The sequence below is a fragment of the Notamacropus eugenii genome, chromosome 7 (assembly GCF_028372415.1).
Source record: "Notamacropus eugenii isolate mMacEug1 chromosome 7, mMacEug1.pri_v2, whole genome shotgun sequence".
Taxonomy (NCBI): Eukaryota; Metazoa; Chordata; class Mammalia; order Diprotodontia; family Macropodidae; genus Notamacropus; species Notamacropus eugenii.
Window position 1 is genome coordinate 155,834,727 of NC_092878.1, and position 72,089 is coordinate 155,906,815.

Sequence of the window (72,089 nt, forward strand, 5' to 3'; positions counted from 1 at the left end):
AGAAGAAAAAAATCAACTCCTTCAGGTAGGTACATAATACCTGGCATGGATGTGAGGTGATAAATAAGTCACTCCTCGGTCTAATGGGAATAAATCAGGGAGACTATCAGCTCTCTGGTCACTAGAGTGCTCTGTGGATCTATTGGTCATATGTGAGGGCTGTTTTGTACTTGTCACACAGAAGTTTCAAGGTGCAGTGGAAAGATGCTGGCTTTGAAACCAGAGGATGTGGGTCTGAATTCAGGTCCTTTAACTGCCCCCCTGAGTGACCTTGGAAATTACTTTTACAGACTCATTTTCCTAATCTTTGAAATGAAATAGTTGGAGTAGATGACGTATTGGGTGATTTCCTCCTCTGTGACTGATGTATTACTCTCAGCTTTTGATCTTTGGGCATGAACGCATTCTTGAGGAATATGTTCCAGCGTATCATGGTCACAGATTAACAGCATGTTAACAGAAGTTAAATGAATTCTAAGGAGGTATACAAACAAGTTGGTGCCTTGTTTAAGTTCCTTGAATGGGAGACATGGCAAGTAAAGATGTTACCATAACCAAAAAAAATTGTGCAGAGAAGTTAATGCTCCTTCATAGGAAAGCAATGGGATGTCATGGAGAAAGCACCAGATTTGGAGTCCAGGAAATGGGCTTGTTCTCTACTCTCTTGTTTGATATTTGGCTTTGAGGAAATTCCTTAACTGCTCTGTGCCTCAGCTGTTCAAGGACCATTGCACTTCCAAACCTGAGGAAGGAGTTACACTAGGAAGGAATGGTTTAGTAAGTTACAACTAGGTTTATAGAAGAAATGCAAATTCCTTGAATGGAAAGCAGGAAGTTGCCTTCTGATAAGTATATGAAATGGTATTTTTTTTATTGTAGCCTCTGGAGGTCACTTACAGCTGTTTAAGGTAAAGCATTATTTTCTGCATGAGATAGGAAAGGAAGAATTGAAACCTGTGGTCCTGGAATACCTTCTACAATAGGCACCCTGATTAATTCAGGGCAATCTTTTAAACAATAAATACCATGTGTATACAACATCCTCATCAGTATCCTCCATTTATCCATCTCTCTTAGAACAACGATCCTTCATGGCAGTGGGTTTAGTTTATGTGCCCTTCAAAAAGTAGATGTACCTGAGAGGTACCAATCAAATCTAATTGGTTAACACAATCATGGGTGTTCTATATCTATATTTATGTATCTATGTCTATCTATATCTATACATGCTGGCTTTGGAACTAGATAGACAGACAGACAGACAGATAGATAGGGAGAGAGAGAGAGAGAGAGAGAGAGAGAGAGAGAGAGAGAGAGAGAGAGAGAGAAGAGAGAGAGAGAGAAAGAGATCTAGGTGGGCTATATTAAAATGAGGGTCATGGATATGTGTGACTTAGGTCACCAAAATCTTGGGTAAACACATATCAATTTCTATATCACCTGTCTTGATAAAAGGGAGAATCAACAGTTCTCCAGTCCTATCTGAACAAACCCATTGAGCAGGAATACACCCATTAGCTCAGCCTTAGAATTTATTTTACTGTCTGATTAGATCTTGGTCTGGGTAAAATTTTGAGACACATTTGCCACACGGATTGGTTTTTGGATGAGGATGTGAAAAGTGGAAAACCTTGCCCTAACACAAGAGTTTATTATTAAATATAAGAAAAATATTTACTTCTTACAAGGAATTAAGATATTCATCAGTTAGTGAGAAATAATGATAATGAACATTTATGTCATGCTTTGAGCTGTCCTAAATATTTTACATAATTATTTCATTTGAGCTTCACAACAAGACAGTGTGATAAATACTACCATTATTCTCATTTTGCAGGTGAGGAAACTGAGGCTAAGGGCAACGATGTGATTTGCCCAGGGTCACAACAGCCTGAGAAATGATTTGAACTCTGGTCTTACTGATGCCAAGCATGGTGCTTTATTTAGCCTGGTACCTATCTGTCTCCAAAAGTCATTCTCAAGTTCCTAAAGAAGAAATGACACTGAAATATCTAGTTTTCATACCTACCTCTGGCATTAGTACCTTGGAGATGTCAGGATTACTTTCCCCTAGACTAACTTTAAAAAAATACAAAGAACAAGACCATCCTTACACTCAATAACACTACATTCTAAGAGGGGTAAGAACAAGTACATATTTAAATACACACACAAAAATTTGGAGCCCACACTCCGGGATTATTTCCCTGATCCCTGCTATATTAGAGGACTGAGTTCCTAGAGGGCAGCTGACTACCCTGAGTGAGTTTCCTTTACTGTTGCTAATGATCACTCAACGACCCCTCACTTTTTTTTAACCATAGATTAGGGATCAATTTGACTAAGGCTGTTTGATGTTGGGGCAGAAATAGGTAGTTCAGAAGTTAAGAAAAAGATGTTTCGTCAGCCCTAAAAAAGCACAGATATGCTACCAGAATACAGTAGCACTTAATTTCAGTAGATGTAGCCCTTCTATCCATTTGGAAATGTGTCTAGTGATCAGAGTGGGATGTGATGATGGAAGTGGTCTGAGGACATTACTCAGTCTGAAAGGTGCTGACTCCATAAGGCGGGCCAAGTAATGCACTTTGTTTTTGTCCAGGAAACCAGAAACTCTCAGGAAACTCTATCAAGAGGGAAACAAGTTGTCTTTTGCTACCCTCCTGAACTAGTTAAGTCCTAGTTTTGTTGCCCTTTAGGGAAAATCGAGGCTGACCCATGTTGTGGGGTAGAGAGAGGGAGAAACCCAGATACATGTTGTTTTATCATGTCAGTCTACCAGAATTAATTGGCTTTAGGAAGATGATATTTACTAAAATTTCATACAAAGAAAAAATGGTGCAAAACATTCTTCCTTAAGTCCCCATTGGGATCTTCTCTGATATGCCTAGGTCCAAAAATGCATCTAACTCTTTCAACCAGTCACCTTAACTTCAACATCTGAGTTAAGCCAATGAATCGAAGCACTTAACTCCCTTCCTTTGCCATCTGATCGTATTATCGAATCCCTATTTTTCCATCTTCATAAGAATAACGCGGGACACTTTGTCAACAACTCTGGTAAAAGTCTAGGTAAGCTTATATTCACAGTGTTCTCTTCATGTACTAGTTTAGCAATCCTCTCCAACCCTCTTCCAAAAGGAAGGTTAGTGTGGCAGGACCTGATTGTGAAGCCATGCTTGCTCTTTCCAAATGTTCTTCAATCATATTTTTCTATAATTTCCCTAGGAAGGAAAGGAAAGTTCATTGGAATAGTTTATAGACTATTCTCCTCCCCTTTTTGGTCTTAGCAGCCGTTGGGAGTCACTGATGTTTATTGAGAAAGAGAGTTACATGGTTAGATATACATTTAAGTCACTTTTGCAGCAGAGAGAACTATCCCTACTGACAGCCAGGCAGCAGCACAGAGGCGATCTCCTCCCTATTGCACAAAGATTATCAAAAAACAACCTAGGAACCTCTAGGCTCAAAAAAGGAGTCAAATCTCATCATATCTCAATGATTCACTGTTTGCATATCATAGGGGAACTTTTGAAGAACAGGGGAATATTCCCCACAGGGAAAAATGATTCTGTGATGTGAGAGCCTCTGATGAAAAAAAAATTACACCCAAATGGAACGAAAGAATTCTGATTTCAAACTATATAATTATTCACGAGAAACTTAGGATATTTCCCTTTCATGAAGAAACAGACTAGTTCCTTTCTTCTTAGTTTCCAGGGTTCTGAGTTAAGAATATGTTCTATGATATGATAAAAGTGTTCCTTAGGGTTTCAACACATTAGAAAGTGTCTCTGCTCTAGGAAAATAGCAATTTAGCTGACTTAATTAGGTCCTAGCGCTTGCTGTTTTGGAATAATTTTATTTACTTTAAGTTTTAAATTGAAATATAAAATATGAAAAGAAAAGAAACCCTTGCCATGTATGTAGCAGAACATAAGAGAGGATTCAATATAGAGCAAATGTTTTCTTTTATCCTCTGCTATGCACATTTTTGCTATATTTCCTCCCTTTTCCCACCACCATAGGTTACTCTTAAGCATAGAGATATAGATTTATAGATATACACATACATACATATATGTAGACACACATATAAGTAGATGCCATACACACACACGTATACATATATAGACCTAGATATACATACACATAAACATATATACACTCAATCGTGGATACACACACATATATATATAAATACATGTGTGTATAGATGTAGATTGATATATTAATTAATATCGATATATATACATACATATACAGGCATAAACATATATACACTTAAGAGCATATATGTACCACCATATTATGTTTATTTCCAGTTGTCATCTTTTTCTCTGACAGTGGATAGCATCTTACTTCATAAGTCCAAATGTTTCCATATCTTTCCAAATCCACCAGTTCATCATTTCTTACATCATAAGAATATCCAATCCGATCATATTCTGAGAGACTGTCTATGAGAGTTTTTCCCCCAATTTTCTGCATTCCTCCTAATCTTGGTTACATAGGTTTTATTTAAATAGGGAAATTTGAATTTAAAATACTCAAAACTATACATTTTACACTTCAACACTACTCTTCCCTTATAATGTGATTTGAGGGGGCGGAGCCAAGATGGCGAAGTAGAAAGATGCACATACACATAGCTCCAAACCCACAAAACACAGAACGGCAGAGGGGACTAACCCAGGGCGAATTCTGCACCCAGAGACCACGGAATATTGGAGCGAGGGAGATCTCTGTTCCGGAGAGACCTGCAAACCTCTCGCGGGGGGACCTTCGCACCGAGGACTGGGTGCCGGGGCGAGAAGCAGAGAGCAGCCCTACCGCGGCAGCGACAACGTGGGAAGAAGATCCGAGAGGGCTGCGAGACGGGATCTCCAGCGGCCACGCGGGTCCCCCCACCCACAGAGGGACCTGCAAACCTCTCGCAAAAGGTTCGTCGCGCTGCAGACGCGGAGCCCAGCCGGGACCTGCGGCGGTGGCCGCGGCTCTGAGAGGCACAGTCCTAAGAGGGCTCCAGAGGCGGGATCTTCAGCAGCGGCACGGGCCCCCCCACCAACAGGTGACTGACGGGGGTAGGTGAGAGAATCTCTTTGGCAGGTTGAGAGGGGAGTGAGGTGCCCCCATGGCTCGGGCCCCCCCGGGAGGTGGGGACTGAGGCGGCGGACGGTGGATCCCCAAGCGGACGGGAGCCTGGATCCATTGTGGAAGGTCTGTGCATAAACCGCCTGAGGGAATTGAGCCAGAGAGGCGGCCCTGCCCCTGACCACCTGAACTTAATTTAACACTGAATAGCAGCCCTGCCCCCGCCAAAAGCCCTGGGGCGGGAAGCAGCATTTGAATCTCAGTCCTCCCAAACGCTGGCTGGGAGGAGTAGGAGGCGAGGTGGGTGTGAGGAGAACATTCAGAGTTCAGGCCACTAGGTGGAGAATATGCCAAGAAAAGGGAAAAGAAATAAAACTATTGAAGGGTACTTTATCGCAGAGAAAAAAACACTTCCTCCCCTCCTTTCTGATGGGGAGGAACAATGCTTGCCATCAGGCAAAGACACAGAAATCGAGGATTCTGTGTCCCAGCCCACCAAATGGGCTCAGGCGATGGAAGAGCTCAAGAGGAATTTTGAAAATCAAGTTAGAGAGGTGGAGGAAAGACTGGAAAGGGAAATGAGAGGGATGAGGGAGAAGCATGAAAAACAGATCAGCTCCCTGCTAAAGAAGAACCAAAAAAATCTTGAAGAAATTGGCACCCTGAGAACTAGCCTAACTCAGCTGGCAAGGGAGGTGCAAGGGGCCAATGAGGAGAAGAATGCTTTCAAAAGCAGAATTAACCAAATGGAAAAGGAGATTCAAAAGCTTACTGAAGAAAATAGATCTCTCAAATCTGGAATGGTACAGATGGAAGCTTTGGACTTTTTGAGAAAGACAGATATCTCAGAACATACCGCGCAGATTCGAAAAATGGAAGATAAGGTGAAATATCTTATTGGAAAAACAACTGACCTGGAAAATAGAATCAGGAGAGACAATGTAAAAATTCTGGGACTACCTGAAAACCATGATCAAAAGAAGAGCCTAGACATCATCTTCCATGAAATTATCAAGGAAAACTGCCCTGAGATTCTAGAACCAGAAGGCAAAATAAATATTCAAGGAATCCGCAGAACGCCGCATGAAAGAGATCCAAAAAGAGAAACTCCTAGGAGCATTGTGGCCAAATTCCAGAATTCCCAGGTGAAAGAGAAAATATTGCAAGCAGCTAGAAAGAAACAATTCAAGTATTGTGAAAATACAATCAGGATAGTACAAGATCTGGCACCTTCTACATTGAGGGACAGAAGGGAATGGAATAGGATATTCCAGAAGTCAAAGGAAATAGGACTGAAGCCAAGAATCACCTACCCAGCAAAACTGAGTATAATACTTCAGGAAAAAAAAATGGTCTTTCAATGAAATAGGAGACTTTCAAATTTTCCTGATGAAAAGACCAGAACTGGAAAGAAAATTTGACTTTCTAACACAAGAATGAAGAGAACCATGAAAAGGTGAACAGCAAAGAGAAATCATAAGGGACTTACTAAAGTTCAACTGTTTACATTCCTACATGGAAAGACAATATTTATAACTGTTGAAACATTTCAGTATCTGAGCACTGGGTGGGAGTACACACACACACACACACACATGCACACACACACACATACATAGAGACAGAGTGCACAGAGTGAATTGAAGAGGATGGGATCACATACTAAAAAAAAAAAAATTAAATCAAGCAGTGAGAGAGAAATATTGGGAGGAGAAAGGGAGAAGTTATATGGGGCAAATTATCTCTTATAAAAGAGGCAAGCAAAAGACTTATTAGTGGTGGGATAAAGAGGGGAGGCAAGAGAAAAACATGAGTTCTACTCTCATCACAATCCACTAAAGGAAAGAATATAATGCACACTCATTTTGATAGGAAAACCTATCTCATAATACAGGAGAGTGGGGGACAGGGGCACAAGCAGGATGGGGGGGAGGATAGAGGGGAGGGCATGGGGAGGAGAATGCAATACGAGGTCAACACTCATGGGGAGGGAAAGGACCATAAGAAAATAGAAGTAATGGGGGACAGGACAGGATGGAGGGAAATATAGTTAGTCCTATACAACACAACTAGTATGGAAATCATTTGCAAAACTAAACAGATATGGCCTATGTTGAACTGCCTGTCTTCCAAGGGGAAGGGGTAGAGAGGGAGGGAGCCAAAGAAGTTGGAACTCAAAGTGTTAGGACCAAATGTAATGTTATTACCACCGGGTAACAAGAAATACAGGTTAAGGGGTCAAGAAAGCTATCCGGCCCTACAGGACAAAAGAGAAGACGGAGACAAGGGCAGGGAGGGAGGATAGAGGAGAGAGAAGATAGGTCACAGGGGCAATTAGAAAGCTTGGATCTGGGGGGGGAGGGGAAAAAAGGGGAGAAAATTTGTAACCCAAAAATGTGTGAAAATAAATGTTAAAAGTTTAATAAAAAAAATAAAAAATAAATTAAAAAAAATACACGTATAATGTGATTTGAGGTCTGATACTACTGAATCTAGTTCTTTCACACTTTCCCTCCTGGTTTCCATGAAGTTTCTGGCCCTGTGCTCTTCCAAATGAACTCCATTATTATTATTATCCTGAGTTAGTAAGATTTTTTTTTTAGCAGTTTAATTGGGATGGAATTACATAGACAGATTAGGTAAAATTGTCATTTTTATTATATTAGCTTTACCTACCCATGTACAATGAATATTACTTCAATTATTTACATCTACCTTGGTATAAAAGGTGTTTTCTGTTTATATTCATACAGTTCCTAGGTCTGTTTTGGCAGATATACTCTCATATTTTTCATATTGTCTAGTTATGTTATGTGGTCTAAAATTATTGATTCATATGGCTGATAAATAGTATAGTTTCCCTATTTTTCTCTTTTGATTAAATCTATTTTAAGTTTAACTTGAGATCACAGTTGCTATCCCTGCTTTTTTACATAATAAGTTCTACTGTTGTCATTTATTTTATCCTCCTGTGTATGTCTCATTTTATAGCATTTCCTGAAAGTGGCATTTCAATGAATTCAAATTTTAATCTGCTATCAGTTTATCCCACTCACATTCCAAACTATAATTACTCCTTGTGTATTTTCCCCCTTCCTATTTTCCTCATTCTGCTTTTCACCCTATTCCTATCCATCCTCACTCTTCTACTTTACTTCTACACACTACCATGCCATCTCATTCCTTAACCTACCCTTTCTCCAAGAATTCTTCCACCCTATCTCTAGAATTTGAAATAAATAAAGCCATTCAAATATATAAGTGTCCTAAGACTCTGGGGTGGATAGAATGCTAAGTCTGAAATCAGGGAAATTCATCTTCCTGAGTTGAAATCCAGGCTCAGATATTTGCTAGATGTGCCACTCTGGGCAAGTCACTTAGAGAGGATTATCTCCAAAAAAATGCCAACATGGTTTTATTCTATTTTAAATTATGTTTTATTTTTCTTCAAACAGCAAAAGTCTACCTTCTCTTCATTCCACCCATCTGCCTCCTCAAAATTGAAGAAAAAATAGACCTCCATGCTTAAAAGTAGCCTTTGGGGGGCAGGAGGGAGAGAAGGGGAAGAAATATAGCAAAAAAAAAAAAAAAAAAGTACATAGCAGAGGATAAAAGAAAACATACAAAGAAGCAAAGAGCTGGGCAGATTGCCCCACCATTAGTTCTCTGGAATCATGAGTGGTCCTTCTGATGACCAGAATTCTTTTTTTCACTTTTTGATATGATCTTATTTACTTTTAACATTTAAAAATTTTTGAATTCCAAATTCTTTCCCTTCTACGACCCCTTCACTGCTTAATGACAAGGCAAACAGCTATACATATGAAGTCATTCAAACCATATTTCCGTATTAGTCATACTAGGAGAAAAACAAACAAATAAAAAACCAAGATTTTTAAGAAAGTGAAAAAAGAGTATGCTTTAATCTACACTTCTCCAGGTCGTACGACAGATGAGGAAATCAGGCAAAGTGCGTTAAATGACTTGCCCAGGATCATATTGCTAGCAACTGTTTAAGGGAAGATTTTAAATCAGGAAGATAGTGACTTCCTGACTTCAAACCAGAAGATACTGACTTCCTGACTTCAAGCCCAGTAGTCTATTTAGCATCACTGTCTAGCTGCCTTGTACTTTTAGGATACAATATATCAAAGGTACACTCAGGCAATAGCACAACTCCCTACTCTACATTCTGATACATTTCCTCATTAATTCTCTTCTGCCTGGTTTAACAGTATTCTAGTGGGTATGCTCTGAATTATTTTCAGAAATTTAGAAAATTCCCTCCCATCAGCTTAGTCCCTACTCTGGAATAAAAACTTCCACTAAGGACTAGATTCCTTTTTCTCAAACAACAACGGAATACAATTAGACATCTTAATGTTAGTTACCAAGGAATTTATTAGCAGTATCAAGAAGAAAAGAGAAGAAACAAACACGGTGTCGAATGCTGTAATGGAAACCACAGGCAGTCACATCTGGGCACTGCAGAACGGGGAGAAAGGAGCTGCTGAGAGGACTTGCCATCCCTATTGCCCCTTTCTTGTTCTGCCTATCTCGCTACACTCATCTGTCACACACTTGTCTTCTCTCCTCTTGTTTATCTGCTTCTATCTTGCCTCTCCCCCTCCTCATGTGGTGACCTAAAGTTTGGGAGCAGGCGCTTTCCTTAAGGTCACCGAAACCCCTAAAAACAGTGCTCCCCTTGGATTGTATGTTAGCAACCCAGTTTTCCTCAAATGGCTGGTTAAAAGACTTGTTCTCAGACTCTCAATGAACTCTCTCTATGATCCTATTAAGGATCAACCATCAGTATCTAAATTCTCTGTGATCCAGAACCTCAGGAAATTGAGCCAGCTCTCACAGGAAAATAAGAGTCACCCTAGGTTCTTATCTGATTAACTGAGAATTCTCTCTTTACTGGCATCAATCACTTGTCACAGATATAGATTTTGGGTGATGAAGATCATCCTGATCTTCACTAGGGATGACAGCCAACAGGGCAAAGAATAGGAAGTATCTAGATCCTAGTCATGTGTGGGTTCCATGGGCCACCAATGGGTCAGCTACTGGGAACTGATGATTCTTTGTGGAGTTTGCCACAAGTAAATGAAAGAACATCCTTAAGATAGCACGGGGTTGGCACTTTGAAAGAGCATGACTTTTTTCAGTAGGGAAAAAGCCCTCCTTTTTAATTCATTATAAATATTATGGTATTTTCAAGTTAGATAGTTTTTTTCCAATAACTCTTGTTCATACAGTGTTTGACCAAAGGTAAAAGATCATTTACAATACTCTTTTTGTCTATATTATTTGCTATTCTCATATTATTTGTTCCTCCAGTCAGGCATTTTCCACACAGTTCCTATCTTGGTGAACATAAGTCAGACTCAGACTAAGGAAACGTTCTAATGAGACATAACAACATAATTGTCTTAGGTTGAATGACTGATTAAAAATCTATAAGCAGTTTTTTATCTGAGAATATATCTCCTCAGCTGTCAGCTTTATCACTTATAATTCAACATTTTTTGAGTTTTTAAATGAAAAGTGGCATCTTAGTGAACTTCACAAGGAAAATACTTTTTATTTCCTTTGTCAGTGGTTATTGATTATTTGCTGAATCCTCAAGTGCATTCTCATTTCCTTCAAGAGGAAACACTAATTAACCTTCTTTAAAAAAAATTTATCCAGATATCCACTCAAGACTCCATTTCATTTGTTGTTTTCAATAAAATTTGCCAATGTGAAATCTGAAGAAGTTAGTTTGTCAATAGCCAGGATACGAGACTACAAATACATGAAAATTTACTTTTGAAGTATTTTTATTTCAATTATTTCACTCACAAATTATGTCTAGTTTGGGATTATGTGTGTTTGAGGAGGGACTGTAAATGTATCCCTCAACTCCTTCCTTTGAAATGGAGGAAATAGGGACCTATGTATGACTGCATTAAAGGCAAACAGGACAGGATGTACAAAGATATGGAGGTGGAAAATTAAGTGTTGACTTTCGGAAATGCTATTAAGTTTAATTTGGCTACAATATCGTGTGTTTGAAAGGAGTAATACAGGAGAGAAAATGCAGTGAAAATTACATTGGAGTAAGATTGTGAAAGACAATGGAATTTGTATTCTTACCTAGGAGCAAAAAGTGTGATAAGTTTTTTGAGTCGGAGTTCACATCATTGGTTTCAAAAATAAATTAAGATCATTTTTGGAAGTTCTGTTGTGGACTGACTGAAGGAAAGAGAAAATAAAAACTAAGAAAGAACTTAGGAAGCTACTGAAATCATTTAGGTGAAAGTGGTCTAACCGTAAGCTAAAGGGCTGGCTATTGAATGAAAAAGAGGAATGGATAATACAGATGCTGGGGAACTGAGGCAACAGGGTTTCATGATTGCTTAGATATGGGGGTGAGGGAGAAGTCAGAGGAAAGAATTCATCTGAGAGTATGAATATAGGTGACTGGGAGCATGGTGGTGGCACAAACGAAAAATAAGTAACTTGAGACAAGGGACAGGCTTAAAATAGAAAATGATGAGTAAAATTTGGGGACCCTTGGATTCTATTTACCTACAGAACATCCATTGAGGATGCCACGAAGCCTTTGGTAACATCCAACTATGCTTCCAGAGAGAGAAATATGCAGGGGATGTCTTGACCTGTGTGTAAATTGAATTTAAGTGAAGCAGAGCTGCCCTCCGTTGTCAGCCTCCCTCTGCTGAATATATTACAGATACTGATAAGTGCTACGATCATGAATCACAAAATCTCAGGCTGAAGGAGACCCAAGGGGGCACCTATATTAAGCCAAACCTAAAGAATACCTTCTACAATACATCTATAGCATGCCATGGTAGACAGACGGCTATGATTGGAGCTGGCAAGATCTGGGCTCACATCCTGCCTCACACTAGCAAACTTTGTTTTTAAAGAATTTACATCCCAATTATGAGTCATCACATCCTGGATCAAGTACATTAATCTGCTCAGACTGACAAGGCTTAAGCGTTTGATATTTCACTTTTCAGCTTGGAGGCTTCAACTATATGGTCCATTGTGAAGCTTGCCTTGTTAAATAACTTCTTGGCATGGGTGGGTACTGAAAATGGGCACAAAATCAATATTCATAGTGATGACAGTTCAAGGTCACAGTTGACATTATTTAAAACCACAAAATTAGCAAATCATTAAACGTATAGTTTAAATAGTTTTGAGATACCTTGAAATTCATCATCGTTTGAAAGAAGATCTCTTCCTTCACTTGCCTGCCTTAAGTAATATTTCGTACATATTTAGTGATTTCTTTTTGTTTTAATCTATCACTTCATGAGAATCTCAAAATATATGTGAGGAATAAAGTATAACATGGAAAAGATAATAATGGTTCATAGAGAAATGCTGATTTTTAAATATTAAACATATATAAATATATATATATTTGGCATGGGGAAAGGGAGATGTGATGGAATTATAGACCTAGAACTGGTAAAACTGTTAAAAAATCTCAGAAACCACTGAATCCAACCAATTCGTTTGACAGATGAGGAAACTGAGCTTCAGGGAAGTTACCACAATTGGGAAGATATTGGAGAATGGGAGATGGGTCATTTTCACAGAGGGCATCATGGATTTTATAAACTGTATGTTACTGAGGGGACTATGATGGTAATGGGGAAAAAAACAGAACAAATACCCTAAAAGTAGAACTAGTAAAAAAAATTCGAGTAACCGGGCAAGAAGTCTTAATATTCTACACTTGACTGTGCTCTTCTCATTCTGAAAATAAACTCAGATATTGGCTTTCTCTTTAATGTCACCACCCCCCTTTATGCTCCTCTCTCTTCTTTTCCAGTGCTGGAGTTTTGTGTGTCTTCTCCTGAAATGACCTGTTGTCCAATTAAAGAAGTGTCACCTCGTTAACTTACTCCCCTCCACTGCTGCCCAGCTCCTCCTCTCTTCTAGCTTTCCTTCGTCTGACTTATTCTCTCTACTTTGTCCTTTTCTGCTCTTCTTTCCTGAACCAATGTGTTTTTCTTTTTCTTTGCCTTCTTTGCCATGATCCTGTCATATGCTTACCAAGTTTTAGAGTTTTTCTGTCCCCAACTTATATTTCTTAATAAATACTATTAACTCAAATTTTTTGATCATCTGTCTTTTGGAGAAAGGCCATGTGTTTTTTAAGAGTAGGGAAGTACCAAGATTGAGTGACGATATGATGTAAGGTGAAGAGAATTAGCCCTACTGTCACCAAATTATGTCATCCCAGTGGATATAGTACTGGCTGTGGAATTAGGAAGACTCATCTTCATGAGTTAAGCTCTACCCTGCGACACTTCCTAGCAGCGTGACCCTGGGCAAGTCACTTAACCTTGTTTGCCAAGTTCTTCTGTAAGATGATCAGGAGAAGGAAATGGCAAACAAAACTTTGCACAAAAGCCCCAAATGGGGTCATAAAGAGTCAGAAGCAATTGAAATGAATGAACAACAGAGCTGGAAGGATTCTCACTGGGATATCTCATCTGATTCACACTGAAATAGAATATTTTCAACAATATCCTTTACAAATGGTCATCCAGACGTTGCACGATGCCTAGTGGTGGTGGTGACGAAGGAGAACAGGGCTCATTACTTACCATGGCAGACCATTCTTCTTTTGGATAGCTCTAATTTTTCAGGTGTTTTCCTTTCCATGAAATCTACAGCTTGCTCTTTACAATTTCCACAATAAAGTCTCGTTCTCTCTTCTGCTCTCCACTTCCACATCACCATCTACGTGCTATTGGACATTTTGAAGTGGCTGTTTCATATTCAAACTCTCCAGTACTAAAACAAAAGTCATTACTTTTCTTCCCAAGCCACCCCTATTTTGAATTTACCTATTTGTATCAGAGTGGAAGAGAAGGACAGGGAGATTGAAAGAAAAGAGAATTTTTAATTTCCAGGCTCTTTATACACTGCTGACTTCCATATAGAAATACAGTTCATCCTAACTGGCCTTCTTCTCACTTTACACACCATTCTTCATCCATTGCTCTTGTCCATGGTTTTGCACAGGTCATACCTCAAGGCTGCAATATATTTTCTCCTCATCTTTACTAAGAATCTCTCACTATTCTTCTTCAAAGCTCATCATCAGTCACATCTCCCACTTAAGATTTCTCCTAATCCTCCAGGTCGTGGTGCCTCCCCTCCCAAAGATAATGCCTTTGATTTCTGAATTATATAGTTTGTCTACAGATTTTACTTTGAATGTAGGTTTTATGTTATTTAGAACATTTGTGCACCTCATTTCTGTTGATAGAATGGAATCTCATTGAGGACAAGAAGTGAACCTCTCACAGCACCAGCACTCTGCCTTGTCCTTAGTGAGTGCTTGAGAAATACTTGGTGATCGATTGATTGACAGGGTCACAAAATCCCTGTTTGAGTCCAGATTCAGCTATTTATTATCAGGGGCTCTTCCCTGTACTGCAATGCTCATATCCTTAAAACTTGGTAAATAGTATTTTTCCTGTGTATTCCCTTTTGTGAGTATCAAATAAGATAGCACATAATGGGTCAGTATTTATATGACATTTTAAAGTTTGCAAAGTTCTTTATGAATATCTCATTCCATTCTTATAACAGGCTTAGAATGTAAGTGCAGTTATCCTAATTTCACAGAAGGGAAACTGGAGGAGGCAGAGGTTAATTCATTTGCCCAGAATCACATACCTAATGAATGTCCAAAGAAAACAGATTTTCCGGACTGCAGGTTCAGCTGTCTCCACAGTGCTGCCTGGGTGTCTCAGTTGATGATATATGTATGTGTGTATGTGGGTATGTATGTACTGTGTAGGTATGCATGTATGCATGCATGTATAGATAGAGACAGATAGAGATAGATACATATATAGACATATAGGTATAGATAGGTAGACAGATGTAGATATAGATGTAGATATATAATTTATTTTTTTCAAATTTATTTTTTATTTGTTTTCAATTTTCCATAGCCACTTTCATAATATTTCAATTCTCTCCCCCTCCCTCCCTCTTCCCCAAGACAGCATGCAATCTTATATGGTCTCTACATATACATTCTTATTAAACACGTTGCATAGAAGAATTAAAAAGAATGCGAGAAATCATGAGTAAAACTAAACAAAATCAAACATAACAAAAGAGAAAATAGTGTGCTTCTTTCTGCATTATGACTCCATTGCTCTTTCCCTGGATGTGGATGGTGTTTTTCGTCATGAGTCCTTTGATAAATGTTGGAGAAGACCTGGGTGACTTAGAACATTAATTGATTGTTGGTGGAGCTGTGAGCTGATCCAACCATCCTAGAGAGCAATTTGAAACTATGCCCAAAGGGCTACAAAAATGTGTATACCCTTTAACCCAGCAATACCACTTCTAGGGCTATATCCCAAAGAGAGCATAAAAATGGGAAAAGGATCCACATGCACAAAAATATTTATAACAGCTCTTTTTGTGGTGGCTAAGAACTTGAAATCAAGGGGATGCCCATCAATTGGTGAATGACTTAGCAAGTTGGGGTATATGAATGTAATGAAATGCTATTGTGCTATAAGAAATGACAAACAGGTGGACTTCAGAATTAGATACACTTATATGAGCTGGATAGACTGGATAAACTTATATGAACTGAGGCTCAGCAAAGTGATTAGAACCAGGAGAACACTGTACACAGTAACAGCCACAGTGTGTGAGGATTGTTTTTGATAGACTTAGTCCTCCACAGCAAGGGAAAGACCTAAAACATTTCCAGAGGACATATAATTTTTTTCAAAAAATGTAAGTTCCTTTGTAAATGTGAGTTGTTGCTATGATACTTCAAGTCTGAAGCCCTCACCTAGAGATATGTAAAATTTCTTTCTCTGGGACTCAATTACCTGATGTGTAAAATACATTGTAGCTTTTAACTTGCAAGACTGGGAAGGATGAGAGGAGATAATTCGTGTAAAAGACCTTGATAATTTTTTGACACTAGAGATGTGTGAAGTAGAGAGAGTCAAGGCAGGATGAATGAAGAGCTGGTCCCAGAGTCAGGAAGTCCTATCTCCCTCACTCACCCTGCCTCACTGACCCTGGGAAATCTCTTCACCTCTCAAGGTCCCAGGCAACTTTGTAGCACTCTCAGTTACAGAGAATGTGCCTTGGTAGAATTTCTTCCTCTGAAAGGACTATCTCAGGGAGACTTTGAGTTGAGGTCCTTTTCCTTTCCCCTATAAATGTGAACTGTTATTGTTACCAAAAGCTCCTGAGCACAGAAATCACTGGACAGAGAGAAATATTCCCCTGAATCTTAAGGGAACAGTCCAGTCAATCTGGACTCTGGTATTTCCTGAATTCCCTGTCTTCAATATCAGATGATTAGGGATTATTGAAAGGGGCAACTGTGGTCATCAAAACTGAGGGCCATTAAACAGAAATAAAAATGCTTCTGTCTCACACTTCATCTTCCCTGCCTCCTTGATCTCTTCTTGCTTTTCGTTCTTCCTTCTTTCCTTCCTGTCTTCCCTTCTGTTTGCTTCTTTTGTACCTTTTGTACCTTCTTTCTTGTTCCTCTCTATGGCCCTATCTCCTGTCATTCATTCCTTCCATAATTTCTTCTTTCTATCTTCCTTCCTTCCTTTCTTCCTTCTTTTGTCCTTTCTTTCTTTCTTCTTAATTAAGAGAATTACTTTTGTATGACTATACATATTTGTGATGGCCTTCATTTTCTTGCCTTCTCACTTGAGGGGAGGAGGGAAAGGCAGAGAATTGGGAAGTGAATATAAAATGAAATTGGATTTATTAAAATGCTGTTTCTCAAACCTCAGGAATCCTATAGACATTGAGACTGCCTTCTGCATGAGTCCTTGACATGATGTCATGCATCTAAATTCTGGCTCTGACAATCACTAGTTACATACATACAAGTCACCTGAGTTTTTTGAGACGCAGTTACCTTGTCTACAAAATGAAAATAAACTACATTTGCTCATCAAGTTCTTGGAATGAAAACACTTCAAAATTCAACAGCAACATAGAAATGGGAGTTTATTTACTTAAGTTTCTTCTTCATTGAAAAGACAAATATGACACAAAGCAGAAAACAGAATAATGAGAACAGAGATTTCTCCCATCTCTATTCCACAAGAACCTAGAACCATGAAACTCTACCTTCTAGCTTTTCTTATGGTTCTTCTGGCCATCATGGCTGTAAGTATTCCGGGAAATGGAGGGAGGGCTGATGTTGGGAGAGATCAATCCCTTTTTCCAACAATTGTCCCTTAGCATCTGTAGGCTTGACTTTATATCTGCATTCCCATGTCTATGGATTAGTATACTTTAACTTCTTGTTGTTGTTTTTTAGTATCTGTATTGATCTCTGAAGAATCTAGAAAAATCCCTTGTGGCTGTAGCCTCAGGTAAATAACTCTTCATTTTATACTCACAGCTTTTCCCTGCCCTTTAAGGGACAAGATTTCCATTTCCCCAAACAAAAGTGAAGGTAATGAATGTTTATCTACACATTTTGTACAAAATTCTGCTTTTCCCTCAGTGTAAGAGTAACTCATTCAAAAACCCAGAGAATTAACTCAATTCACTGCTTGGGTTTATTTGTTTGTTTGTTTTAATACGTCATATAACTGAGTCTATTGATGTTTTTCTTTTCCTAAGGGAGCTGATCATGATGGAAAGGTAAGACATTTTCAAAAAAAAATTCAAAATTGCTTAATGTTCAATAACAGCTAACCTTAAGAAATTTTTCCTTTCTTTTAACAGAAGCACCATAAGTCAAAACATCATCACAAGGTAAAGTTATATTTTATTGTGTTTAACATGTAATTTACTGGATTCAACATATTGCTATTTGTTAGTATGTTTCTTTTCCTTTAACCTTCCACCCCCAACGAATATCTCACTGTTCAGTATTCCTGAGGAAATTTGGATTAAAGAAAATCAAAGTAAATATTGATTCCATTGATTAAGCATGAGACTGGTAGGCATTTACAAGAACTGAGTACACAATCTCTGTGTACATTTACCTTCTGAATTCATTGATTGGAATAGAATTGCTGCTTTGCAATATCCGTGTTGTTTGCTGCAAGACATGATGTCCCTATTCAGTCTCCTGTCCCTGCTTCCCTAAATTGTACATCACTTTGCCAAAGATTCTATAGGATTTCACTAACTCATTCCAAGGACAAGAGACATCAGAGGTATTCTCCAGATTTATGGACATTTTAGGGTTATCTGCTCATTTTTAGAGTCCTAAGTGATTCGCATTTATATGCCATGGGCTTTGTACAAAGGAAGATCTTAACAAATATTGCCTGAAATAAGTCTATGTGGTTTTGGTTGGGTTTCTAGAGTGAGGAGTTGATATATCTCCTCAAATCCCAACTACCTGACAAAGTGACTAGCTGCTGGTTTTCAAGTTGATTTCTGGCCACATTCTTCTGGCTAAATAGAATTTGCTTATACTTGGGTTTGATGATGCCCATGTCACTAAGCAACAAGGAACTTTTGCTATTTCTTCTATGAAATGGATCAGTTCCCTCTTTCATTGACTCCAGGTTACATCAGAAATTTGAGTCAAATGCTTTTTCTCAAAACTGTTAGATTGCTACAGAATACCAGTGATAACTCAAGAAGTACTAACCATTCTGTTCACAATGGAGGATGATTTTTAGGCTGAAAACAATTCTTTCTATTATTTTTAATTTCATGGAGATAGTTTTGTCTGCCAATGTATTTCAAGCATGGCTATAATTTGTTAGATGATTTTAAGTGGATTTTTTGGAGGATTTCATTTTATATTTCTCTGTCATCCTATTCAAGTCATTGAGGCTTCACTCTGTTACTTACCACCTCTATAACACTGAGCAGGTCACTTCACTTTTCCTGTTCTAAGTTTTAGTGATGTTGGACCAGCTATATAAGTACCATCTCACGCAGTCTAGGAATCTCTTCTGTAAATTCATGCATAAAGTTTTTTTTTCTAAACTGTCCTTCAGAGGCCACATTGTCTCGTTTACATAATCAAAGATCTAGAGGTGGAAGGACCTTTACAGGCCCTCTCCTCTAACCCCTTCATTTTACAGCTGAGGAAACTGAGACCCATTGAGATTAAATGATTCACCCAAGGTTACACAAGTGGAGGATATTAGAGGCAGCATTTAAAGCTAGGTCCTTTAATTCTAAAGGTATTTAATTCTTTCCACTCTGCCATGTCTAAGAAGAAGCCAGTAAAAACAGGTGTCTTTGGTTATCTTCTCTGTATGGAATCAGAGAAAGTATGTGATCTTTTTTTCCCCATCTTTCTCCATATGGAGTCAGGGGAAGTATAGGGTTTGATTTTTCTTTCTTTTTCATCTGTGAGAAAATGTGGAGAATGGAACTGTCGACACTATTGTTTTTATCAAATAACGTTACAAAAAGAGTAATTGCTATTTGGAAATGATGTTTCTTTAGTAAATAAATCACATCTGATACCCTGGCAAGTACTCTCAGTTTAGTTGATTGAGAGATTTTATGAAATTGAGTTAACAATACTGTAAGTGAAGAAGAGTGTCCCTAACTTATGTCTATTATATTCTCTTTCTTTTAGGATCCTTTCCTTGAAGAAAATCCTTTATATACTCTTGATGGGGGATATTTTGGATAAGCTCCAATTCCCAATTCTCCAAAAAACCCAAGGAGGAAATCAATAATCACAGGTAAAGATATGATGTGCTTACTGAAAGCATAGTGGGTGGGATGGTGGAAAAAATACTGGATTTTACAGTTAAAACTCCTAGCTGAACTTCAGATGAGCCCTTAATAGCTGAATGACTTGGACCAGCCAGAATCTGAACATCTTTTTTGCAGATTTTTCTGAGCTCATTCTCCATCAAGCTACCAAAGGGATATTCCTAAAGTTCATCTGTGACCATGGTGTTGTGCAATCCCCCACCCCTTCCAGTAAATACTAGTGGCTCCCTAATATGTTCAAGATCAAATATAAAATCCTCTATTTGGTTTTTAAAGTCCTTCAAAATAAGTGCCTTCCTTTCCAGTTTTCTTACACTTTTCTCCCCTCTACCAATGCTTTGATCTAGCCACACTGGACTTCCTACTGTTTCTCATCCGCAGCATGATTTCTCCTCCGTTTCTTTTATCTCTGACTCTTGGGATACACTCTGGCACACAGTAAACACTTAAGAAATATTTGTTGACTTGATTCTCCTTTTGTCTGATGCGGGCCTCATAGACTTGATCCTGACCAATGTGGGAGTCAGGGGAGGGAAGTCAGCTATCTCTTGGATCCATCTATATTTAGCTCAAGGTTGTTTTGGTTTTTTTATGATTGAAAAAATGAAAAGGTGATTTGAACATCAACAGGGAAAAATGTAATTCACTTTTCAGTCCTGAGGAAAGAGCAACATTTCAGCTTCTGGCGCTCAGACAGGTGAGAGAGATCTAGAGTACTACACTGTCTAATTAATCCTAACCTGAGATTCCATAAGTGACTGCTTTTTATTTGGCTCAGAGCCCATTTGGGAAGAAAGGTTCCTGGAGAGGGAGTCACACGGTTCTAGCACCAGCTCAGCTCGTAGCTGGGGAATGCATTCATCAATTTCTCCAACTACTTTCAACAAAAGGTTGCTGGAGGTCCTTGGCCCCTGAGAAGCTCAGTCACATCCTATTCAATGCAAAGTCAGTGTCATTCACTGAGAGCTCATATCCCCAGCAGCAGCTTCCCAGGGCCTGGATCAGCCTCAGTGCAGGGAGAACCAGACTTAACCTCAGGAGTACAAAAAAGAGCCCCTTAGCAATGTCAGTTACACTGGCATAGTAAGAAACTGTTTCCTTCCTCTCAACAGGACATTCTGTAATATCCTTTTACTTCTGTGGACTTATTGTCTCACTGATGTGGGCATTCCCCTCAAACGTGCAGATAGCAGCCCATCACTATTCTCTTTTCCATACCTAACATGTTAGAGACTTCCTTTAAGCCCTTTTCATTTTCTGGGTGTCAGTGTAGCATCTTCTCTGCCTATTCTCATCACTCATCTTCACTACATGCTGGATCACCTTTTTTCTGACCATATATTTCCTTCAATATTTCTCAGTAGAATAATGGCTGCCACAGTGCTATGCAGAAACTGCAGGGGAAAGAGGAGAGTGTGAGACAAGTGGATTGTGGAGGTGGGGAGAAGCGTTTGGTTTATGTGAGAATTGTCTTTCCAAAATTAACCAACACAAGCTCCCAAAATCCACTGGGGAGCCAAACCTTTAACGGATTGGATGAGAAAACTGTTAATAGAACAAGGACTGTTCTAGTGCCCATCAACTTTACTGAGGAGCAACAGACAAGTATCTATTTATCAGATTGGGGCAGCTAGGTGGTACAGTGGATAGAACAGCAGTGCAGTAGTCAGGAGGACCTGAGTTCAAATCTCACCTCAGATACTTGACGTTCACTAGCTGTGTGATCTTAGGCAAATCACTTAGCCCCAATTGCCTCATCCTGGGTCAACTCCAGTCATCCTGATGAATATCTGGTTACTGGATTCAGATGGCTCTGGAGGAGAAGTGAGGCTGGTGACCTGCACAGCTCTCATTCACTCAAAACAAAGTCAAGTGCAAATCAAGTCATCATTTCTCTGATGGCATAGTCTTCTTTGGCAAGGAAGGACGAACACACACTTATTAGATCAGTGGGAAATGGATAAAGCAAAATCACACTTTCTGGAATCTTGGAGCCTTCATATCTACATATATATGTATGTATATGTATATACACACTCACAGAGACAGATGTATGTATTGATAATATTTAATATAAATTTTAGACTTTAATAAGGGCCAAAGTTTGAATTAAGAAGAGTCTGGACCTAATAGTCTCCTTTGTTTAGAGGATGCCTTTTGATGTCAAGCAAATAGGACTCGCTTATCAGACTCTTCTTCTAGCATCCTAGTGTGAAGAGAGGAAAACACAGATACCTTGGGTTGTAACTTCAGCTTTTGTCAAACTCTGTTAAGATTAACAACTTCAAAGGCCTGTTTAGGACAGGAAGCCTGGTGGGATTTTCTTACCCAGCTGGAATCCCAAGGCCTGACCAACATTGCTTTGTTAATTGTCCTGTCTTACTGAATTTATGGTTTGCTTAATTAGGAGAGTTTCTTTCTCATGGCAAAATGTATATAAGCCAGAAGATTTCTGCACTGGGTAGCCAGAACATTTCTGAACTGGGTAGCCAGAACATTTCTGGCTCCATAATGCATTATGTAACTGTTTTCTTTATGGGGAATTGATCAATTAATTAATTAAATCATAAAATGTATGCATTAGCCTGTTGCCTTTCTTAAACCAAGTTTTCAGGTCAACAGTATGTATGTATGTATGTATGTATGTATGTATGTATGTATGTATGTATGTATGTATATACACAGCTTCAGCAGTTCTGCTAATTTATCCTGAACTAGGTTCTGAGATCATAAGGAATTAATGACAGTTTGGGGACCATGCACAAAAGAGGTATCTCTATCAAAGATGATGTAAAACAACATAATCATTCATTGAAAATCTATTTCTGTAACACATGGAGGTTGCTTCTGATCACTTGGAGTGTCTAACAGCATTGATAATGGGAACAGATTACACCAAAGATAATTTAACGGAGTAAAATCTAAGGTAATATTTTCTGTTTACTTCGAGGTTTGCTTGGAAGACTGACTCGATCCGTCTATGTGATGAATCTACAAATCTACACATTTGTCAAACTCTTCATCTGCCTATTTATCAGCCTCTATTATTGAGCATTAGATAGTAGATCCAAACTTGTTAGATTCACATTAATCATTCCTCCAAAGGACTAATGCTCTCCTTTTCATTCTCCATGTAATAAATTCAGCTCCCAGCATAGGGAATGGCTCTTGTCCTCATTTCCATTCTTCAGTTCTGATTCATCATGTAGATGAGGACAACAAAAAAGGAAGATGTGAAGCTTACTAGTTTAAGCAATTGAGATGACATTTTAAGACTGGACTTCCAGGTTGAAATGACAAATCATACATAGGAATTTGTATATAAGCAATATGGCACTGTGGGAAAATAGCCATCTTCAAGGCAGGGACACCTGGGTTCCAACTACAGCATTGTGACCATGGGAAAGACAGTTACCCTGTCACTACTCTACATGACTGTCCAGAATTATAAGTGACAGAAAATTTGTCATTGGCAAGCACAGAGATGAAGTCACATACCTGCAAAGAATAACGTATGTTTATGCTGGTTCCATTAACAGAATGTTGAATCTCTCAAGGTAGACAATATTAAATTTTTCTTGGTAATTTTTTGCCTTTCTTTGTATCTCTAGAGCTTGGCATAGTGCCTGCAACATAGTAAGTGCTTAATAAATGCAATCTCATTGACTGTGTGACTCCATTCCTAGACCCTAGAGAGCCTAGTCCAATGTAGTTCACTAAATAAATGAAGCCTGGTTGATTGAGTTGAAACTTTTTTATACATGAAGATTCCCCCATCACTACGCCCATTGAGGAAAAAAAGAGCACATTCCATTTTTCTCGAGGTCAATTGTAACAAATCTGTTAATAATTTTAAATTGTAGTAGTTTGAATTAGCAATCCTGTCTGGAATTTATGGAAGAACCCTAACATTATGAGTACTAAAAATTGACCTGAATTAGCTATTTGACTGGCCAGATGTAGCACAGTCTCAAGGAGCACCTGTGGGAAGCCAACCTCTCTGTGTTAAGAGGCCTTGTGGGCTGATGAGTCATCATGGCCAAGGAAAGAGTTGGTATTTCCACACAGTGTGGGATTTTACCAGAGAGCAGAAGGCCTACGTATAAAAAGGCTTGAAAATTTTATGTCCATCAACTTCTTCAAATCATCTACTTGCTGCTCATACTGTAAGGTTTGAGATAATAAGATAAATAGAATAAAAAAGTTCTTAGGACAAAATTGATAATTCATGGTGCTGACTGTTCCCAAATAACCCAATCACAGACCACGTTCTTGCAGAAAACCCAAGGAACAGCAAATGGTAAGGGAAGCAGTTCATAAATTGTAACCACAAAAAGAGTTGCTATAAATATTGTTGTGTATATGAGTTTTGTCTAGCTTTTTTAAAAAACTCTTTCTGATGTTGATCTAGCAGGCATTCAAAGGGAATGAAGAATTTTATCATCCTTTGGGCAGAGTTCCAAATAGTTTTCCAGAATGGATGGATCAGTTCATAAATCCACCAGCAGTGCATTAATGTATCTATTTTTCCATGCCCCCATTCACCATCATTTTTCTTTATTTGGGAGTCAGTCAGGCTGATAGACAAGAGGTAGACCCTCAAAGTTGCTTTAATTTGCATTTTGCTAAACAGTAGTAATTTTGAGCACTTTTGTATGACTACTGATGGCTTTAATTTCTTCTTCTGAAAACTGCCCATTTATATCCTTTGACTATCAGCTGGGCAATGCCTCTCATTCTTAGAGTTTTGGCTCAGTTCCATACATATTTGAGAAATGAGGAGTTTTAAAGCTAGTGAGGCTCCACCAGTTGTGGAGACATAATTTAAAAATCATTGGATTCCAAGGAATTGGATTTCCAAGGAAATTCATAACTTTTAGGGGAAAATATGAATGAACATTGTACTTCAAGAAATAAAAGGTGAAAATCACTCAGAACTATTAGAACCAGATGGCAAAGAGAAGAATCTGCTGATCAAAAAAGAAACCTCAACACGAAAAGTTTCAAAATATCCTAACCAAAACACAGAGCTTCTGTATCTAAGAAATATCATCCAAAAAGGAGCTCTAGTACTAAGGAATTTCACTCGTTAGGATGATAAAAACAACCTGGCAGCTTCTTCTACAAATGAGAAAGCTTAGAATGAAATATTCCAAAATAAAGACTATATAGGTTTACAACCAAGAATTACTTACCATGCACTGAGTATGATGCTATAGAGGAAAGGTAGACCTTTAATGGGAAAAAAAATCATCAAGAATTTCTCACAAAAATACCAGAGTTGGGTTGAAACTTTGAAATAAACACAGTAATCCAAAGAAATCTTGAAAGGTAAATATATTTGAACAACTAGAAGGAATTTCATGATGATATAGTACTGACATCCTGACAAGGAGAGAAGAAATAAATATCCCTTCAAAACCTTAATATGTTGAATATGTATGTATGACATATGTCTGGAAGGACATAAGGAGAAACAGGACCTAGGGATGAACTAGTTCTGTGCTGCAGTTTTTAAGTACAGAAAGAAGAGAGACGGTAACAGACATACACTATTGAAGAAGTAAGGAAGAAAGAGGTAGAACTTGTTATTTCCTACAACTGGGGTGTGTGAGAAGAGCATACAAATTTGGAAGATTGAGCAGGGAGGCAGGCATCATGGGAAATTTACACTGATCTGAAAAAGGTAAAGGATGATTCAACACACAAAAGTAATTTGGCATAAATACAGATCAAACTCAACAGGGAGGGAGTGAAGATATATGGAGTTGTTCAGTTGTCTTTCAGTCGTGTTCAAGTTTTTGGACAAGATCACTTCCATCTTCGGCACCCCAGGGCCTTCTCTAGGATAAGTAAGTCATTTTTGCCTCCTGACCAGACTTCCATCCTTCTCTCAGGTCATGCCTGCTTGAGGCAGTACTCCTGGTGTCTCACAGGGCACAGCATCTCTGTCTATTAGGAGGATCAATCTCAAGGAAAATTGTAGAATAATCTAGTTCTTCCTGTCAATAATGTTTTTCCAACCATGGATACTTTGCCTAGACTCATTGCTGATAGCATATTTCCATTGCCTTTTACTGGTCCCATCCCAGTGACTCTTAAGCCTTTGTTCCAGATGTTTAAACCATTCCCCATTCTAAAGCTGCCTCTTCTTTACCCTTATTCACCTTAACCCTTGCTCCCTGTTGTCCCATTTCAGGACATTGTCTATCTTCTTCTACTGGACCCTTTGGAAGACCTGCTCCATAATTTACAAATTCCTCTGATCATAAATATTGTTTTCTCAATCCCCCCATTTCATAGCCATCATTGAGACACAGCCCTTCTTGCCACCATAGATTCCACAGTTGTCATGGCCACCCTTTCTAGTACTAGTTACATTCATATTCTGATGCATTATGGATCAATATGATTTATGAGGAGAACTGGAGTCCTCCTCTTTCACCATTGTTACTTCCAGACTCTCTCTATATCACCTTCACTAAGCAACCTCTCCAACAAAATTACTCTCAGTGGTGTTATTCACCAAATTCCAGAATATTCTCCTGCCTTCCTCAGTGACATCATTGCCTAGTTTAAACTACTATTCATTCCCTACCCATCTCCTATCTCATAACAGGAGGATTTGACATCCATATTCATGTGCTTTCAAATTCTCTAACTTCAGTTCCTCAAACCATTCATTTGCTCATGACCCCATCTTCTGCTCCTCTTTAACTGTATGGAAATGGTGACATCCTTGAGTCTTCCACTTCTTTGTTCAAGAACTCTGAATTTATTTATCTATTAAGAACTCTTTGCCATTCTACTATTCCCTGTCCCTTAAGACTACTAAATCTCTTTTTTGTCTTCTCTCTGATTTCTTTTCCTTCCATTTCATTCCCATGTCTTCATTCTAGCAAGGAGTTCACTTTCCTCTCCTCTCAACCCCTTAGTGAACTACGCCAGAACCACATTATCTTCTTTCCTCAAACTATGTGTCCCCTTGTCCTATCTAATCACACTTTACCAGACCCCAACCACACTCTTGTCATCTACCCCACTGCCTTTCATGGAGCTGAAGAGAGTAGAAGGAAATTACAATATTTCCTCTAACTGGGCTCATTATCAACTTAACTTACCTGGATCCTCACAGCATCAAAATAAATATTTGATTCCTGTCTAATAAATTCACTGACCCAATATCTATAGTAGCTACCGTAAAGTTGATCCTTTCTTCTAAAGCCTCCCATGGCATCCACTCATCCCATTCTCTCACTTGAACGTCTTTACCTGAAAAACTGAGACCATTTCCCAAGAGTTCCCCAATCCTTCTTCCCAATTGTGACACCAGAGGCATCTCACATCTCTGCTCCTGGAAATTCCTAGGCTGCACCTTTTATGCCAGTGAATCTTCCCTTACTCCCTATCCCTGAAGTGCATTTTTGACAGATCAAAGGAGTTTTGGCTATTGCAGAGATGCCACTCTCAGATAGCACATCAAGGTCACTACAAATGCTCCTTGTTCTCTATATTTACTGGAAGAGATACTTGGTCTTTGACCTTTTTTTACAAGTAGCTCCATAGAAAGTTGCTATTAAATATAAAATATTATATATAAATGTGTTTTCTATGTGTGTGTCATATATGTACATATACAGAATAAAAAAGAGAATTCATTTTCATCTTCTTTGTTTGCTATAAAAGAAAGTATTGCTATGAAAATAGTGGTGCACATAGGACTTTGTTTTGTTTCTTTGACTTCCTTGGAGTATATATTTAGTGTTCCCTTTCTCTATCAACTCTTCTTCCCTATGTTTTTAAATAAATCGTTTCACTATCTTCAAGTCTGGGCAAACCCAGATGATTCACCCATATTTGTTCATTTTAGGCTTAGACATTTTGCAAACCATTGCACATTATTATTTGAATCCACTGGCTTGATGTTTTTTGGTAGTGATTAAGGGGCCAACTGGATGACTGTTTCTGGACCAGACTTTGTCTTCTTTCTCAAAGCTACTCTTTTAGAGGCTTTTTGGTTGTCATCATATCAAAGACAGGAAGGAAAAAAACAACTCTTTTTGGCAGGTCCATTATACCTGGTATGGGTGTGGAGTGAAAAGGAAGCCACTCCTTGCTCTAGTGGGAATAAATTAGGAAGGCTCTTAGTTCTCTAGTCTCTAGGGTGCACTGTGACTTGTTGGTCATACCTGCCTTCTCTTTTGTACTTGTTCACACAGGAGGTTCATAGTGTAGTCGAAACATGGTGGGTTTGGAGCTAGAGGATGTGGATCTAAATTCACATCATGTTATTACTCCCCCCCCCCCCGAGGAATCTTGCAAGTTACTTTTAGAGCCTCATTTTCCCCATCTTTCAAATGAGAGAGCTGGAGTACATGAACTAAAAAGTGACATCCTCCTCAGTGATTGATTTATTGCTCTAAACTTTTGATCTGTGAGCATGACCTCATTCCTGACAAATAGTTTCCAGGGTATCATGAGTCACATATTAAAAATAATTAAATAAAGTCTAATAAGGAAACCTTTGGGGGGACAGAGACAAGATGGCAGAGTAGAAGGATGGACCTGCTGGTTGTCTCCCCCCAAAACCCATAAAATACCTGTAAAAATGGCTCTAAACAAATTCTAGAGTAGGAGAATTCACAAAATGACAGAGTGCAAGAGATTTCCAGCTCAAGGCTGGCAGGAAAGGTCAATCACATTAGGCTCAAACCAGAGCACAGCCCATGGAGCGTAGCCCAGCCTGGGCCACACAGCACACCCCAGACACCACTGGAGCAGACTTCAGGGTGTGGAATCCAAGGGAACAGCTACAGTTCCCAAATTACTCAAACCACAAACACCAGAGAAAGTTTCAAAGGTCAACGAGAAAGCTCTTTCACCTGGTGAGAAGGGAGCTGAGTCCTACCCTAGCTCCAGCTCCAGGAAGCTGCAGTGTCCATTTTTTGGTGGCCTGAAGACCCTGGGGGACTCAAGTGACTGATCTGAATCTCAGTCCTAAATAGAAGACCTGGGGTGAGGAGGAGCAATGACGTGGTGGAGATGAAGTTGGTTGTGAAGAGGGAACCCTACTTGCAAATCCTGGGCAGAAAAGCTAGTGGTTGTTCCCAGACCACAGTCCAGGCCAGGAGAGGAGTAAATTCCTCTCCCTTGATTGTGCCACCTTGGAGGAACTAAGAGCTTACCGGTCCCTACAGTATACCCTCTACTTCACAAGGGACTCAAAAGTCAAGTAACTGACTGGGAAAATGACCAAAAAATGGAAAAGAATAAGACTATAGAAAGTTCCTTTCTTGGTGAACAAGTAGTTTCCTCCATCCTTTCAGACAAGGAATAACAAAGCAGACCATGAGAGAAAGACATCAAAGTCAAGCTTTCTTCATCCAAACCCTCCAAAATAAATTTGCAAAGGTCTCAGGCCATGGAAGAGCTCACAAGAGATTTTGAAAATCAAGTAAGAGGGTGGAGCCAAGATGGTGGAGTAGAAAGACACACATACTCTAGCTTTGAACCCACAGCCCATAAAATATCTGTAAAAAAGAACTCCAACAAATTCTGGAGCAGCAGAAGCCACAGAACAATGGAGTAGACAAGATTTCTGCAAAATGGTCCATCGTGCTGTGGACCCCAGAGTGGAGCCCAGCCCTACCTTGGCTGCACAGCACCAAGAGGAGCAGATCCGAGCAGGCTTCAGGGATGGAATCTCCTGTGGCCCCTCAGGTCCCTCCACCCACAAGTGACAAGGGTCTGTGAGAGAGTCTCTTTGGTGGGTTGAGAGGAGAGTGGGGTGCCCCCATAACTCAGGCCCCCTTGAGAAGCAGCAGTGGAGGCAGGAGCAGACCAGGGCTCCCCAAGCAGGCAGGAGCCCTGATCCATTGTTGAAGGTCTCTGCATAAACCCCCTGAAGGAACTGAGCCCAGTGAGGCGGCCCTGCCCCCACCTGAGCACCTGAACTTGATCTCACACTGAATAGCAGCCCTGCCCCCGCCCAAAGCCCTGAGGCTGGGAAGCAGCATTTGAATCTCAGACCCCAAGCGCTGGCAGGGTGGATCTGGAGGCAAAGTGGGTGTGAAGAGAATATTCAGAAGTCAAGTCACTGGCTGGGAAAATGCCCAGAAAAGGGGGAAAAAAAATAAGAGCATAGAAGGTTACTTTCTTGGTGAACAGATATTTCCTCCTTTCCTTTCTGATGAGGAAGAACAATGCTTACCATCAGGGAAAGACACAGAAGTCAAGGCTTCTGTATCCCAGGCCACTCAATGGGTTCAGGGCATGGAAGAGCTCAAAAAGGATTTTGAAAATCAAGTTAGAGAGGTGAAGGAAAAACTGGGAAGAGAAATGAGAGACAGGCAAGCAAAGCATGAAATACAATTAAACACCCTGCTAAAGGAGACCCAAAAAAATGCTGAAGAAAATAACACCTTGAAAAATAGGCTAATTCATTTGGCAAAAGAGGTTCAAAAAGCCAATGAGAAGAATGCTTTCAAAAGCAGAATTAGCCAAATGGAAAAGGAGGTTCAAAAGCTCACTGAAGAAAATAGTTCTTTCAAAATTAGAATGGAACAGATGGAGGCTAATGGCTTTATGAGACATCAAGAAATCACAAAACAAAACCAAAAGAATGAAAAAATGGAAGATAATGTGAAATATCTCATTGGAAAAACAACTGACCTGGAGAATAGATCCAGGAGAGACAATTTAAAAATTATGGGCCTACCTGAAAGCCATGATCAAAAAAAGAGCCTAGACATCATCTTTCATGAAATTATCAAGGAAAACTGCCCTGATATTCTAGAACCAGGTTCCAAAATGAATACTGAAAGAATCCACCAATCACCTGCCTGATAGACATCTAAAAAGAGAAACTCCTAGGAACATTGTAGCCAAATTTCAGAGTTATCAGGTCAAGGAGAAAATATTGCAAGCAGCTAGAAAGAAACAATTTGAATATTGTGGAAATACGATGAGGATAACACAAGATCTAGCAGCTTCTGCATTAAGGGATCACAGGGCTTGGAATAGGATATTCCAGAAGTCAAAGGAACTAGGACTAAAACCAAGAATCACCTACCCAGCAAAACTGAGTATAATATTTCAGGTGAAAAAAATGGTCTTTCAATGAAATAGAGAACTTTAAAGCATTCTTGATGAAAAGACCAGAGCTGAAAAGAAAATTTGACCTTCAAACACAAGAATCAAGAGAAGCATGAAAAGGTAAACAAGAAAGACAAATCATAAGGGATTTACTAAAGTTGAACTGTTTACATTCCTACATGGAAAGACAATATTTGTCACTCTTGAAAATTTTTTCAGTATCTGGGTAGTTGGTGGGGTTACACAGATACACATGCAAACACAGAAAGAAAGAGAGAGAGAGCACAGGGTGAGTTGAATAGTATGGGATCATCTCTAAAAAAATGAAACTAAGGGGTCAGAGAGGAATATATCGGGAGGAGAAGGGGAGAAATGGAATGGGGCAAATTATCTCTCATAAAAGAGGCAAGAAAAAGACTTTTAAATGGAAGGAAAAAGGGGGGAGGTGAAAGAGAAAATATGAAGCTTACTCTCATCACATTTGACTCAAGGAAGGAATAAAATGCACACTCATTTTGGTGTGAAAACCTATCTTACAATACAGGAAAGTGAGGGAGAAGGGAAAAACAAGGTGGGGAGATGATGGAAGGGAGAGCTATGGAAGGAGGGAGCAAGTAGAAGTCAACACTCTTGGGGAGGAGCAAGGTTAAAAGAGAGAATAGAAGTAATGGGGGGCAGGATAGGATGGAGGGAAATATAGTTATTCTTACACAATATGACTATTATGGAAGTCATTTGCAAAACTAAACAAATATGACCTATATTGAATTGCTTGCTTTCCAAATGGGTTTGGGGGGGGGGGGGGAGGGAGGAAGGAAGAGAAGTTTGAAGTAGTAGTAACAACTGTTGAGTATTGTTCTTGCATACAACTGGGAAATAAGAAATACAGGTAATGGAGTATAGACATTTATCTTGCCCTACAGGACAAAAGAGAAGATGGGGATAAGAGAAGGGAGGAATGTTAGAAGGGAGGGCAGATTGGTGATAGGGGTAATCAGAATGCATGGTGTCTTGGGGTGGGAGGAGGGGAGAGATGGGGAGAAAATTTGGAATTCAATATCTTGCAGAAATGAATGTTGAAAATTAAAAACAAATAAATTTTAAAAAAAATAAAGTCCAATAAGTTATGTGAATGAGATGGTATCTTGTTTAAATTTCTTGAGTGGGAGACATGGAAAATAAGGACATCATCATAACCAATAATAGTTTCTCAAGGGAAGCAAATGCTGACCCATGGGAAGGTGATATGATCTCATGGAAAGAGCTCTGAATTTGGAATAAAGGAAATGGGATTGGTCTCCTTTTTGCTGTTTGGTTTTCGACTTGGAGCAAATTTCTTGACTGCTCTGGGCCTCAACTCTTCAAGGACCGTTGCAGCTCCGAACCTGAGCAGGGAGTTACTCTAGGAAGGGATGGCTTAGCAAGTTGCAACCAGGTCTATAAAAGAAATATGAATTCATCTAATTGAAAACAGAAGGGTACCTTCTAATGAACATAAAATATTTTTTTTAATTGTAGTAACTGGAGCTCACTTGCAACTCTTTAGTAGAAAGCATTGTATTGTGCGTGGGATAAGTAAGAAATCATTGAACCCTGCGGTCCTAGAATATCTTTTATAATATACACACTGACATATTCAGGGCAATTTATTAATCAAGAAATACCATGTATGCACATCATCATCATCACTGTCCTTCAAGACTGAGCCAGGAGCCTGATGCTTTATAGGATGCTCAAAAGGAATGGTGTTGTGAAAGTGCCCCTGTACACTAAGTATTTTAATATTTCCCCACACCTTGAGGATGGATACTATTTTCTTTTTGCAATTTTCTACAAAAGACAAAGAAGGTTAGTGTGACAAGAACTGATTATGAAACTATGCTGGCTCTTTCCAAATGTTCTCCAACCCTGTCTTCCCACAGTTTCCCCAGGAAAGAAAGGCAAGTTCATTAGTCTGTAGTTTATAGGCTATTTTCCTCCCCATTTTGGTCTTAGCAGCAATAAGGAGCCACTGAAGTTCATTGAGTAAGAGAACTACAAAGTCAGATAGGCACTGTGGCAGAAGAGAGAACTGTGCCTTCTGGCAGCATGGGAACACACTGGAGTCAATCCCCTCTCTATTTCATAAAGATTTTCAAAAGCAGTCTAGGGACCTCTGGACTCAGAAAAAGAGTCAAATCTCATCCTAGCTCAGCGATTCATTCTTTGGGTGTGAGAGGAAAACTTCTAAAGGGTTTATGCCTTCTATCCCACACTGTTGGGTCAAGAGAGAAGTTAGGGATGTCAGAGTATGCAATAAAAGTGGCATGATATAGGATGCCACCTGCTGGTAGCTGCACAGAAGAGAATGAATGCACAAGACCACAAATTTTTAGTAAATGATTTCATTATCCCAGAGGTCCATCATAAGTCCTATTTTTTTAATTTCTCAAATAAATTTCATTTTATTAATTTTTGGAGCTGCCATCTGGCAAAGGGAGTTGGTGCCAGCCTACTGGATGATATCCAAGAATGATTTCCACCAATTTTTTCAAGAAGGAGATCAGATTGATTCCAAAATGAGAGAGTAGTGAAAAATTCCCCACAGGGAATAACTCTTTATGATGTGAGAGCCTCTGATAAAAGAATTACACCTAAAAGGAACTAAAGAACTCTGATTTTAAATAATATAATTATGTATCAGAAACCTAGAATATCTACTTTTACCAAAGAAGTTAACAGACTAGTTCTTTATTTCTGAAATTCCAGTTTTCAGAGTAAAGAAAATGTCCTATAGTAGATTAAAGTGCTTGCAGAGTGTTTTAACACATTTCAAAATGTCTCTGTCCTGGAGAAAAGATGACCTAGTTGACTTAATTAGTTCCTAGTTCCTAGAACTTATTGTTTTAGGACAATTTTATTTTTTAAGTTTTAAAATTTATTTTAAACTTACACACAAAATAAGAAAAAATGCTATGTGCACAGCATAACATGAGAGGATTCAATGTAAAGCAATACATTTCCATTTCAAGAAGCCATATGATAAATACTTCACATTATTTTCAAAGCTGCACAACTTTTCTTTGCTTCCTTGGAGAATTTCTTTTGTCCTCTCTTTTGGACTTTTTACTATATTTTCCTCCTTCCAACCAACCTCCAAAATTATGATAAAACATGGAGATATAGATATAGGTATATACAATATGTACACATTATACACACACATATACATACATAGACATAGACATCTATACATGTAAACATATAGACATACATACAATCAGTCACATATGTATAAGACCATATTATTTTTATCTCTACTTATCACATGTTTTTCTGAAGGTGGATAGGTTCTTCCTTCATAAGTCCAAGTCTTCCCATTTCTTTCTAAATCCACCAGCTTATCATTTCCTACACGACTACTATTCCAGCCCAATCACATTTTGTCTGAGAGATTGTCTATGAGAGTCTCTCCACCAATTTTCTGCATTTCCACTATTCTTGGCTACAGAGGTTTTATTTAAATAGGAAATTTTTTATTTAAAATGATGAAAATTATACATGTCACACTTCAACACTGCTCTCCCTTCATATTATGGTTTAAGTTCTGATACTACTAAATCTAGTTCCCTTGCATCTTTCCTCCCTGGTTTCCTTGAATTTCCTGATTCTCTGCTCTTCCAAATGAACTCTGTTATTATTATTTTTCTGACTCAGTAAGGTAACTTTTTTATATTTTTTAATTACAGTAAGATAATTTTTAAATAATTTAATTGGGATGGCATTACATAAGTAAATTACTTAGATAAAATTATCATTTAAAATAAGTATATTGACTGTACCTACCCAAGCACAATTAATATTACTTCAGTTATTTAAATCTAACATTGAATAAAAGATGGTTTGTTTTCAAATTTGTATAGTTCGTGTGTCTATTTTGGCAGGTATATTCTCATATTTTTGTAAGTTCTAGTGTGATTGATATGGCTGACATGGTGTAGTTTCCCTATTTTCTCTTTTGATTAAATCAATTTTAGTTTTAACTTTCCCTGAGAATATGGTTAATATCCTTGCTTTTTTATATAATAGATTCTACTGCTGACCTCTGTGTTTGAGCGAATGTCATTTTTAAAGCATTTCCTGAAAGTAAAGTATGGTTGAATTTGAATTTCTAATCTACTATCACTTTCCCGTTTATATGCAAATTTATCCCATTCACATTCTAACTGTAATTACTTGTGTATTTTTCTGCTTCCTATTTTCCTCACAATCCTTTTCATTCTATCCCTATTCATCCTCACTCTTCTATGTAATTTCCACCTGCTACCATGCCTTCTCATTCCTTAACCTACGCTCCCTCCAAGAATCTTTGTTATCCCTCTGTTATCCTCTCCCTCTACCCTATCTCTTACTCTCTTATTTCTTTCTGAATTTAGAAGATTTTTGTACCCTTCTAAATATATATTATATATATGTTATTCCCTCTTTATACATTCCCATTAATTTACACACCCTTCTATACCACCTTACCCTATTCCCTAAAACTCCTTTATCCTCTCCCCTTCCCTGTGCCCTTCCCCATTACATCTTTCTGAATACAGAAGACTTTTATACCCTTCTAGATATATGTGTGTTTATGTATGTGTTTTGTTCCCTCTTTAACTATTCCTGAAGAGAGTGGAGTTCCAGAACTACGAGCCCTCCTTCCACATCTAATTCCTCTATATCAGGTCTTCCTCTTGCACCTCATTTGTATGAGACAATTACTCTTTTTACCTATTCTTACATAATTTTGCTTTTTACAATCATATCATACTCAATTCTACCAATTATTAAAAACAATCTTAAACATACGGTTTACATTTCCGTATATAAAAATTTAAAAGTTTGTCCTGATTCAGTCCTTTGTAATTTGTCTCTGATGTTTACCTTATATTTCTCTTAGATATTCTATGTCAAATTTTCTGGTCTTTCTGCAAAAAAATCCCCAAAGTCTGTCAATTCATTGAATGTCCATTTTTTTTTTATCCAATTCAGAATTATTTGCCACTTTACTGAGTATGATATTTTCTGTAGCAATCCCAGTTCTTTTGCTCTTTGATACATAGTGTTCCAACACCTGTAAACTTTTAGTGTAGCTGCTACTAGGTCTTGTGAAATTCCAATTGGGGCTCCACACTAATATTCTCCTTAACCAGGGGATTGCATAATTTGGCTACGATATTACTGTAGGTTTTCCTCTAAGGATCTCTTTCAGGAGGGGATCAGTGGATTTTTTCTATTTCTGCTTTCCCCAATTATAACACTTCAGGACAATTTTCTTTACTTATTTCTTCTATTATTGTGTCAAGGTTCTTTCTTAATCATACCTTTCTGGTAGTATGATTAATCCTATGTTTTCTCTTCTTAATGTGTTCTCCAGATCAGTTGTTGCCAGGCCTAGAGGCCTGTGGGCTACCTGAGTCTTCCCTTACCTCTATCGGAGGTCTTCGGTTGGCCAAACCGGATGCTCGTATGAGAGAAAGGACGTTCCAGAGTCGAACAAGGGTTGAGCTTTATTTCAGGGTCTAGTTACAAGTGCAGGGGAATTCTTCCTTAGGAGGGAGTGAAGAATCTCCCAAGAAGGCAAAGATCTCACAATAAGAGATTGGAAGTAGAAGTATAAGTGGGGAGAGAGGGGGAGGGGAGAGAAGAAAGAGGGAAAGCGGAGCCTTGTGTCCTGTCCGCTCCACGCCCCTCCGCCCAAGAGAGCTTTCAGGCTTTCCTGATCCTACTTAAGCTCTCCAGGCGTATAGTTTGCATCTGAATACCGTGCTGTTAGGTGAGCCCAGATCCGCGACAATCTCGAGGGCGGGGAGAGCTCTCTCCCATCACGTTTCTCACGGGAAGAGGCGGAAATACACGAGATAGCTCGGTTCACCTCGATTCCCAGTCGTTTCCTGGGGGGTCTCAGGAGAACTCTAAGATTTAGAAGTTCCCACCTTTACCCGCCCGAGACTGTCCACATGGAATTGAGCTTCCATCCCCAGCAAGTTGTATTTCTTATATTTCATATTGTCTTCTTTTTTCATTCTTTATATTTTGATTTATTATTTCCTGATCTCTTCAAAATTCACTGCTTTCTTCTTTCTCAATTCTGATTTTCAAGGAGTCATTTTCTTCTTTAAGATTCTAGATCTCCTTTTCTAGTTAATTAACTTTCTTGTTATATTCTCGTTTTTCTTGAATTTTTCTTACTTTTCCCCTCTCAATTTCTGTTATTTTATTTTTAAGTCTTTTTGAGCTTTTCTATGAATTTTTGAGAGGCAAATAACCATTTAACATTACATTTTGGGGTAAGATGGGATTTTTTGCTTCAGTATCCTCCTCTGAAGATGAACACTGGTCTTCTCTATTCTCACAGTAGTTCTCTATGGTTGGGTTCTTTCTCCTTTGCCTGCTAATTTAATAAAAATTAGCAACCTATCATTACAATCACCTCTAATCCTGTGGTGTAGGAGATGATGATTCTGGACTCAAGGCCTCCTTCCTGTTATTTTTTGAGCTTTGTCCTGGGCCCAAACTCTGTGCTCCATCCCCCCTCCAAGCCACAGCTACAGCCCCCAGCACTGTATGTTGAACATGTTCCTACTCCCTGAGAATCCTCCAAAGGCTACTACCTTCAGTTGTCCCTTCTGGCCAAGACCAAAACCTCAGCTGTCCTTGGAAGTCCCTGCCAGAAGTGTACATACCCCAATGCTTCTGCATTCACTGGGCAACTGCCAGTTACTTCTCTCGCAGGACCATGTCTTGATAGCATCGCAGGGCCTGGAATCCCTTGTCAGAAGAAACTTTATCAATATTCGACTTCTCAGATGCCCAACGTTCCACATTGTCCAAGAGGCAAGGATTCCTTTAGCTGAGGTCAAGGCTATCTCCCAACTCACCTGCCTCCAGGGCTCTCCACTTGCTGTTGCAGTAGAGCTATCCTGGAAGGATTTGCCCTTAACTTAGGCCAATCTTCCATATTGGGATCTTTCTTTCTACACTTGTCTTAGCAAGACCATTGTTGTGACCCAAATCTTCTTTAATTTAACTGCTCTATGTTCACCCTGAGGTGCTATTTTGTCTTGCTCATGGAAGAAATCTGGAGAGACTGGAATTTTGTGACCTACTGTGCCATTCTCCCAGAATTCTTTCTGCTTTAGAATTTTACTACTGCCATGCTGGTGGTTGGCACCCCAGGTGATGTTTGAGGGACTGAAGCAAAAGTAATTGGCCACATCGACAGGACTGCTTTTCTTTCTGAAGCCTCCTAGAAGACAGGGTATCACTTACTCAAATCAAAGTGAACTGCAAGTTATGTCATCATCTTGATGTCATGGTCCTCTTTGAGAATGAAAGACAAACACAAGACTGAACATTAACTTGCAAAGGAGTGTAGTATAGCTTTTCTCTACCAAGTGGCACTATACTAAAACCTCAAGCTCTGTGGTCCTATCAAGATCTCTCTGACACAGGATAACATGATACTCTTTATGCACTATGTAAACCACCTAAGCCCACAAGGCACAAGATTTTAAAGGTTCTTCTTACCAAGAAAAACTTATCAATGACTATTTTTTGAATTCCAGTCCAGGAATGATTAAAAACTGTTCTTCAGGATGATAAAAAGGGGACAATCTATAAGTGAAGAGCCTTCTTTCCCACTTCTGGGAAATCTGAATTGGATTAATCTTCTAAATTCATGCTGCATAGGTGATCAATTTTCTCTGACCATGAAGTTTATTAAACAGTTAAACTGCAAACAGATTTCATTAAGCACTTTCCTCATGAATCATTTTATCCACTCATCTCTCCAACCCCCTCCTGCAAATACCACCTAATAATGCTGCTTTGGGTGTCAATAGAAAACTTCTGGAGTCTGATCCCTATTCCCAACATCCTTGAGACAGTCAAGGAAGAGACTGAGTGCCTGTGATTATCTCTGAGAGGATCTTCTTTTTAAAATGTATGTACAAAAGCTTCAAAGTCCTCCAAGTCCCAAGAGTTCAAGTATAATTTGGAACAATTAAAGCTGTTGAAGTATAAAGTTGGACTAAGACTCTTGAAGGGCATAGTGGTTAGATTACTGAGCTTGAGAGTCAGGAAGGTTCATATTCCTGAGTTCAAATCAGGCCTCATAGACTTGCTAGCTTTGTGACCCTGAAAAAGTCACTTAACTCTGATTGCCTCCAAAAACTACCAGTGATGGTTTTTTTGTACTTTAAATTAAATTTCATTTTTCTTTCAATCAGTAAAAGTCCACCTTCTCTCCATTCCATCTTCTGCCTCTTCCTAAAGATGAAGAAATAAAGAAACCTGAAACTCCTGTTACAAATAGATATAATAAGGCCAAATAAATCTCTACATTGGTCAAGGAAAAATAAGTCTCCTCTTGTCGCACATCAAGAATTGGGCAGAATGACTCACCGTTAGTTCATGAGTAGTCATTATGATGATCACAGTACTTTTGGGGGAAATTTTTAATTCAATATTAAATTTTTTTTAAATTGAATTCCAAATACTTTCTATCCTATGACCTCTTCACCATGCAATGAGAAGACAAACAGCTATGTATGTGAAGCCATTCAAAACATATTTCCATAATTAGCCAGTCTGGGAGAAAACAAGAAAGTGAGATTAAATAAGAAAGTAAAAAAAAAGGATGTTTTCATGTGCACTTCTCCAGGTCATTTGACAGATGAGAAACTGAGGCAAACAGGGTTAAGTGACTTGTCTCAGGTCACATAGTTAGTAGTTATCTGAGATCAGATTGAAGTCATGAAGATGAGGCTTCCTGACTTCAGACCAGGTACTCTACCTGCACCATCAATCTCCCCAGCAGATGTTTGTTATAAGATAGCAAAGATACTCTCAGGGAAAACTGCAACTCCCTACTCTTCATTCTGACACACGCTCATTTCCTTCTGAATTCTCTCCTTCCTGGTTTAACAGTATCTTAGTGGGTGTGCTCAGGATTATTTTGAATATATTGAATAACTAAGAAAACAGTTGGCTCAGTTCCTATTCTAGAGTAAGACTTCTACAATGGAATAGTTCGCTTTGTCTCAAACAACAACCTGATACAGTTAGACACCTTCCTTCTAGTCACCAAAGAATGTATTGACGGTTTCAGTAAGAAAGAAAAGAGAAAAACACTTTAACACAATGCAGAATGCTGTAACTGAACCAGTAGTCAGTCACCTCCGGGCTCTGCAGAGCCAGGGAAAAGGAGCTACTGAGTGGACTTGCTCTCCCTGTTGCCCCTTTCTTTTTCTGCCTGTCTCACTTCAGTCAGTTCTTAAGTCACACACTTGTCTTCTCTCTTCTAGGTTATCTGCTTCTATCTTGCCTCTCCCTTTCCACATTTGGTGCCCTAAATTTTGGAAGCAAGTTCCTTCCTCAAGGCCGCAGAAATCCCTAAAAACTGAGCTCCCCTTGGCTTCTGTTAGCAATTCATTTCTCCTCAGATTGAGGGTTAAAAGACTAGTTCTCCTCAGACACTCAATGAACTCTCTCTATGATCCTGTTAAAGATCAAGCATCAATAACCAAACTCTCTGTGATCCAGAACCTCAGGAAATTGAACCAGCTCTCACAGGAAAGTAAGTCACCCTAGACTCTTATCTGATTAACTAAGAATTCTCCCTGCTGGCATCAGTCACTTCTCAGATTAAATCAGATTTTCTCTGATAAAGATCATCCCAGTGGGGATGAAAATCAACAGGAAAAGGTAGGTGTGTGTTCCATAGGCCACCAATGGGTCACCTGAAGGGAACTGATGATTCCTTGTGGAGCTTTTCACAAGTAAATGAAAGAACATCCTGAAGATAGCTCAGGATTGGCATTTTGAAAGAGCATGACATTTTTTGATAGGGAAAAGACCTCCTTTTTAATTTATTATAAATATTATGGCATTTTCAGGTCCACTAGTTTTTCCAATCACTTCCTATTCATGTAGTGTTTGATCACAGGTAAAAAGATATGATTTACAATATGCTTTTGTTTCTATTATGTGTTGTTCTTGGTTCCCAAAGTCATATCTTTTCCATATAGTTCCTCTCTTGGTGAGCTTAAATCAGACTCAGAATAAAAGAAGCGTTTCGAGAAGATACAAAAACATAAGAATTGTGATGTGTTGAATAACTGATTGAAAGTTTATAAATGGTTTCTTTTTGACATGAGAACTTTCTTGTCAAAGGATGTCTCAGTGCAGCTATCAGCTTTGTAGTTGAGTAGGCTTTTGCAAGTGGCATTTGTAATTCATGGAAAAAAGTATTTTTAGATTTTTCTTCATGAAAACTGGCATCCTAGTGAACTTCACACGCAAAAAAATGCTTTGTATTTCCTTTATTAGTGATTATTGATGATTGATTCAATCCTCAAGTGCATTCTCATTTCCTTCAGTACTACCTCACTTTTAAAATAGGTTAATCCAGATAATCACCCAAGACTCCATTTCATTTATTGCTTTGGGAAAAAAAATAACCAACATGAAATTTGAAGAAGTTAATTTGTCCATAGACAGGATACAAAACTGAAAATACATGAATATATTTTAATATTTTTATTTCAATTACCTAGGAATATAATTTGAAATTATTTCTCTCACAAATTATGTCTGGCTAGTGATTATGTGTGGGGAAGGGGCTATAATTATATCCCTCAACTCCTTCTTTTTCAAGTTTGATTTTCTCCTACCTATCTGACTGGAGGGGACAGAAAAAGATTCATCAGCAATATTATTTCTAGGCTGAACCTTCAAGAAAGATAAAGATCCTTTGAAATGGAGGGAAATGGGGATCCATATACCATTGCATAAAAGACAGACAGGTTAGGATGTCCAAATGTATGCAGGTGGGAGATGAAATATCTGCTTCTGGAAATGCTATAAAGTCCAGTGTGGTTTTAACAGGTTGTGTTCCCATTGGAGTAATATGAGAGGAAAAAAAGCAAGGAAAGGGACACTGAAGTAAGATGGTGAAAGACAGTGGAATTTGGATTTTAGACTGGGAGCAAGAAGGAGTGAGTTAAGACTTTTGAGCAGAAGGTGCAATTGTTGGTTTCAGAAAACAACTAAGAAGTTCATTTTTGTAAGTTCTGTGGTGGACTGACTGGAGAAAAGAGAAAATAAAAGCAAAGAACTTCAGAAGTATTGCAATCATTTTGCTGATGGTAATGGAAGCTTAAGCTAAGATGATGGCTATGTGAATGGAAGCAAGGAATGGATACTAGAGATGCTGTGAAAGCTGAGCCAATAAGGTGTCATGATTGGTTAAATATAGGGGTGAAGGAGAGGGCAGAGGAAAGGAGAGTAAGAACATAAGTAACTTGGAGGACATTAGTTCCATCAGCAAAAATTAGAAAGTTTGTACAAGGGACATGTTAAGGTAGACAAGTGAAGAGAACAGTTTTGAACACTTTGGATTCGTTGTACATGTGGTACTTGAGGATGCCAAGAAAGCTTTTGATAACATACAGCTAGAATTTTTGAGTCAAATGAAAATTGATTGTAAAGATCTAGAAGTCACCTGCAAAAGGGTGCTAACTGACCGCATGGCAATTGAGGTGGATTCTATTGAGAGAGCATGCAGAGAGAAGAGAAAAGGATGTGAAACCCAGACTTGGGAGGTCACATGTGAAGGTGATGATGCACCAGCTAAAATACAAATTTCATTGTCTTTTACAATCATGTTCCAGAGTCATTTCCCCTCTGTTTTCTTCTTTCACATTATTCCTTTCAAGCACACCATGATTCAACGAAACCATACTTAATAAAACTCAACATTCCATTCCCCACCTGCGTGCATTCCCACACCCTATCATGCTTACCCTTAAATTAAATTCCTGTTCACCTCCACTACAAAGGATCCTTAACTTTCATGAAGGCTCAGCTCAGACATTATGTTGTTAGTAAATATTTTTCTGGTGCCTTCAGTCATTAGTATCCTCTTCGTTTTCAGATTTCTCTATGTGTGTGTATTGTACAGTCCTTCCTCTTCCAGTCAGTGAATATAAGTTAAAAGAGAGCAGAGACAGTTTTGTTTTTGTGTTGCTGGTCTATGGCACAGTAAATCACACTTCTTTTAAAAAAAATTTTCTTATTTTCTAGCGCTCTGTGGACATGAAGGACTTCTATTCCGGAAATTCCCTATAGTTTGGCTCCCAAACTTGGCTGAATGGTATAGTAGTTGAGACTTGTCTGGTGTGTAAGAGGTTGAGTAACTTCCTCTAGGGACTCAGCTAGGATGGGAAAGGAGACTCTAACTCCCAATCTTAGGCTTTACTTCCTCTCACCATTTTATGTTGCTTGCTTGTGGTTATTGGTCGTGGTGATGGGGGGGGGGGGGCTCCATCGTCCTTGAAGAGGACCAATGACATGTGAGGGTAATGTCTTGATGTCTCAGAGAATTGGATTGAAGTGAGGGAGAGCTGAACAAAATCATCAGCCTCTGGTCAGTTCATTGCAGCTACTTTATAAATAACATGATCACTGAATCACAGAATCCCAGGCTGAAAGACACCCAAGGGGGGAACCTAGACTAAGTCAAACCTGAAGAAGAACAACTCCTACAATATATGTAGAGGTCTCATGCCTTTGTTGATGGAGTGCTACAATTAGAGTTGCAAGACCTGGGTTCAAGTTCTGCCTCAGATACTTTCAAACTGCATTATTTAAAGAACTTGTATCCCAATTATGAGTCATCACACTCTCTACATGTCGATCTGCCCAGACTGACACAAGGATTAAGCATTTGGTATTTTAGTATTCAACTTGAAGCCTTCAACTATACAGTCTGTTGAGAAACTTACACTGTTAAACGACTTCTTGGCGTGGTTGAGTACTCAGAATTGGCACAAAATCAATATTTGTTCACAGTCAGTGATGACAGTTCAAGGTCACTATTAACATTATTTACAGCAGCGAAATTAGCATATCAGTAATGGCAGAGTTTAAATAGTTCTGAGATACTCTGAAACCCATCATCCCTTGAAAGATCTCCTCTTCCAGTTGCCTGTCTCAGGGAAGATTTCCTATATATATCAAGTAAGTTTTTTGTTCTAACCTATCTCTGTGGGCATCTTAGCAATTAAAATGCATGTGAGGAATAAAGTATAAAATGTATAAGATAATAATGGTTTATAGAGAAATACTCATACTTTTTAAAATATTAAATACATGTATATTTAGTGTGGGGAAAAGAGATGTGATGGAATTATAGATCTAAAACTTGTAAAAAAAAAAAATCTCAGAAGCTATCTAATCCAAACAACTCATTTTGCAGATAATGAAACTGAGGCTCAGGCAGGTTAAGTAACTTGTCTGAAGCCTCACGATCAGTAAGATGTTGGAGAACTGAAGATCGCTCATTTTTCAGAGGGGACAACATGGATTTTATAAACTATAGGTTAGCAAGGCAACTATGAACATCATGGAAATAACAGTACAAATGCCCCAAAAATAGAACTAGTAAAAAAAATTGCATTAACTGAATAATCTGGCATTCTGCTCTCCACTTGAGTCTTGGCTCATCTCCTTATTCGGAAAATCAGCTCACATATTGATTTTCTCTTTGAATATCATCACACTCCTTCATGCTCCTCTCCCTTCTTTCCCAGGACTGGAGCCTTGTAAGTCTGCTGAAATAGCTTGTTGTCCCATTGAAGGAGTGTCACCTCTTTAACTTACTCCCCTCCTCTGCTGTCCAGATTCTACTCTCTTCTAGTTATCCTTCATCTAATTTATTCTCTCTGCCTTCTCCTTTGCTGCTCTTCTTTCCTACACCAATGTGTTTTGGTTTTTCTTCATTTGGGCTCTTTTCTCTGATCCTCTCCTTCCAACCCCAAGTCCTCCCTCTGAGCATCTTCAATGTCATTAGGTTTGGCAAATAGAGTAAATTTACTATACTTAACAAATTATAGGGTTTTGCTGTCCCTAACTCATATTTTGTTTAAATCCAATTAATTCAATTTTTGTTTGCCTGACTTTAGGAGTAACTCCATGTGTTTGTTAGGAATAGGTAACCTCAAAGATGGAGTGACAATATTAGGGAAAGGTAATTAACCCTAATATTACCAAATTGTGCTAGAGCACTGGGCTTGGGATCAGAAAGACTCATCTTCCTGAGTTCAAATCTGGCCTAAGACACTTGCTCGCTGTGTACGTCTGAGCAAATTACTTAACCTTGTTTGCCCCACTTCCTAATCAGTAAAATGATCTGGAAAAGGAAATGGAGCGGACAGCTCCGGTATGTTTGCCACAAAACACAAATGAGATGATGAGGAGACAGACACGATTGAAATGAACGAAAAACAGAGTGGGAAGGGACCTCATTGGGGTATCTAGTCTGATTCATGTTGCCACAGAATATTCTCAACAATATGCTCCACAAATAGTCATCTGGACTTTGGATGATGTCTAGTAGTCATGGTGACAAAGGGGAACAGGGCTCGCTACCTTCCATGGAAGACCATTCTCCTTTGGGTTTAGCTCTAACTGTAAGAATATTTTTCTTTTCATGAAACTTCAAACTTCTTCTTTGAAATTTCTATCAATGACATATTCTCTCCAGTGATCTGTGAGCTGTTGGATACTTGGAAGCGGTTTCTTGATTGTCAACAGGATGAAAATAGATCAAGCCGAATCGTATCTTACTTTACCTTTCTCTGTCAGTGGGAAAGAGCAGCAGGGAGAGGGAAAGAAATGGACATTTTTAAGGACCTACTATGAGTCAGTTTCTGGGCTATGCACTTTATAAAGATTACCCAATTGAAGCCCATCCCCACAGTGACCCTGATATAGAAATTCATCCTCACCCAAAACTACTCCCTCTCCCCATATAGCCAATCACTGACCAGATCTGGATGATTCTGGGGCTAACCCCTTCTGGAGGATGTCCAGTCCTCCTCAGCTCTCACCTGAATGTCTACAATGACCTCCTCATTGGTCACCCTGCCCCTAGTCTCTCCCTTCTCCCATCCATCTTCCCTACAGATGACAATGGGATATTCCTCAGGCACAGCTCTGACCATGTCACTGTTCTGGTCATTAAGTTCCAGGGGCTCTAGGACAAAATTTGATCACTGGCTCACAATCAGCTCAGACCTTAATTTCTAGGATTTTTACACAATTTACTTTCATGTAGAAATAAAGTCCAGCCAAACTGGCCTCATTTTGCTGTTCTTTACACATCATCCTCCACTCATCTCTCTTTTCCATGGCTTTGCACAGGCTGTCCCCCAACACTGGAGTATATTTCCTCCTCATCTCTGCTACTTAGACTCTCACTTTTCTTCTGCAAAGCTCATCATCACTCGTATCTTCCACCTGAGGCTTTTCCTATTCCACCAAGTGCTAGTGCCTCCCCTCCCAAAGAAAATGCTTTCGATAGCCTTTTTAATATAGTTTGTCTATAGTTCATCTCGAATTTAAAGTTTGAATGTCATTTCATGTCATTTGGGACATGTGTGCACATGCTATTCTTGTTGATAGAATGGAATCTCCTGAAGGACAAGGACAGTTCAATTCGTGTCTTTGTCATACTCAGCACCAGCACTCTGCTTTTTCCTTAGTGAGTGCTTGAGAAATACTTGGTGATTGATTGATTGACAAGGTCAGAAAGCCCCCACAGTCAGTTCATAGTAGCGATTTACTATCAGGGAGTCTTCCCTATATTGCAATTCCCATATCCTTAAAACCTGGGTAATCACATTTGCCCTGCTCATTCCCAGTTGTCCATATCAAATAAGACAGCACATAACAGCCAGTTTTTATATGCCACTTTAAAATTTGAAAAGATCTTTATGAATATCTCATTTCATCCTTATAATAGCCCTAGGAGAAAGGTGCAATTATTATACTAATGACATAGATGGAGAAACTGAGGGAGGTTGATTGACTTGCCCCAAATCACACACCTAATGAATGTGCAAGCAACACAGATTTTCCTGAATTCAGGTTCAGTTGCCTCTCCACTGTGCCACATGGCTGTCCCAGTGGATGACAGAAGCATTTCTAAGAATGTAACTTCCTTTGTAAATGTGAGTTGTTGCTATGATACTTCAAGTCTGAAGTCCTCAACTAAAGATATGAAAAGTTTGTTTCTCTGAGACTCAGTTCCCTCATCTGAAAAATACATTGCAGCGTTTACCTTACCAGACTGAGACATAAAGATGAGAGGATACGATTCAAGTAAAGGACATTGATACCTTTTTACCATTAGACCCATGTGAGGTAGAGAGAGCCAAGGCAAGATGAGTGAAGAGATGTTCTCAGAGTCAAGCAGTGTGATCTCTCTCACTCTCCCTGGCTCTGTGACCTTGGGAAATCATTTCACCTCTCAGGGTCCCAGGCAACTTTCTAGGACTCTGAGTTGCAGAGAACATACTTTGGTAGAATTTCTTCCTCAGAAAAGGCTGTCTCAGTGACTCCTTGAAGAGAAGGTTGCTTTGCTTTCCCCTATAAACTTTTTTGTTACCTAAGGCTTTTGAGCACTGAATTCATTGGAGACAGAGAAATATTCCCGAGTCTTAAGGGAATCTGTAAACTTAAGTCAATACCCAGTCAATCTGGACACTTAAGCATTTCCTGAGTTCATTCTTTTCAATATCGGATGATTAGGGATGATTGATATGGACAGCTGTGGTCATAAAAATAGGTCACTAAACAGAAATAAAAATGCTTGTCTCACCCTTCTTCTTCCCTGCGTTCTTGACCTTACCTGTTTTCTTTCTTCTTTCTTTCCTTCCTATCTTCTCTTCTGTTTGTTTCTTTTCTTTCTTTTCTCTTTTCTCTCTCTCTTCCGTTCTTGGTTTCTTTCTTTCTTCTTATTCCTTCCTTTTTTCATCCACATCTCCTTTCCTTTGTTTCTTTTTCCCTTCTTTCATTCTTTTCTCACTTTTTTCTTCCTTCTTACTTTTCTCCCTCCTTATTTCCTTCCGTTCCTCCATCTCTTCCTTCCTTTCTTTCTTTTTTCCTTCTTTCTGCATTCCTTCCTGCCTTCATTTTTTTACTCAATCTTCCCTCTTACCTTCATTTTTTTCTTTCTTTGCCTTTAAGGGAATCTTTTTATGTCTATACATATTTATGATGGCCTTTGTTTTCTTGCCTTCTCAAATGAGACAAGCGAAAGGGAGAGAACTGGGAACTCAAAACAAAATGAAATTGAATTTTTTAAAATGCTGTTTCTCAAACCTCAGGAAACCCACAGACATTTCAATGGCATGCTGTGTGCAAACAGTCCTTGTCATGGTGTCCTGCATCTAAATTCTGGCTTAACAATCACTACCTACATACATGCAAGTCACATGAGTTTTTCAGGCTCAGTTTTCTCATCTGTAAAATGAATATAACATTTTCTCTTTGACTTCTTGGAACCAAAACACTTTAAAACTTAACAGCACCATAAAAATGTGAGTTAACTTATTTACCTATGTTTCTTCTTTACTGTAAAGACAAATATGACACAAAGCAGAAAACAGACTAAAGACATCAGGGATTTCTCCCCTCTCTATTCCACAGGAACCTAATACCATGAAGTTCTATCTTCTTGGTTTTCTTATGGCTATTCTGGCAGTCCTGGCTGTAAGTACTTGGGGAAATGGAGAATGGGCTGGTGCTGGGAGAGATGGACCCCGCTGTACAACAATGATCCTTTAGCATTTGTAGACGATCTTATATTTGTGTTTCCATGTCCCTGGATTAGTACAGGAAACATTCCTCGTGGCTGTAGCCTCAGCTAACCTACTCTTCACTTAACACTTACAGCTTTTTCCAGCCCTTTAAGGGACAAGATGTACATTTCCCCAAACAAAAATGAAGATAATAAACGTTTATCTGCATATTTTGGATAAAGTTATGCTCTCCCTCAGTGTAGGAGTAACTCATTCCATAATCCAGAGAGTTAACTCAATTTACTGTTTGGATTTCTTTAATGTCATATAACTGAGTCTATTGATGTTTTTTTTTTTCCAAAGGGAGCTGACAGTTCATCTGGAGAGGTAAGACATTTGCAATAAATTCAAAGTAGCTTAATATTCAGTAATGTGTCTCCTTAATTATTTCCCCTTATTTTAACAGAGGTATTTCCGGCGTTTACCTAGATATCGTTATCAGGTAAAATTACATTTTACTGTGTTTCACTTGTAATTTATTGGATTTAACGTGTTGTGATTCATTAGTACATTTCTTTATCTTTAATCTCCTCCCCAAAATATCTCATTTTTCATTGTTTCTGAGGAAATGTGGGTTTAAATAAAGTTGAAATAGATATTGGTTCCAACGATTAAGCATGAGACTGCTAGGCATTTACAAGTACTGAGTACACAATCACTATATACATTTCTCCTCTGGATTTATTAACTGGGATAGAGTAGCTCCATTGCAGTAACCATGTTAAGTAAGATGAAATGTGGACTGGAAGAAATGACGTCCATATTCAATCTATTTCCCCTGCTTCCATCATCTTTACATCATTTGGCCAGTGATTCTGTAGGATTTCACTAACTCATTCCAAGCACAAGAGATGTCAGAGATGCTCTCAGGACTTATAAATGTTTTAGGTTTCTCTGGTTATTCATGGAGTCCTTAGTGAAACGCATCCAATGCCCAGGGATTTGCACAAGTGAATATCTTACCAAATATTGGCTAAAATAATGATTGGCCATGGTTTGGGTTTGGAGAGTGGGGAGTTGACCTATATCCTCAAATTCCAACTATCTGATAAAATGACTCTACTGTTTACTAGCTTCCATCCACCCAAGCTGCTACCAGGTCACATTTCTGTTGTTGTTCTGTCATTTCCATTGTGTTCAACTCTTTTTGAGCCTATATGGAATTTTCTTGGCAACAGTACTGAAGTGGTTTGCCATTCCCTTCTGTAGTTCATTTTACAGATGAGGAAAATGAGGCAAACAGAGTGAAGTGACTTTCCCAGGGTCACGCAGCTAGTAAGTGTCTGAGGCCAGATTTCAACTCAGGAAAGTGAATCTTCTCAACTTCATGGCCAGCAATATATCCACAGAGTCACCTAGCCACTCCATTACATTTGTATATGCCTATTATTTCAATATTATCATGGAGATTAAGAATTTCACAATAATGTAAATGAACCAGACTTCCTCAACTTTATGTCTGCTATTTTCTCTTTTTATGCAAGCAGGAGAGATATCGATTTCCTGCATACAATGATTATGATTATGGTGGATATTACTGATATCCTCCAAATGCTCAAAATGCATGACAAAGTGGATGCCAATAAATACAGGTAAAGATAAAATATGCTTACTGAAAGCATGATGGGTGCGGTGGTGGAAAGAGTACTGGATTTTACAGTTAAAACTCCTGGCTGAACTTCAGATGAGCCCTCAATAGCTGAATGATTTGGACTAGCCAGAATCTGAATCTTTCTCACAGAAGATTTTTCTGAGTCCATTCTCCCTTGAACTACCAAAAAGATATTCCTAAAGCTCAAGTGTGACCATGTGGTTGTGCAATCTCCTCACCCCTCCCAATAAAGACTAGTGGTTCCGCGATATGTCGTGAATCTAATACAAAATGCTGTATTTGGTTTTTAAAGCCCTTCAAAACAAGCTCCTTTCTAACTTTCCAGTTTTCTTGCCCTTTTCTCCTCTCTCCCTATGCTTTGATCCAGTCACACGGGCCCTCCTGATGTTGCTCACCCCCAGTACCATCTGTCTCCACTTTCTTTTATCTCTAAGTCTTAGGATACAATCTGGCACATAGTAAATGCTTAACAAATGTTTGTTGACTTGGCTCTCCTTCTGTCCTCTGGGAGCCTCAGAGATTGGATCCTGGTCAGAGGAGGAGTCAGGATAAGGCACCCTATCAACTCCATGATCCATCTCCATACTTCCACCAGTTTTTTTTAAGCCAGCTGAAGATGATTTGGCCTTCAACAGGGAAAATGTCATTCATTTTTCAGTGATGAGAAAAGAGCAGTATCTCAGGTTGTGGTATTCAGACATAAGAGAGAGAGAAAGAGAGAGAGAGAGAGAGAGAGAGACAGAGAGACAGAGAGACAGAGAGACAGAGAGACAAAGAAAGAGAGAGAGAGAGACAGAGACAAAGACACAGAGACAGAGAGAGAGACAGAGAGAGAAAGAAAGAGAGAGGGACTGAGGGCAGGAGGGAGGAAGAGAGGGAGGGAGAGAGGGAGAAAGAGACAGTCAGAGGCAGAGACAGACAGGGAGACAGACAGAGAGACGACAGAGAGGTCTAGCAAGCTGCACTGTTCTATGTATAATAATCTGAGATTCCATACATTACTGTACAATGACTTTTTATTTGGCTCAGAGCCCATTTTAGTGGAAAGAGCCCTGGAGCGAGCCACATAGTTCTAGGATCAGCTTAGCTCCTACCTGGGCAATAAATTAATGAATTTCCCCAACCACTTTTAACAAAAGAAAGCTGGAGGCACTTGGTCCCTGAGAAACTCAGTCACCTCCTATTCAAGGGAATCCCACGTACCATTCGTTCAGTTCACTTCCCCATATATAGCTTCCCAGAGTCTGTATCGGGATCAATGCAAGGAGAACCAAACTTAATTTCAGGTGTACAAGAAAGAGTCTCTTAGAGATGTCAGTTGCACTGGCATAGTAAGAAATTATTTCCTTCTTCTCAATTAGACATTTTATAATATCCTCTTACTTTTGTGCCCCTATGATCTCACTGATGTGGTCACTCACTTCAAATGTGTAGATTGCAGCCCATCACTATGCTCTTATCTTGTTCTGTTCCTGACCTTGCCCTCCTGCCTAGAGAACATACCCAGCATGGCAGAGGCTTCCTTTAATCCCTTTTTCATTTTCTGATTACCAGTACATCACCTCCTCTGCCCATTCTCATCACTCACCTTCACTACATATCTGGGCCAACTTTTTTCTGACCATACATTTCCATCAAGATCTCTCAATAGACTAATGGCTGGCACAGTCATGTACAGAATCTTCTGGAAAAAGAGGAGAATGTGAGAAAAGTGGATTGTGGTGTGGAGAGAAGAGTTTTGTTTGTGCAGGAATTAACTTCACAAAATTGGACAACACCAGCTTCCAAAATCCACCAGGGAGCCGAATCCTTAATGGGTTGGATGAGATAACTTTTTAACAGAACATCGGCTTTACTGAGGAGTAACAGATGAATGTCGATTTATCAAATCAGTGGGAAATGGATGAAACAAAATCAAATTTTCAAGAACCTTAAGGTCTTTTGAATATAAGCTCAGTTATGGACTGTAATACAAACTTATCTTGGACTTGGTTCTGAGGTCATAAGGACTTTAAGATGGTTTGGGGATCAGATAAAATAGACTTTTCTCTATCAAATATAATCTTAAGCAACATAAACATTGGGTGAGAATCTATTGTAATACACAGAGGTTGCTTCTGATTAGACTGAACTACTAATAGCAGTGATAATGGGAACAGATTAAATCAAAAATAATTAGATGGAGGAAAACCTAAGGCAATATTTTCTGTTTACTCCTAGGTTTGCGTGGATGACTGACCCAATCTATGTAATGAATCTATGAATCTATAATCTCTCCATTTGTCTAGTTATCAGCCTCTACTCCTGAGCATTAGATAGTAGCTCCAGCCTTGTTAGATTAAAGAGAATCATTCCTCCAAAGAATTAATGATCACCTTTACCTTCTCCATATAATAAATTCAGCTCACAGCATACTGAATGCCTCTTGTCCTTATTTCCATTTTTTGGTTCTGATTCATCATGTAGATGAGAAAAACATAAGTGGAAGATGTGAATCTTACTGGTTAAAGGAGAGATGAACTTTTAGAACTGGGCTTTCAAGCTGAAATGACAAATCATGCATAGGAATTTGTATATATTCAGATATTCATATGCCATATAGCACAGTGGGGAAAAAAAGCCACCTTGGAGGCAGGAATACCCAGGTTCCAGTTCCAGCTTTCTGATCATGGGTAAGGCAGTTAACCTACCAATACACTAAATAACTCTCCAGAATTGTGACATAAAATAGCGATCTTCATAGGAAGACACTGAGAAGAAATCACAGGCCTGCAAAGGATAGTATTTGTATGTGCTGGTTCCACTGACAGAATACAAGTTCTTTGAAGGCAGACACTATTTTGGGGGTGACTTTTTTGTCTCTCTTTGTATCTCCAGAGCTTAGCATAATACCTGGAACACTGTAGGTGCTTAATAAATGCTAGATCATTGACTGTCTGCTTCCATTCCTATGCCCTAGAAAGCCTGGTCCACTGTAGTTTGCTTAATAAATGAAGACGGGTTGATTGAGTTAGAACCTCATTACACTGCAACACTCCCTATTTGATATGCTCGGGGTGGGGGGAGGGGGAGAGCACATTCCATTTTTTTGTGGAGTTTCATTATAACAAAACTGTAATTATTTGCAGTACCAGTAGTTTGAATCAACAATCCTTTCACAGAGGTTATGGAAGAATTTATAATCGCTAAAAATTGCTGTGGATTATAAATCTGACTGGTCAGATGTAGCACAGGCTCAGGTAGCACTTGCGGGAAGCTAGCAGCCCTGTCTATCAGGTGGTTCTCTGGGAAGTTAATCCATTGTGGCCAAGAAAAGACGTGGGATTTCCTCATAATGGGGCATTTTCCAGAGGAAAGGTGACCTCAGTTTCACCTCTGTACAAAATGCCTTGAGATCTTTATTTCCATCAGTCTCTCCAAGACATCTACTTATTAGCCATAGCATAGGGTTCATATTAAGAAGACAAATAGAAGAAGAAAGGTCTTAGGGCATTGTCGATAATTCTTATTGATTAATGTTGCCAAATGACCCAACCACAGGTTCTTCTACAAATAAGAAATCTTAGAATGGAGTAGTCCAAAATGAAGAATATGTAGGTTTACAACCAAGAATCTGTTCTCCTGCCATACTAGGTAGAATGCTATTGTGGAAAAAAGGACCATCTCAAATTTTTCCCAAAATGACCAGAGTTGAGTTGGAGCTATGAAATACAAGCACATATATTGAGAGAAATCTTGAAAGGTCAATCATTTGAACAACTAGAAGGAAATGGAGGATGATATGGTGCTAATATTCTAATAGTGAGAGAAGGAACAAGTATAGCTTCAGAATCTTCATATGTTCCCAGGTATATGTATGGAATTATAGAAGGAAAAACAAAAGACTTAGGTGGTGGATTGGTTGTGTTCCACCACGTTTAAGTACAGAAAAAGCACAGTTACATCAAATGGAGAAGTTTAGGATGCTGTGGATGAGTTTACTTACCTTGGTATTGTACTTTCCAGGGATGGACACATTGATAATGGGGTTGATATGCATATTGGCAGAGCTAGCTCAGTGTTTGGTAAGCTCTGAAGGAAAGTATGGGAGAGAAGAGGTGTTAGACTGATGACCAAATTGAAGATCGAGAGAGAAGTTGTGTTGACCTCCTTGTATGCCTGTGAGGCCTGGACAGTATACCAGTGCCATGCCAGGAAACTGAATCACTTCCATTTGAACAGTCTAGGAAGATTCTGGAGGTCACCTGGCAGGATAAGATACCCAATATTGAGGTTCTATCTCAAATTAAACTGCCAAGCATTCAAACTCTTCTTTGAGAGTACAACTCCAGTGGACCAGCCACATTATTTGCTAAAACGCTATTTTATGGAGAACTCACACAGGGAAAGGGATCACATGGCAGTCAGAAGAAGTGATACATGGACACTCCCAAGGTCTCCCGTAAGAAATTTGGAATTGATTGTATGACATGGGAGACACTATCACAAGATTGGTCATCATGGTGTGCCCACATCAGAGAATGTGCTGTGCTCTGTGAGCAAAGCAGAATTGAAACAGCTCAAAAGGAATGCAGGATGTGCAAATTTAGATAATCCACCCCAAATGTTCATATAGATTATTTGTGTCCAACCTATGGTAGAACATTCTGAGCTCATATTGGTCTGATCAGCCCTAGTTGGACACACTTGAAATTTGACTCTAGCATAGTGATGTCATTTTGGTCCTCTTCAAGGATGAAGGACAACAGTCAACCAATCAACTAACCAAGTACAGAAAAGAAAATGGAAGGTAAAAGTCATACACTATTGTACAAATAAGGAAGAAAGAGGTGAAACTGCTATTTCCTATAACTGGGATGTGTGAGAAGAATATACAAATTTGGAGGAATGGGTAGGGAGGAAAGCTTCACAGGAAACTCATATTTATCTGAAACAGACAAAGGATGATGGAACACATGCAAATCTTTTGGCATAAATAGACATCAAACTCAACAGGATGGAAAGTGAGGGTATAGTGGGTTGCTCAGTGATTTTTAGTCATGTTCAACTCTTTGTGACGATGATTAGGGTTTTCTTGGCAGAGATAGTGAAGTGATTTGCCACTTCCTTCTCCAACTCATTTTATAGATAAAGAAACAGGCAAATAGGGTTAAGTGATTTGCCCATGGTCACATAGCTAGTACATGTCTCAGGACTGATTTGTATTAATAAGGTTGAATTTTCTTGATTTTAAGGCCAGTCACCTTTCTGCCACCATTTTCCTACCTAGCTGCCCTTGAGAGTGAAGAGGTGGCAAATGGTCGGAAGCATATCAAACTTCTTGATCCTCAACAAGTATTAAAAGAGCCAAAAAAAAAAAAAAAACAATGAAGGAAAAGAACTGATATCTAAGGAAGATCCTCTAAGTTTCAGAATGGCTAAACAAATGGGCACACAAATACAAAAGAATTTTATTACATCATGAGAAATGATAGAAAGGGATTATTCTATAGAGAATTCTCTGTAGCATGTGCTGATGCAGGTGAAGTGAGCAGAACCAGGACAGTTTCTACAAAGGCAGCAATATTGCAAGGAAAATCAACTCTGCGAAGAAGGCTTTTGATAAATGCAGCAATCAACCATGTGTTGAAAGAATTTATGATATGTATGTCACCTACCCTATGACAGAAGTGATAGAGTCAAGGGACATTTTTGGAGTTGGGGATGGGGACTATTATGATTAATCTTTTATCAAAATGTTTATATGATACAAAGGATTTCTTTTCTCTCTTTTTCTAATATTGGGGGCTGTCAAAATAGGGGAAGTTAGCAGGAGTGGTATGAAAACAAAGATTATAGGAACATGTTTTAAATGCATTAAAGAGAACAGAACGAAGTTCAAAGGAAAAGATTGACAGGTTGAACAATATGTATTGAATATAATATAAATATGAATGCAATTTGTTTAAATATTACATACCTATCTTTTCAAACCTGGAGATATGCAATAGAAACCTAGGGCTCAATAACCAACCCTGTTTTTCTGTTTTGCTGTGTGCATGGAAATGCCCTCTCTTTTTGGTAATTATATTCAGAAAAAAATGAAAACTAATGCTTCTAGAGCATTTGTATTGTTGGCTGTATTTCAATCAGCTTTAATTTTGGCAAATTCAAATCATTGGTCAAACAACATCTTATGAAATCACTGTGGATTATTTAGGGGGATTAGTCTCCCTGACATTTCCCTACCAGTCTATCAGTATTTATTTCCACGGGTCTTTCTCCTTGACAGTCAGGTGGTCACTATTTTGATTTATTTGTGTTTATTCATTTCTATCATTTCTTGGGCCTTGTGAACTCAACGTTAATCCTTTAAATATGCACACAGACACATCCTTTGTTCAATTGAATGTTCTATCTTAGTGCAACTGAGAGTGGAGTTGGGATACACTGTCCCTGCTGCTAATAAGTTATAGGTCTACATGTGTTCAATCAGAAGAGATGACATCCACACAAAAAAATAAAATAAAATAAAAATTAAGTGGTGAAGGACAAAAATACCGGGAAGAGAAAGGGAGAAATGGAACAGGGCAGGCAATGTCTCATAAAAGAGATAAGAAAAATCTTGTTCAATGGAGGAGAAAAGGGAGAAGGGGAGAGGGGAAAAATGAAGCTACTCTCTCCACATGTGCCTGAAGGAGGGAATAACATGCTCACTAAATTTGATATGAAAATTTATATCACACCACAGAAAAGCAGGAGAGGAGGCGACAAGTGGAGTGAGGGGAATGTTAGAAGAGAGGGCAAATGAGTTAAGGGAGTCACAAGAAATAAACACTTTCGAGAAGGGACAAGGTCAATTGTGGGGGGAAAATAAGGGGGGATAGAGTAGGACAGAGGGCAATATAATTAGTATTACACAAAATGATTGTTATGGAGGTCTTTGGCAAAACAACACATAGTTAGTCTGTATTGAATTGCTTGTCTTCTCAGTGGGGCTGGGGAGGGAGAGAAGTTGGAATTCAAAGTATTAGAAATGAATGTTGAGAATTTTTATTGCATATAATCGGGAAATAAGAACTACAGGGAATGGGGTATAGAAATTTATCTTACCCTGCAAGAAAAGAGAGAAGATGGGGATAAGGGAAGGGTGGGGTGTGATAGAAGCGAGGATACATTGAGAGAAAGAGTAATCAGAATGCAAGGTATTAGGAAGCAAAGGGAGGGGAACAATGGGGAGAAAAATTGGACATGTTACAAAGTGAGGTAAAAATAATTAGTATTAAAACAAGTGACTGAATTAATTACTGAGAATAAATCAATGACATCTTTAGTTTGGGGGAAAGAATTTTAGTCTCAATTTCCTAGAGGAAGATAACCTCGGGTAAAATTCGGCACTGATGGAAAAGTTAAGGTTTTAATGGTAAATTTGATTTTATGATTGCTATTTAATCAGGAACTAGAACATGTACAGAAAGGAATGTAAGCCACTTACGACTTGCCTCAAAAGATGTTCCTTAGTCAAAGTGAAATTATAATCATATTTGAAACCTGGTTATTGGAACTTGCCATTTTTAGATGCTATGGGTCTATTAAGTGACTGTTCTTCTGAGTCTAACTCCAGGTATGGATACCAAGAAAGGCAGTCTGAGCCTCCAATCCATGATGCCAGTAAGCCGATGAGATGCTGGTATGAACTGCAAAAGGTGATCTCATGGGAAGGGTGGGAGGGCATCTGTTCAGCCTGGGCTGAGGTAGGATTCTCCTGATTCAATTTTCCCATTGACACCTAGCAGACTTTAAGCCTGATTGAATGCAAGTGGGCAATCTAATTCTGCCTAGAACTGACATGACGTTGGGGAGATGTTGTATCCCTGCAATGTCCCTACTCTTGGTGGCAATTTCCTATGGTCAAAACGTTTGTAAGCTTAATACCAGATCTGTTAAATTATAGATTATTGGTAGAGGAACATCCTAGGTTATGTCTAAAATTAAGCTATCAGACATAGGACTTTAGACCAACAACAATAAGTTAGGGTCATTTAATTCTTAGTAATACTGTGGAGACAATTAGGTCAAGAGTTTTTGAAGTTAGCAACATAAATATTTTTGTGTCTCAGTTGGTTAATGTTTTAAAAAAATTCTTTTGTGGTCCACATTGTAAATGCTTTAAAAAGAAGTATCACCTGACCAAAAGTTTGAATTGTTTTATCTGTTACAAACTGTGTTAAAAATGAAAAATTAAATTAAAAAAATATAAGTCTAATAGTCTGCCCAATGACTCCTATCTCCATTTTTTGGCATGGATCAGTGTTGACACAATCCATTTTAAAGGGCGTTGTTTCCATTTCCATGGCTACCGGTATTTTTCCCTCCTTTTCTACAATGGTCTTGTACTACTGTAACCAAAGGCTCAAAATTTCAGCCTCTCAAAAATAGTTCCTCCAGTGCCCAGATTTCAGCCTCAAGCAAAATCTAAAATAGACTCCCTTCTGCTACTTCCTCAAGCAGGAAGATGCAGAAAACAATCAAACAAACAGGTTTATTAACAACTGAGATTTGGCTTTCCAGGGAGGCAGCAAGATATGATAGAGGGAGTTCAGGGTTTGGAGTCAGAGGGCTTCTCTGAATACTGTCTCTTGCCATGTTCTTTCCGTGTGACTGGGGGCAACCATTTCAGTTCTCAAGGCCTCAGTTGCCTCATTTGGAGAGTGGAAATGTTGGAGTCAATGACTGGTGAGATTGCTTCTAACTCTGTCTACAATCATTAGCAGTAACACATTATTCTAGTAAAATACTGTCACCCAGACAGAAGAGCCTTAAGACTCTTCCTACTAATTCTGCTTTGTGTTAATTTCAGGGCTTGGACATCAAGGGCTTCAATGAGAGGAATTATTCTTTTATCATCCACTTCGACCTTCTTTTGGAGCTTGTTTATTCACTTTCCAATGCTGAAGAGTTGGATGCCCAGCTAAGCTCATGGTCACTATAACTTCCAGTCTATGTAGCCAATGGTCTGTCAGATGATATTCAGAAGAACAAGTCTTCTCTTAACGCTCTCTTCATTTACACAAATAATATGGACATAAATTTTATCTTTCCCCAACTTTCTCTAAGAAAAACTACAAGGCCATGAGGTCAAAGGGAAGATTGTCCTAGCTCCTTAGAGCAGAAGTGACTGACTTGTCCCTTGCCTCACAAGAGCTGCCTCAGGTAACTAGGAGAGGAAACCTAACCTGTTCTACAGTTATATTCCCCACGCTAACTCTGGTCTGGAAAAAGTGATGCTTTTTTATGCATCAGAGCTCCCAGTTCCCACTCCATTTCATTTTCTCTAGCAAATCCAGGTCTAGGCTTATTTAATAATATTCACAGGCTCCCTTTTCCAAATAACTCTCTTGACAACTGAGGAAGCTTCAGGACATCAGGCAATTCATACAAGGGGCCAAAGTCTTTCCATTTCTTTCTCAGTGTTTTCACCAATAATACACAGTCTAACTTTCCACTTCTTAACCTGGGCTCTGACTGGTTGAAGTTCTCCATAACTACTCCAAATTAGACCTACCGTGGTGCTGCATTCTGGCCCTCTACATTCAATGTCAGGGCCAAGTATCCCACTTCCTTTCTTAATTTTCACTTTTTCTTTGGGAATAATATTCAGATCCAAACTCACATTCCCAGGAAGGGCATATCATTTGCCTGAATGATCTACTCTCTCTTCTCGGGACTTTCCAGATCCCCTATGTATGTTGTCTCTCACAATTAAAATAAAAGCTCGTTGGGGTCAAGGACTGTATTGTTAATTTATTGTTAGTGGAATGGGAAGATTTTCCCCATCATTAATAGGCCTTTGTGACCTGCTTAAGTCACATTGAAACCTAAGTCACATGGGTTGGAATACTATGAAGCCTGTGTTGGGAGGAGATTGCTGAACAGGTGGAGCAAGAAGGGATAAAGCAGAACTGAGAGAAAGTGAGACAGGGCAGGTAGAGCTGGGAAAGAGAGAGGAAGCAAGCAGCTAGCTCTGAGTGAGAGAGGAAATGACTTTGTCTAAGGGAGCTGATTGGTGGGAACGCCTGACAGAGGGAAAGCTTCAGGATCTCTACAATGATCATGGGTACATACTTCTTGGTTACTCTGGTGAATCTGGCTTTCTGGTATATGAATAAAGATCTTGGTTCCATCTTGAATGAAGAGAGTCTGTTATATCTTGTGATTCAAACCTGAAAATATGAATGCATATTCATAGCAGCTGCTGTAGGTATCACGTTATCAACATACTGCCCTGCTTTTGTATTTATATCCCTAACTCCAAAAGTATTTGGTACAGAGTACACAATAAATATGTTTGCATTCATTTATATCCTGCTCACTTCTACAAGAATACACAGCAGTTCAAAAAACCTTTGTGATGGTGACATTATGACAGTTGATGAGCCCACAAACTGTGATGAGCACAAATCATGTGTCTTTGGTGAGGACTCATAACATTGCTGAGTATCAGTCCTCCAATAACTGCCTGCCATAGATGTCATTCTTCCACAACATTCAAGGATACCTCATGATAGGCTATGGCTTGAAGGAGATGCTCCACTGACCACTTGCCTGTTGCCTTCCAATTTCACATTGAACTAGAGAATCATCTCCTGCAGTGTGTTTCTGTTTGTGTTTGTGTGTGTGTGTGTATGTGTGTGTGTGAAAAACATCATTGTCCATTTCCCAAGTCAGTAGGGCTCTGCTGTATATTACCATTTTTGGACAAGACTTCTTCCATTTTCTGCACCCTAGCACCTTCTCTAGGACAAACAAGGCATCCTTGACTCCTGACCAGCTTCCAACCTGCTTACTGGTCCTGCCTGTTGTAAGGTAAGACTTCTGGGGTCTCACTGGACGCAGGATCTCTGTCTACCAGAAGGCTTAATCTCAAGGAATAACCTGGAATACTGTAACCTAATTCCTACTGTAAGTAATCTTTTTCCAACCATGGATACTTTGCCTAGACGCATTACTAATGTTAAATCTATTTCCGTTTCCTTACACGGGTTCCATCTCAATGACTCTGAAGCCTTTGTCTCTGATGTTTGAAACATTCCCCATCCTTAACTTTCCACTTCTTTACCCCATCCTCTTCAATCCTTGCACTCTGTTGTCCCTCTCCAGGACATTCTCTTTCTTCTCTTACTGTACCCTTTGGAATGCCTGCTCCATAACTAACAAATTCCTCTTTTCATAAATATTTTTTAATCTCTCCATCTTCTGGCCATCATTGAGATATAACTCCCTTTAGGCACCAAAACCTCCACAGTTGCCACCCTTTGTGGTAATAGTTACATTCATGTCCTGCCTCATTGTGAATCATGTTGAAAAGAGTTGGAATTCTTTTCTCTCACCATTATTACTTAAACACTTTCTATCATTTTTCACTAAGCAACTTCTCCATTTAGGTTCAAACTAAAATATATCACACAAAATTACTGTTGAGGGTGTTATTTACTGACACTCAGGATATTCTCCTTCCTTCTTCGATGACTTTAGTGCCTGGCTTAAAGTATTTCTTCCTTACTTCCATAATAGGAGTATTTTACATACATGTTAGCATGCTCTCAAATCTTTTAACTTCCCAGTTCTTCAATGCATTCATTTCCCATGGCCTGATTTCCTGCTCCAATTTAGCTGAATGGAAATGGTGACATCCTTGATTTTGTTGTCATTCAGTCTTCCACTTCCTTGTTCAAGAACTCTGAATTTATTTGTCTAATTATGACCCTTTAACATTCTTTCATTCCCTGTGCCTTGAGACAACTAAGTCTGTTCTTTGTCATCACTGTGATTTCTATTCCTTCCATTTCTTTCCCTTGTCTTGATCCAAGCACTGACTACACTTTCCTCTTCTCTCAACCCCTTAGTGAACTAAGTCAACTCTCTATTATCTTCTATGCTCAAATCACTTCTCCTGTTGTCCTATCACTAATCACACTTTGCCAGACGTCAACCTTAGATTGCTTCTGCCATTTATTTCTTTGCTTTACATGGAGCTGAAGAAAGCAGAAGGAAATTACAAGATTAGTTCTGAGATCATTATAATCTTACCTTGCCTAATTTCAATTGGATCCTCACTGCATCAAAATGAATATTTTATTCCTGTCTACTAAATTCACAATCCCAGTCTCTATGGTAGCTCTTCTAACATTTCTCCTTTCTTCCCAAGCTTGCCATGGCATCCATTCACCACACCCTCTCATTTGAAAGTTTTTCCTAAAGTAACTGAGACTATTTACCAAGACATCCCCAATATTTCTTCCCAATTATGACAGCAGAGGCACCCATTATTTCTGTTCCTGGAAGTTCCTGGGCTTCACCTGTCATGTGACTCCTCCCTTACTCCATATCCTCTGAAGTGCATTTTCAATCTAGATAAAAGTGTTTTAGGCTATTTCTGAAGTGCAACACTTAGATGCAGCATCAAGGTCACTCTAAATTTACCTCGTTCTCCATATATCTGGAAGACTGATATTTGGTCCTTGCTATTTTTTTGCATGTAGCTCCCATAGAAGCTTCTTAAAAAAATAAAATATTCTATATAAACGTATGTTTTATATATCTATATCTATTATATATGTGTATATACAGAATAAATAAAAGGAATTGATTGATATCTGCTTTGTTTCCTCTTGCTTACTAAAATAGAAAATGTTGCTCTGAAAATGCTGCTTTGCATGGGACTTTCCTTTTTTTCTTTGACTTCCTTGGGGTATTTATCTAGTGTTTCCATTCTCTCCCAACTCCTCATCCCCTGTGTTTGTAAATAAATCATTACATTATTCAGGTCTGGGCAAACCCAGATGATTCACCCACATTGGCTAATTTTGGGCTCAGACATTTTGCAAACCATTGGTCAATATTTGAATTTACAGTGGTTTGGGCTGTTTTCTAAAGAGTGAGAGGCCAATCTGATGACTGTTTCAGGCACAGACATTATCCTCTTTTTCATAACTTCTCTTTTAGATGCTCTTTTGGTCTCATCGTATTAAAGGCAAAAGGAAAAAGCAACTCCTTTGGACAGGTACATAATGCTTGGCATGGGCGTGGGGTGGAAAAGAAGCCACTTTTTGGTCCACTGGAAATCAATCTGGAAGACTTTCAGCTCTCTCGTCACTAGAGTGCCCTGTGGACTTGTTGCCCATCCATGCCTGCTGACTTGTAATTGCTCATGCAGACGTTTCAAAGTTCACTGGAAATATGCTGGTTTTCAAACCAGAGGATGAGACTCAATCCAGTTTCTGCCACTCCCCATCTGAGGAACCTTTCCAGTTACTCCTAGAATCAATTTTCCACATCTTTCAATGATGGGGCTGGAGTAGATGACTTCCAAATTGACTTCCTCGTCTATTACTGAGTTTTTGCTCTAAGTTCTGATCTTTGGGCATGATTGCATTCCCAAGAAATGTTTTCCAGAGTATCATGAATCATATTTTAACAAAATGTTAACAGCAGTTAAATAAGGTCTAATAAGGTTTACAAGCAAGATGGTGTATTGTTTAAATTCCTTCAATGGGAGACATGGCAAGTAAAGATGTTACGTTAAGCAATAAAAATTTGTCTAGAAAAGCTAAGGTTTACCCATGAGAAGACAATATGATCTTGTGAAAAGAGCACGAGATTTGGGACCAAGGAAATGACTTTGTTCTACACTGTGCTGTTTGCTATTTGGCTTTAAGAAAATTCCTTAACTGCTCTGGGCCTCATTTCTTCAAGTACCATTGCACCTACAAACCCTCTAAGGAAGGAGTTATACCAGGAAGGGATGTTTTAGTCAGTTACACCTAGGTTTATCGGAGAAAGGAGAATTCACTGAACAGAAAGCAGCAAGGTGCCTTGAAATAAACTCATTTTTTTTTAAATTGTCACAGCTGGAGCTCCCTAAATGCACTCCTTTTTTTTTTTCAATTTATTTATTTATTTAACTTTTTTTTAACATTCATTTTCACAGAAGTTTAGGTTCCAAATTTTCTCCCCCCTTATCCCCTCCCCCCACCCCAAAACACCGAGCATTCCAATTGCCCCCATCACCAATCTGCTCTCTCCTCTATCATCCCTCTCTGCCCTTGTCTCCATACTCTCCTCTGTCCTGTAGGGCCAAATAACTTTCTAAACCCCTTTACCTGTATTTCTTATTTCCTAGCGGCAAGAACAGTACTCGACAGTTGTTCCTAAAACTTTGAGTTCCAACTTCTCTTCCTCCCTCCCTCCCCACCCCCTCCCTTTGGAATTCAAGCAATTCAATATAGGCCATATCTGTGTAGTTTTGCTAATGACTTCCATAATAGTCGTGTTGTATAAGACTAACTATATTTCCCTCCATCCTGTCCTGCCCCCAATTACTTCTATTCTCTCTTTTGATCCTGTCCCTCCCCATGAGTGTCAACCTCAAATTGCACCCTCCTCCCCATGCCCTCCCTTCCATCATCTCCCCCACCCTGTTTATCCCCTTATCCCCCACTTTCCTGTATTGTAAGATAGGTTTTCATACCAAAATGAGTGTGCATTTTATTCCTTCCTTTAGTGGAATGTGATGAGAGTAAACTTCATGTTTTTCTCTCACCTCCCCTCTTTTTCCCTAAACTAAAAAAGTCTTTTGCTTGCCTCTTTTATGAGAGATAATTTTCCCCATTCCATTTCTCCCTTTTTCCTGCCATATATTTCTCTCTCACTGCTTGATTTCATTTTTTTAAAGATATGATCCCGTCCTCTTCAATTCACTCTGTGCACTCTGTCTCTATGTGTGTGCGTGTGTGTGTGTGCATGTGTGTGTGTGTAATCCCACCCAGTACCCAGATACTGAATACTTTCAAGAGTTACAAATAATGTCTTTCCATGTAGGAATATAAACAGTTCAACTTTTATAAGTCCCTTATGACTTCTCTTTGCTGTTTACCTTTTCATGCTTCTCTTCATTCTTGTGTTTGAAAGTCAAATTTTCTTTTCAGCTCTGGTCTTTTCATCAAGAATGCTTGAAAGTTCTCTATTTCATTGAAAGACCAATTTTTCTCCTGAAGTATTATACTCAGTTTTGCTGGGTAGGTGATTCTTGGTTTTAGTCCTAGTTCCTTTGACTTCTGGAATATCCTATTCCATGCCCTTCGATCCCTTAATGTAGAAGCTGCTAGATCTTGTGTTATCCTGATTGTATTTCTACAATACTTGAATTGTTTCTTTCTAGCTGCTTGTAACATTTTGTCCTCGACCTGGGAACTCTGGAATTTGGTCACAGTGTTCCTAAGAGTTTCTCTTTTTGGATCTTTTTCAGGCGGTGATCAGTGGATTCTTTCAATATTTATTTTGCCCTCTGGTTCTAGAACATTAGGTTTTCCTTGATAATTTCATAAAAGATGATGTCTAGGCTCTTTTTTTGATCATGGCTTTCAGGTAGTCCCATAATTTTTAAGTTGCCTCTCCTGGATGTATTTTCCAGGTCAGTTGTTTTTCCAATGAGATATTTCACATTATCTTCCATTTTTTCATTCTTTTGGTTTTGTTTTGTGATTTCTTGGTTTCTCATAAAGTCATTAGGCTCCATCTGTTCCATTCTAATTTTGAGAGAACTATTTTCTTCCGTGAGCTTTTGAATCTCCTTTTCCATTTGGCTAATTCTGCTTTTGAAAGCATTCTTCTCCTCATTGGCTTTTTGAACCTCTTTTGCCAATTGAGTTAGCTTATTTTTCAGGGTGTTATTTTCTTCAACATTTTTGGGGTCTCCTTTAGTAGGGTGCTGACCTGTTCATCCTTTGCTTGCATATCTCTCATTGCTCTTCCCAGTTTTTCCTCCACCTCTCTAACTTGATTTTCAAAATTTTTTGAGCTCTTTTTGAGCTCTTCCATGGCCTGAGCCCATTTAGTGGGCTGGGACACAGAAGCCTTGACTTCTGTGTCTTTCCCTCATGGTGAGCATTGATCTTCCTCATCAGAAAGGGAGGGAGGAAATACCTGTTCACCAAGAAAGTAACCTTCTATAGTCTTGGTTTTTTTCCCTTTTCTGGGCATTTTCCCAGCCAGTGACTTGACTTCTGAATATCCTCTTCACACCCACTTCACCTCCTGCTCCTCCCAGCCAGTGCTTGGGGTCTGAGATTCAAATGCTGCTTCCCAGCCTCAGGGCTTTGGGCGGGGGCAGGGCTGCTATTCAGGGTGAGATCAAGTTCAGGTGCTCAGGTGGGGGCATGGCCACCTCCCGGGCTCAGTTCTCTCAGGGGGTTTATGCAGAGACCTTCAACAATGGATCCAGGCTCCTGCCTGCTTGGGGAGCCCTGGTCTGCTCCCGCCTCCACTGCTGCCTCCCAGGGGGCCTGAGTTATGGGGACACCCCACTCCCCTTTTGACCCGCCAAAGAGACCCTCTCACCAACCCTTGTCACCTGTGGGTGGGGGACCTGCGCGGCTGCTGGAGATTGTGTCCTTGAAGCCTGCTCGGATCTGCTCCCCACTCGGATCTGCTCCTCTTGGCACCGGTCGCCCGCGGCAGGGCTGTGCTTGGCTCCCAGTCCACAGCGCTCTCTGGAACAGAAATCTTGCCCGCTCCACTGTTCTGTGGCTTCTGCTGCTCTAGAATTCACCGGCAGTTCTTTTTTTACAGATATTTTGTGGGCGGTGGGTTTGGAGGTATCATATGTGTGTGCTTCTACTCCGCCATCTTGGCTCCCCTAAATGCACTCCTTAGGAGAAAGCATCATTTTGTTTGGATGCTAAGTAGGGAAGTATTGATGCCTGGAATCCGAGAATATCTTCTATAATATACACACTGACATACTCACAGTCATCTATTAATCAACAAATACCAAGCATACATATCATCGTCAGTGTCCTTCAGGACTGGGCCAGGAGCCACATGTTTTTTAGGATGCACAGAGGCAGAAGAGCACCATTGCACTAAGTATTTTGATATTTCCCCACACCTTGAGGGCAGATAATATTTTGTTTTTTCCTCTACAGGTAGCTTAGCTGTCATAGGTAGAGAACCAGCCTCAAAGCTTGGAACATGTGAGTTCAAGTCTTGTCTCTGACATATCCTGTCACTGGGCAAGGGTCTTAACGTTTCAGAGCAGAAGGCAATTCTCTAAGACACTATGAGCTGCAGAGAAGGGGTTGAGTGTGTTCTGGTCTGTGATCAACCACAAGCACTCTGTTCTACCCTGGAAGTGTGACAAGGGTGCAGGCACCCCTGCAGCCATAAGCTTTGGTGTGCTAGTACTCCTCTTTGCCCTGGGACGGCCACTGAGGACTAAGACCTAGATCTGAATATGGGCAAAGCCACAGAGTCCTGCCTCAGTGCTAGGAAAGACACTCCCGTTGCTGTGTTTGTCTTTCATTTTCAAAGAGGACCATAACCTGAGGAATGTAACGATATGACTTTCAGGTGACTTTGATATGAGTGAGGGAGAGCTGTGCAAGGCCACCAGCCTCACTGTCTCCTCCAGAGCCATCTGGATCCGGTGATGTGATATGCATCAGGATGACTGCAGGTGGCCCAGGATGCAATGGGAGACCCTGGCCCTTTTAGGCTGAGGCCTTTTCAGGTACTCACTTAGAGTGAGGTAATGTCCATTCAGTGAATAGGCCTCTTTAAGGAGTAGTCAAAGGATGGTCCCTTTAATTATATAAAAAAAAAAAATGCCAAGCTGGGAGGGTAAGGCCCTCAGGGTTGCTGTTCCAAAGAGAAACAGTTACCACTGAGATTCACTCTAAGCCAGAAGGTTCCAAAAAACAGCCATGAAGTGTAGCTTGAGTAGGGACCTATTGTGGTCCAAACTATGGGCTTCAAAGTGAACTGGTGGAAGGAAGGAAAGAAGGGAGAAAGGAAGGAAGAAAGGAAAGAAAGAAGGAAGGAAGGAAGGAAGGAAGGAAGGAAGGAAGGAAGGAAGGAAGGAAGGAAGGAAGGAAGGAAGGAAGGAAGGAAGGAAGAAGAAAATCTAGCCAGCAAACCCCAAGTTAACTGGGCAGCTTCAGGCCACTGAAATTTATCTTCCTTTGGAGAGGAGAAGGAAAGGGAGAGGAAGAGGGTAAGGATGAGCTAAGTTACACAGCTAGCTGGGTCCCCTTTTAGGCATCTCAGTCTACTCATAGGTTGTGTTTGTCCTTCGTTTTCGAAGAAGTAAATGATGAAATGACTTCCAGTTGAGTTTGATTTGAGTGAGGGAGGGCTGTGCAAGCTCACCAGCCCCACTTACTCCTCCAGAGCCATCTGGATCCAGTGACCTGATATTCATCACGATGACTGGAGATGCCCCAGAATTCAATGGGAGACCTTGGCCCTTTCAGTTGTTCGCCAATGCCCCCCCTTACCATCTGTGGCCTGAGAGCTCCAGAAGCAGCCACTGTCATTGCTGATTCCATGACTCCCAAGACCTGCTCCTGATTTGCTGGGACTGGATCTGTGTTGGCTTAGTCTGCACTGGATTGTGTTCCACTTACGTATGGGTCCTGCTCCTCCAGGAATTATTTTATGGAACTATTTAAAGGTGTTCAGAGGGGTTTTGGGAGACCTTCAGTGAGTCCCCGCCTTTTCTCTGCCATGTTGGGTCCAACCCTTCCTCCCTTTCTATAGAAGGAATAACATTCTAGGTCAAGACCTCATCACCTCTCACCTAGACAACTCCGTCAGTCTTCTCATTCACTTCCCCACATCCAGTGTCTCCCTTCTGCAATCAGCCACCAACATGATATTCCTCAAGTAGAGCTTATTTCCTTTGTGACCTTTAAGCAGGTGAATGAGGTTCTCTAGGCTATACCTCTGGACTAGCATCCAGCCCTTCCAGCTCTCCTATGATTAATGGAACTTATAAGTAACACTGCTCAACAGAGTTGTCAGTAGATCAAGTAAATCTATGTCTAAAGGTTGCCAAGAGACTCTGCCTTCCCTTGCCTCTCCCATCTCTTATCCCTCATAAAAAACTCTTATCAACCTTGTTCTGCAGAGTCCAATATTCCATTGATCAACATTCTTTCCTTCGTGCTAAGATCCTGAGTGTCCAGCAATCTCCCACTACTGGTGTGGGAGCAGGATTGGGAAAGCAACATACTCACCAGCATTAAAAAAAAAAGCCAGGAGGGGAAAGAAAATGACAGAAGACACTTGACCATGGCATTGCCTTGTTGTATAAGCTCCAGGGGTTCTCTGACCATAAGGGTCAAGCACAAATGCCTTTTTTTGCCTTTAGAGACTTTCACAACTGGACTCAGTCCTTTATTTCCAGACTTTTATACACAGCTTGGCTTCATGTACAAGAAAGTGCAGCCAGGCAGGAATGTTAAAAGGAAGAACCTTTTTTTTTTAGTTTGCATTCATCTTATTAATGATTTGGAATGTTAGTTCATATGCTTGCTAAAGCTTTCCAATCCTTTTGAGAACTCTTTTTTCCTATCTATTACAGTTGTGATTTCTTGTAGCACAATAATGTTCCACTACTTTAGTCTGCCACATATAATTTGTATGGCCTTTCCACAACTGATGACATATTTTTATTATTGCTGTTATTAATTGATTAGAGCAGTGCCTGGCACATAGTAAGTGCTTAACAAATGTATATTGACTAACATATCGACATCTGCTTTGCTTACAATTCTGTACTATCACCAAAAGGTATAATTTTTTTTGTATATAGAAAAAGACATTTTTATTATCAATAACAGCCTTGGGATATAAATGTGACAATGAAAAATCTTGGTCGAAATTTATTCTTTGATCATTTATTTGCATCTCTCCTAATTGCTCTGCAAAATGACCATATTAATTCCCAGCTCTACCAACAATGCATCAGTATGCCTGTCTTCCCAACACCTCTCTGACAGTGACTGTTCTTATCTCTTGTTATTTTTGCCAGCTTGTTAGCTGTGAAGCAAAACCTCACTTTTTTATTTGAGTTTATCCTGCTAAGGTCTTGGGGCATTAATTTCTATGGTTGTTGATGTTTTATGATCCTTTTTTGAGAAATCTGTTCATCAGTGTCAACCCCTTATCTGTCAGCAAAAGGCTTCTGTTGACTAAACTCTTTCACCTTGATCACTTTCCACTATTTAGCAGTACCCCATCCCCCCCATCCCACCTCTCTGTCAGTCTCCTTCCATATCTTTCCCTATGAACCATAATAAACTAAACACCATCCTTACTTCTAGAAGAGCAAGCCAATTGGTTCTCCCACTGTTGCAGTCATCTTCCCCTTCACTTCCCAGATCACAACATTATCAGTTCCCATGATTCATCTCTATGTGGAACCTACCCCACCCATGGATATGTAAGCTTGACTGTGAGACCACTTTTCTATTTCTCTTTGCCGTGTTTGGTGTATAAAGTCCTATTTTATTCATTATTCACCTAAATATCTCAAATAAGAAGGGAGTTCATGATTCACACTAGCTTTTAGAATCCATCCAATGCACCAAAACTGTCATACATCAAAATGACACAAAGCTTGGACCACATTCTAGTCCAAGGTCAAGAAGAAGCTTTATTGTTATTTTAAGTCATGACAGGGGAAAACTGGGTGACGAGCTGCATTTCCCCTTTCAGGTAAATAGACCATTCTTGTAAGTAATTTTACGCTACAAATGGAAAAAATCAAGAGAGAAAATGAGGGAAATTATACATTTTGTGAAGTGTTACAAAGTATGAGACAGCAATGCTTTTATAAGGAGAGAAAAGAATAGATCACAAACCTCTGAGCTATAGATTTGCATGATCTTACAGTCATTACTGCAAGGAGGATCATGGTGTTAGGAACATATTATAAAATGGGTTTGAAAGGCCAGGGATGATGAAAGAATATCACAGGTGGATAGTGGCAATTTGGAATCACTTATGTCCTGAGAGGAATTTGTGGGTCCTCCTGTCTTTGCCCCACTAGATTCTTAAGGCAAGGTAATATTTCATTACATTAATGTATCAAAATTTGTTTAGCCAACCACTAATCGATGGATATCTCACTTGTTTCTTGATTGCCACCTGTATTTTGGTGTATACAGAAGCTTTCTTTCTATCTTTAGTTGCCTTGTGATATATGTCTAGTATTAGGATCTCTGAGTCATAGGGCACAGAGAAATAAATAAAAGTGCATTTATTATTCACGTACTGTGTGCAAAGAAGTGTGCTAATTATTCAAGATATATGGCAAAATTAGATAGTCCCTATTGTCAAGGAGTTCATAGAGTAGTAGGAAACAATATATACAGGTGGTTTTAGTTTCTAGGGCTCAAATGCATGTTGATTGGCAAAGCCCTGTGGTTGTAAAGGGAAAGCAGCTTTGTACCTCTACAAAGACTAACATAAGATGCAAAGCACATTTGCAAAGTAAAAAAAAAATGTATCATCATGAATGAACATCAAAAACCAGTATAATTTATTTCATGGCAATAATCATTTCAATGCCTAATGTTCTTGTAATATAAATAATATTTAATTTTCTTTCAGATCTTATTTGATCCAATAACAATCCAAAGTATTTACACTTCTTGTTGGAGTTAGCGTCAGCAGGAGAATACTTCTGTTTGGCTCACCTACATGCTTTCTTTGTCTTAGAATGCTTTCTATTTGAGCCACTTTAAAAGGTAGGGACAGGACCGTGATTTCGCTTCTATATGAAGTTGCTTGATAAGGAAGCTCCCCCTCTCAATTCTGTGAGCTCCCAGACCTCTGAAGAGTTTCCTAGGGCAACCAAAACGTTAAGTGACTTCTCTTGTGTTCATCCTTCGTTGCTGAAGAAGACCATGCCATCAGAAAAATGATGACATGACTTGTACTTCACTTTGTTTTAAGTGAAGGAGGGCTGTGCAGGTCACCAGCCTCACTTCTCCTCCACAGCCATCTGAATCCAGTGACCTGATATTCCTCAGGATGAC

At 39.3% G+C, this 72,089-nt stretch overlaps 1 long non-coding RNA gene across 1 annotated transcript; it reads left to right on the forward strand.

Annotated features, from left to right (window-relative positions):
- Window positions 1-17,439: 17,439 nt before the first annotated feature.
- LOC140514186 (uncharacterized) lies at window positions 17,440-23,345 on the forward strand. Its single transcript, XR_011970460.1, has 5 exons — window positions 17,440-17,519; window positions 17,773-17,793; window positions 17,878-17,907; window positions 19,706-19,814; window positions 22,799-23,345. It is a non-coding gene; the product is annotated as an uncharacterized lncRNA (long non-coding RNA).
- Window positions 23,346-72,089: the final 48,744 nt, after the last annotated feature.